The 70534-nt window shown below is 45.6% G+C and overlaps 4 protein-coding genes across 8 annotated transcripts in view; 1 reads left to right on the top strand and 3 right to left on the bottom strand.

Annotated features, from left to right (window-relative positions):
* LOC133105445 (crk-like protein) overlaps nt 1–7481 on the bottom strand; it is a 12623-nt gene extending 5142 nt beyond the window's left edge. The window contains exons 1-2 of the mRNA XM_061215564.1: nt 6079–7481; nt 4812–5274 (exon numbers count right to left, since the gene is read on the bottom strand). Coding sequence (XP_061071548.1) covers nt 4812–5274; nt 6079–6389 — 774 coding nt within the window. The 5' untranslated portion in view covers nt 6390–7481. The remainder of the gene's footprint in view (nt 1–4811; nt 5275–6078) is intronic.
* Nucleotides 7482–11606: 4125 nt separating this feature from the next.
* On the top strand, nt 11607–26687 carry med15 (mediator complex subunit 15). 3 transcript variants are annotated; one of them, XM_061215935.1, is made up of 18 exons: nt 11607–11739; nt 14146–14233; nt 14357–14408; nt 14649–14672; nt 15023–15190; nt 16593–16897; nt 18287–18733; nt 18934–19020; nt 19639–19740; nt 21695–21810; nt 22407–22534; nt 22982–23116; nt 23340–23403; nt 23497–23563; nt 23686–23846; nt 24262–24428; nt 25067–25165; nt 26302–26687. In XM_061215935.1, the coding sequence occupies exons 1-18, from the start codon at nt 11672–11674 to the stop codon at nt 26436–26438; spliced, it is 2415 nt and encodes an 804-aa protein (XP_061071919.1). In that variant the 5' UTR covers nt 11607–11671; the 3' UTR covers nt 26439–26687. The 3 variants fall into 3 exon arrangements, with proteins under 3 accessions (XP_061071919.1, XP_061071918.1, XP_061071921.1); XM_061215934.1 differs by lacking the exon at nt 11607–11739 and adding an exon at nt 11916–12069; XM_061215937.1 differs by lacking the exons at nt 11607–11739; nt 14146–14233; nt 14357–14408; nt 14649–14672 and adding an exon at nt 16026–16168 and having other exon boundaries at nt 15059–15190.
* Nucleotides 26688–26788: 101 nt separating this feature from the next.
* Nucleotides 26789–36567, bottom strand: si:ch211-222n4.2 (uncharacterized protein LOC101885505 homolog). 2 transcript variants are annotated; one of them, XM_061263687.1, is made up of 8 exons: nt 36211–36567; nt 35511–35748; nt 34718–34765; nt 34497–34611; nt 28488–28713; nt 28158–28258; nt 27625–27681; nt 26789–27083 (listed from the first exon to the last, which is right to left on the bottom strand). In XM_061263687.1, exons 1-8 carry the CDS (start codon nt 36289–36291, stop codon nt 26948–26950), a joined length of 1002 nt encoding a protein of 333 aa, XP_061119671.1. In that variant the 5' UTR covers nt 36292–36567; the 3' UTR covers nt 26789–26947. The 2 variants fall into 2 exon arrangements, with proteins under 2 accessions (XP_061119671.1, XP_061119672.1); XM_061263688.1 differs by having other exon boundaries at nt 35511–36566.
* Nucleotides 36568–36827: 260 nt separating this feature from the next.
* Nucleotides 36828–57158, bottom strand: smpd4 (sphingomyelin phosphodiesterase 4). Of its 2 annotated transcripts, XM_061215631.1 has the most exons (20): nt 57000–57158; nt 56351–56417; nt 56027–56113; nt 54317–54453; nt 52967–53042; nt 52290–52398; nt 52140–52192; nt 51421–51572; nt 50724–50856; nt 49372–49443; nt 46394–46483; nt 43947–44095; nt 43257–43347; nt 42997–43097; nt 42692–42855; nt 41881–42086; nt 41020–41250; nt 39350–39484; nt 38986–39114; nt 36828–37976 (listed from the first exon to the last, which is right to left on the bottom strand). In XM_061215631.1, the coding sequence occupies exons 2-20, from the start codon at nt 56387–56389 to the stop codon at nt 37659–37661; spliced, it is 2472 nt and encodes an 823-aa protein (XP_061071615.1). In that variant the 5' UTR covers nt 56390–56417; nt 57000–57158; the 3' UTR covers nt 36828–37658. The 2 variants fall into 2 exon arrangements, with proteins under 2 accessions (XP_061071615.1, XP_061071617.1); XM_061215633.1 differs by lacking the exon at nt 46394–46483.
* Nucleotides 57159–70534: the final 13376 nt, after the last annotated feature.

Here is a 70534-nt window from a genome sequence, read left to right as displayed (position 1 = left end):
CATCAGCCCCCATCTCAATCGAGGTGTATAAGCATAGATCTCAGACAACTGCTATAGCCGTGCATAACGGTCCACTGTATGCACAGCAACATGGCCTCACGACCGGGCAAAGTTCTTAAAATTCATGCCTCTCAAAGAATAAAAAATTGTAAGAGTACTGCAATGTAGTGTATTTTTCATATTAAAGTTAAGAAGCAATTTTGCACTTTTCAAAAGCATGCTTTATTTACAACATGCACGGGTCCCATTTGTGACCACATACCTTGTATCACTCTAAACATTGATACGCAAATAAACGTATAAAAATAAAAGTATATAGTTTTCCTGTATTTTTGAGCATAAAATATAGATTATCAACTAAGTTTTCTGTTTCTGAACACAGACCTAGCTGGTCTCTTTCTGGCTGCCCTTGTGTTACTGTATCTGACACGTTTTCAGAAATTGAGTGCTTGCCACCTGAGAGACTGCAGCTAGCCTGTCAGTTGATATGTATGTAATGCCACCAAACTACTGCCTGCACATGATAACGTTGCTGAACATTATGGTCTCATGTTCGTTTACACCTTCAGATCGGCCTGATCTAGGTTAGCATTATCTCTCCCCATCCTAAGGCTATGGACAATAAATTGTCGAAATTTTGAATTTTGAGGTCTAATTCAAACTGAGTAGACTATACATTAATGAAATTAGAAAACATATGCCGCTGAATTACCAACAGAATGAGAGGCCTTGTGCCGGGACTTAAATGGTTATTTTTGCTCAAAAAGTCTTAATTTCGTATGCAAATTTTTTAGGGGTATGCATAACACGGTTATTCTGTAGAGTACACACAGTTATGAAATTCAGTAGTTGGCGAGCGTGTTGCCGTTTTAGTAGACATGCAAAATGGCATTGAGATTGAAACAGGTGACATACTGAGGTGCAGAATTAGCTATCTTCAATGGAAGTCAACCAAAGCAAACATATAGTGAGTCTATGCAACAGGTCCGCTGATTTAAGCCTTTCCTGGGGGAGCCACTGAAGGCTCTAGCAGAATCGGGCAGGAGGATGGCCCCCTGCACAGCTCACACAGATAACATGCATTTTAAAGACCCACATAAATCAGCCTTCTCTTCCCTGCTTTTAGTATCTGAGATGCCCAAGAAGCATTCGCAAAGTATCACTTATCCACCCGTGAATCAGGCTGAGTGAAACGCAAACGACCATAAAATGCAGACCGTCGATTCAGAGCAACAGACCTGGCGGTCAGAGGTCCTTAAAACAGCCATAGACGCCGCGTGCAGTTAAACCACTAACTCGCTTAAAAATTAAATTTAATTAAATTAAAAAACATTAAGCGCAAAAATAAATAAATAAAAAAAGACTAGGGCTGCAGCCTACACCACTTTGTTCCCAGCAAACTGCTTTGTTTAAATTTGTTTCCAATAAGGGCTGTTCTTGTTTTTAGGCACTGGATTGAAAGCCACGAGAAGATCACAAGAGTTTCAGAAGCAAATCACCCGGGCGAGGGAAAACATTCAAATGCTTTGCCTCTTGGCCTGTTTCACATAATAAGCCAATCCATAGGAAATGTGTTCTTCTGCTCCTCTTCGGATGAACAAAGATTTGCCGACAGAAGGCATTAGCCAAAGCAGAGCATGTGAGGCAACATCTGAAACTCCTGATTTCTAACCGTCTGAACTTACCACTAGCTTCTTTAGAAAGCCTCCCCTGCTTTGTCTTCAAGAGAAATGCTCTCTTAAAATCTCCCGTTTGGTCATGTTCCCTTTCCCTCTGCCACTGGCAGGTCAAACAGAAAAGCATATTCAGACCTGCCGGCTTTCATCTGACACCATTACCCACAATGCCTATGTTTAGCAAGGCAAATGGTTGAAAACAGGTCGCACTATATTAACTAGACGGAGAAAAGGCAATTTTACACCGTGTAAAGGAGTAAAAGGAAACTAATGTATACTCGTGCAGTACAGAACAGACAGGAACATTATGAAATGCTCATCTGGACAGAAATACGAGAGCCAGCCACAAAGCCATTACTTCACCAGCTCTGTGTAAATCGGGCAAACTAAGCTTAATCTGAGAACAGCGGTGTGGAACTGGCGTGTTCTATACCTGACCAGGCCTACATGCCAACCAGCAATTTGCACTTGGTTATGAAAGCATCCATAATGACCAAAACAATAGCAATTATAGAACTACCAGATAAATATTCTATGATGCCACGCCCCCCTTCCCTATCCCAATACCATGTAATGGGGCAGTACCAACTAATGCTATCGCTTGACGAAGGTTTTGCCATTGTGGCCAAAGAATAAACACATTTTGGCAAGCAATACATCAGGAAGCAGGCTTTTTGAGACACCAAAGTTGCACGCTGCATCTGCAAGCTGAATCAGCACTTGCAATCTACAAACTGTTATGATCGGGCGATAACAACAGAGTAATAGCAGTAGTTTTCAACTTTGAGGTATTCTCCGACCTGATGCATAATTTTGAATACGCGAGTCCCACTGAGACACGCGGTGTGTCTCGTAGAAGAAAAGGACGCTGCAGCCGTGTCTCAGCAATGGAAACATTATTCAGGAGAAACAGCCCTTGAAGTGATCGATCCATATCTACTGCATATCTGCCGATAGCATGAGGGTTTGAGGCTCACTTGATACCTTGGACCCTTGATGATTTAAGCCATTTAGCAAAGAAATGTGCTCTATGCTGCATCTGAATAATTATAGCTGAATCTAGTCCAACCGCCCCATTTCCCATAGAGATCCATTCAAATGCAAAGAGTTTTAGCATCGCTAGGACAACATGAAAATAAGATATCCAGACTATGATGATGTTCATAGGTCACAGACATCAGGAAGTCATAGCATGCAAAGGATATGCAACATAGTATAAAAAAATTACAATTTCATCTATGATTGTTAATTTGTCCAATTATTTTTGAGCCCCTAAATTGGGGAGGGGCAGGGACTACGTATAAAAAGTTCTGCAATTCACTACACCGTTCACCTGATTTTGATGTAAATACCCTCAAATTAAAGCAGAATGTCTGCACTTTAAGCACATATTTAAATACATATTTGCTTCCAACTCCAATATCCTGTGGTAGACAGCTAAAATAACAATAACTAACCAAATATTTATGGACCTGACTGTATTTAGCCCAGGCCCCATTGATCTCCTAGGCTTTTTCCCATAGCGCTAAATCCTGTCCACTTTGCAGTTTCCCAGAAAATCAACACCAGACTGACTGGGTCTATACTATATGCAAAACACACACACACCCATTCTAATGTGAGCCCAGGGTTGATGCTGTACAATAAGCAAATGCACCACTTCTGAGAATTATGCAGTTGTGCACAAAAATATGAAATCAGGCAAACAGTTGGTTTGAGTTAGGAACAGAATCACAAGTGGCATGACCCAGCCCGGTTCCAGATGAGAACAGAGCCCACTGGACTGTATCAGTCACTGCATTATCCTGCCAAAGAAATATTCCTGGACTGGCTCAGAAAGTTCTGTTGCTTTATTTGGCTTGTGCTTGATTAAGGTACATGACACTGGTGCTCCATAACACAATCACCCACGTCAGCTTATAGCCTAGTGGCTAAGGAGCTTGACTGGGACCAGGAAGGTTGGTGGCTCAAGCCCCAGTGTCACCACAGTAAGATCTATGCTGCTTTGGCAAGGCCCTTAACCCCACATTGCTCCAGGGGGGATCATCTAATCAATGTTCCCTACCCTGAGAAAGCACAGGGTCTGCTTGGTTTTTGTCCCCCTTCTGACAAAAGAAACCAGGCCAGAGGAGGAATGTGTTAGCAATCGGATCAATCGGAAAACCAGTCTGAGCGATAACTATACCTATCCACAAGAGATGCCACAGCCCCTAAACTAACCCTGACTGAGCCCCTAAACCAGCCCCGACTGAGCCCCTAAACCTGCCCTGACTGAGCCCCAAAACTAGTCCTGACTGAACCCCTAAACTAACCCCCCTGACGGAGCCCCTAAACTAACCCTGACTGAACCCCTAAACCTGCCCTGACTGAGCCCCAAAACTAGTCCTGACTGAACCCCTAAACTAACCCCCCTGACGGAGCCCCTAAACTAACCCTGACTGAGCCCCTAAACTAGCCCTGACTGAACCCCTAAACTAACCCTGACTGAGCCCCAAAACTAGCCCTGACTGAACCCCTAAACCAGCCCTGACTGAGCCCCTAAACCAGCCCTGACTGAGCCCCTAAACCAGCCCTGACTGAGCCCCAAAACTAGCCCTGACTGAGCCCCTAAACTAGTCCTGACTGAACCCCTAAACTAACCCCCCTGACTGAGCCCCTAAACCAGCCCTGACTGAGCCCCTAAACCAGCCCTGACTGAGCCCAAAAACTAGCCCTGACTGAGCCCCTAAACCAGCCCTGACTGAGCCCCAAAACTAGCCCTGACTGAGCCCCTAAACCAGCCCTGACTGAGCCCCAAAACTAGCCCTGACTGAGCCCCAAAACTAGTCCTGACTGAGCCCCAAAACTAGTCCTGACTGAACCCCTGTGGCTCTTAAGCTGGGGCTGGAGACTTCAGAACTACACAGAGGACTGTTTGGAGTGTGACAGGTGGCACTAGGGAGCCCCTGTAAGCAGAGGAGACAGGTGAGGGGTGTAGCCCTGTTGTAGCCACGATAAGATCTGCACAGCTGTTGGGCCTTTGAGCAATGCCTTTAACCCCATATTGCTCCAGGGGGGATTGCCCCCTGCTTAGTCTAATCAACTACAAGTTGCTTTGGATTAAAAAAAAAACAGCTAAATAACGTTCCCCCATACCTCCAGCGCCAGGGCGGTCTTGTCGTAAGCGCAGGGCACCCTCCTCTGGATGGCCTTGGCCATGACCGGGCCATTCTGGGTGGAGGGCAGAGGGGTGATGATGGCACCGGGTGTCCCGGGGGGCAGGGGGGAGGGGGTCTGGGGCTGGGCGTAGGCGTGGGCCGGCTCGGGGATCCCGTAGCTGTTGGAGTTGCGGGTGCCGGGGAACTGCTGCTGGGGCGAGGGCCGGACCACCTTCTCCACATAGGGCACGGGGATCATGCCCACGCGGCCATCTTTGTTCTTGGCGCTCCACCACTGCTCCTCGGGCTTCTCCACGATGACGAGGATCTCGCCCTTCTTGAAGGGCAGGTCCTCGGTGTCGCTGCCCGTGAAATCGTACAGAGTCCGCACGTACTCCAGGTTGTCGTCCATGGGGCCCAGGACCTGGGCAGGGGTGCTGCCCTGGTTGGGGTTGGGGTACCTAGGAAGGCAGGAGGGAACGTTAGCGGGGCGGGAGACTGGAGGAGCTTTAGGACCACAGCTATTCGCCACGTTCCCATGAAGAGAAAGAGTGCCATTAACATGGCAGAACCCATTAAGCAATGTCAGTCAGTTACTGAGTCTGCAATTTCTTATGCTAGAATACTTCATCGGTTGAGCGATTCTGTATTTGTGTTATTCCTACGCTAAGCACTATTGCAGAAAGTGGAGTAAGATAGTTTTTGCGTATTCCATCAGCAGCAAAAAAAAACCCTATACAATAACAATAAAGACCCGTTGGTTCTTCGTCAGGAACGAGAAACGCAGACTAGAGATTTAATTATCGGTAACAGGCTTCCGTGTAGTACATTTCGATATTCAAAAACACAAGTGGTATAGGTTCATTTAATTTCACCAGCTTTAGGGAGAGTAAAGTCATCCAACGATTAATTGGGCTTTATGTCAGCCGTGCGTTCCCGGATAAAATTATTTTGTTTTAAATTCTGTGATCAGCACAACAGCTTTTAAAACAAAAGCCAAGCCTTACTTTTAATTTCAGAAAGGGGTCGCATGCAAAGTCTAGCAATGCACTTAAATTTCTGAATGAAAAAGGGGAAGTTGGAGATTAGCCTACAATACAGGAACTAAAGCAAATTGGCGCATAAACGAATTAAGAAATAAGGCTACGGTCAAAACAACATTTTCAGAGTTAAGAAATAAAGATGCCAACACACAAATAGCCCACTTTACAGTTGCTTCAATGGGCAAATTTCCGCTGAATAGGCTGACTGAGGTCGTTTCTTACCTGGGGGCTGGCTCAATAAGGGTAGTCGTGTCCAAGTAGTGAATCTTGTAGAATTCCAAAAGTGCTGGAAGATGTTCGAACTCTTGATCGCCTATTTTAAACTTCTTGCTGGGCAGGGAGTTGATGATATAATGGGACACTTTTGAATTTTCGGACACGGACAGAACATAGTCGCCAGGACAGGTCGAGGAATCTCGGACCAGAAACATCCCGTGCCTTTGCCCCTGCAATCTGTTCTGTGCCTCTTGTCGCGAAACCGGCCCGAAATACCAACAGGACCGGTCCGAAGAATCAAACCGCGCTGAAGACATAGTGAAGCTGAATAAATTAGGATAACGAAAGCTGCTACGCTGAACAACAAAATAGTCAGAGACAGGCTTATACTTAGGCTACAAAAATAAATTAGGCTAGCAACCAGAGGATGGAACAGGTAGATAGGCGTTAAGTTAGGTTCTTAATTTACGTTAAATATCGAGCTACTCTAACCAATAGGGCCGGGTGAGCGCTCAACCCCCGAACCCTTCAAAATGATTTATAACCCAGGCGTCAAGTCGCTGTAATGTTAGCATTCGCTGTAACCTGACGTCTCACGGGCAAGCTCCAGCTAGCTTCAGCCAACTTTCAAGCATTATGCGGCTTTAGGCCTCTGTACAAATACAAAACGTTGCTTTCGAAACTAGCTACAGTTAATTAGAAAGAAACATCTGCGATGCACACAATTGCTAATGCAGGTTCCCCTTTTAGTTCCCTCTTCCGAAAAAAAGTAGCCGTGTCGCTTGCAGGCTCATGAAACATATCTCCAGACACTGTCAGTCCAAGACTTCAATGAGCCGATTTCCATATACAATGTAACATCAGCGGTCGCACGCGGTGTAGCACTTCCTGGAATTTCTCCGATTGTAACAGTTAAAGTTGAGGCTGACCAAACGTATTTTCAACCCTTTCTTGACTCCCGAAAGACTTTAGTAGCACTAACAAAAATGGCGGCCTTCAACACGTCTCCACACACAAAAAAATGAATTCAACAATAAATCGTCGTCCTCTTTTGAGTAGATCTTAAAGCACCGAGTATTTTTAACAACGTTGTAGGTTTGTGAGCGTGTTAGACTTCAGACCCACCAAACCCGATTATCTCTTATTGCCGTTTAAGCCGTGTTGATATTCGGCTGCTCTCCCCTGACCCACAGTCACAATCTGAGAAATGGCGGAGCGAGGGCGGGTCCGCGCGCTCCCAGTCTCATTGCACGTCAATGACGCCCCGAGAGAAACGCACTGAATAGGCCACTTATGAATTTGAGTGTTTGAATGCGCCAAACAAAATCCTCCGCAGGAACGATCGCCCAAAGGATGTTCATTCAGGTAGCCTAAAATGCTGTGAATCAAGTGTGAAAATAGCGTTCCATATGTAAGCAGTATAGGCTACTATTCGGCATATGTAATACTTTCCTATTGCAAAGAAATGCCTCTTTTCGTAACAGGAAGTGCTGAAAAACTTCCAGTCATACGATGGCGCACTTATTTTAATTTAATTATTTTTAAAACTTGGTTTTGATATTATGCGTGTTATTAGGCCACATAGGCTACGTTGAATACAATAATAGTCTACCGTTTGTTTTCTTTAACTTTAAACAAAATATATTTTGGGGAGGGGGCAGCCTAAATTTGGGGGGGGACCTTCCTATCAGCGATGCACGGATGTCCTAATGAAATAATTGGGGGTCGGGGTGACCTTGCCTCCCCCCATTCCGCTGTGGTACAAGAGAGCTTAGCGTTACCAGACCGGATGGAACAGCCGGATGTCTGCTTGCTTGCAGTCGCTGTTTTGTGCAAACGTAAATGGATTTGCACCCGCTGGTTCTAAATGACCAGCGTCTGCCAATTCCTACACACTCACGCCAGCTCATTGGCGTAGCAAATCAGATAGAGACAGTCAGCTGGAAAAGAAAAGTTCTATTATTACTTCAGCTTTTTGATGGCCAGAATATTTTTTCAGCAAATATATGACTCATTAATTTCCAGCAGTGCATCCGTAGAACAGGGTGTTTCCTAAAAAAAACGATGTACATGATTCTGACATGGATTTGTTTTTGGGGACTGGCAGGCCAAATACCAGGTCTACAGTGCTATATTGAAATAGGTCAGAACGACCAACATTAGACATCGCAGAGGTGATGAGACATTAACTAAATTGGCGGTTGGGGAGTTGTGTCAGTAAGACTTTCTCAGTCGCATCAAGAGTGAGCTGTGAGCGAGTCAGCTTTTCATGGAATGCCAATGGATTTATTTGATTTTTTAAACATAAAAAAAAAATTCTAAATGTTTTGTCTTTACTTAGTTTCCTAATACTACATTTTATCTGAAGCCATTTGGTGTGATAAATATGGAATAATAGAGGAAATCAGGAAGGAGACATAGTTTTCATATCACTATACATTTGGTACTCTAAAATGAAGGGACTAGGTCTAAAAAGGGCAGTAATTCATACACATACAATTTAATATGAATAAGAATAGACTAAAACTAAAGCAAACAATCTGCCCTTTAACTTCATATTCTTTCTTTCATTTTAAATCCAATGAGCTTAAGTACAGAGCCAAAAATGTGTCTCTTTCCAAATACTGTTGCTGCTTAGTGGGAATTTTGTAATAATCATTAGTTATTACTATAAAGGCTGCGATATAAAAAGTGCTTCACTGGTTATTACATTGCAACAGCTCAATTGGGAAGACAACACCCTCTAGTGGGCAGAACAAACAGTTATTCAATCTTATTACTCCGTCTAGGATCTATGTAGAGAGTTATCATTCATCAGGGGTGCCACCACCCTTGTCCCTTGCAACAATCCTCCGAACTAACCCCCAACCCCACCACACCACACCCCCATGGCACCCCTGTGCATCATCATATATTTTCACAAAGGAAAGAAGATCAGAGTCCTAAAATAGCCCCCCCTGAAACCCAATCTGACAGTATTAGGGAAATACATGCATGCTGAAACAACAAGCTTTAATAAAAAAAGACAAATGACTCATCCTGCTGACCTCCACCCTCCAACACAAGGCTGTGGTTCCTGCATAACATAACACGGGCCCACGTGCGGGAACATTTTCTCACTCTTCCTCTTACCTTCAATCTCTCCTCTACCACGACTTCCTTTCATAGCAATCAAAACCTTACAGTGTGTGAACCACTAGTTATGAGGCTACATGAGACAGAGGGTCTAAACCTGAACATGCATAGGGACATTGCTCCATTAGGCAGGAGCTCTGTAAAAGAAGGCTCTGTGCCATTGTCATTTCAGTCACACTTGAAATTTTAATATAGCAGCACCTTGTGAGCAAAGCAATCTTGGAGGAGAGTAAAGTAAGGAGTAAACCAATAACATATTCTGGAGTCAAACCATTGAGAGCTTTTTATGTTAAAAGCAAAATCGTATCAATATTAAAAGCATTACAGTAGTCCGGCCGGGAGGTAACAAAGACATTAAACATTTTTGAAGCATCCTACAGGAACATTTTCATTCATTTAGATACATTCCTCTGGTGGAAGAAGGCCACTCTTGTGATATATTAATTTGGGCCTGAGAGGACAGATCTGAATCAATAATCATACCAAGATTTTTAACAGCTGCATTGGCAGAGCCAGAGAAGCCATCTAAATGTAACAAGCAAAAATGGAAAGAATTTATCTCTCAGACATTTGGGACCTACTACTAATATCGTATCTGAATTAATTGAGGGAAATGTTGGGCCATCCTGGCATCTTTAAGACAGTCCTCTACTTTTGGCTTGTCTGGCAACTTCACTTCACTTTTAACTAATATACAACTGTGTTTGTCACCTGCATAGCCATGCCAGTTCACACCATGCCTGCTTATAATGTCCCCAAGGGTAAGCATGGGTAAGCAGTGAAAATAGAGAAAATTAACCAGCAGAGATCCTCATGGTACTCCAAAGTCTATCCTTATCGTTTAACCTAACAAACAGATCTATCAGGGAGATAATGGCTTGCTGGGTGAACTGACTTTTCTAGCCTATGGAGGAGAATATGGTGGTCATAAATACTTGTAATGCAAATTATAATGCAATTATATTCATAAATAATTATTGTCGATAATTATTCATTCAAGGCAAACGCAGCCAAATATTATTTTTACGAAGCAGATGAAGCAAAAACTGTTTAGCAACATCGGAACAACACAATATCCACCATTACATTACATTACATTTTTGCCATTTGGCAGACGCTCTTATCCAGAGCGACGTACAACAAAGTGCATACCCATAACCAGGGATAAGTTCGCTGAAAGACCCTAGAGGGAAGTACAATTTCAACTGCTACCTGTACAACCTGTGAGAACAAAAAAACAAACAAACAGCAAAAGTGACCAAAGTTAACTATCCAAACACTGCTTACCTAGCCAACTATAAATACCGATACACAAAGCAAGTCACAGAGACAACAATTAAGGTTCACAGGGAGGTAGGGAGGGATGGGGAGAGGTGCTGCTTGAAGAGGTGTGTCTTCAGCTTGCGCTTGAAGGTGGGGAGAGATTCTACAGTTCTGACCTCAACGGGGAGTTCGTTCCACCACCGTGGAGCCAGAACAGACAGTAGTCGTGAGCGTGATGTGGAGGTTCGGAGAGGGGGAGGTGCCAAGCGGCCTGTGGAGGCTGAACGAAGAGGTCTGGCAGGTGTGTAGGGTCTGATGATTTTTTGTAGATAAGCTGGGGAAGACCCTTTAACTGCTTGGAAGGCTAGCACCAATGTTTTGAATTTGATCCGAGCCATGACAGGCAGCCAGTGGAGGGAAGTAAGCAGGGGGGTGACGTGTGAGTATTTGGGAAGGTTGAAGACCAGACGAGCTGCTGCATTCTGGATGAGTTGGAGGGGTCTGATGGCAGACACTGGGAGGCCAGCCAAGAGGGAATTGCAGTAGTCCAGGCGGGACAGGAGCTGGGTCGAGTAGGGGGTGAGAAAGGGGCGGATTCTCCATATGTTGTATAGGAAGAACCTGCATGACCGGGTCACCGCCACAATGTTCTCGGAGAGGGACAGTCTGCTGTCCATCACCACGCCGAGGTTCCTTGCACTGGGTGACGGCGTGAGTGTGGTATCCCCGAGGGAAATGGAGAGATCCAGATGGGGAGAGGTTTTAGCATGTGCTTTTACATCACTGAAATTCACAATCACAATGGAAAAAAAGCCGAACAACAATAACAATAATTCACAGTTCAATGTGCTCTTCTATAACCAGTTACACTAGATGTAGTTCCCTTTTTCTTTTCTTTTTTTTTTGGGGGGGGGGGGGTTCAGTTACGAGGCCATATCAATTTCTCAGCTTAATTCAACCCTTTGTTTTAGTTCAAATTCTCCTAAGAATGATACACACATTCTGTATGTTTGGCATTATGACATTGTAGATTTAAAGACACTGGACATACTGTAATTCCGTAGAGTCGTGATCTCTTACTTTGAAAAAAAAAAAAAAAAAATACACCGGACGTGCATTTTTGTTGTCATACGTCAAGCCCGCAGAACCCACTCATTCACTGTTAGCTGTAGCTAGAGCTAACGTTACTACTACGCTGACAATGGAAGTAGCAGGTCCGGACAGCGAATGGAGGAGTCCTGCATTCCGACAGAAAGTAGTTGCGCAGATGTAAGTTCTGAAATTCCTTAATTCTTATTCCCCCCCCCCTATTTTAAGTGCACGTGTCTAGATATTAAGAACACGATATGGTTACTGTGGTGTCTTATTTTGCAAAGCCAGGTTCTTTATAGGCCGCACATGCACCATTGGTGTCGTTGTTAGGTTAGTTTTTTTCAGTGGGGGAAAAGATGCAGCCTAGCAGGCTCATTTAATGGATTACTACCTGGCTAAAATAGCTGATCGAACATTAGCTACGTTTTCTCTCTTCCTGAAAACATGCACCTATGGCAGAGCAACTGTGGAGCCGTGCTTCACACCGTCCGTCACAGCAGGCAACGCGTGTGTTCCTGTATTTCCTTGCTAGTTCGGCAGCGAGTTGACCATTAATACAGGTTTACTTGCTATAAGATAAGGGTTAGCTATCTCGAGACGACTGATAGTTGACAGTAGCCAAATTCGGAAGGTAGCTTTACTGTGTGTTTGTTCTGCAAAATACATAACTAACCAATGGACAGCTAGCTAGCTAGCACTAGGTAGGTCGATAGCTTCCGAGGTTAGAGGCAAATATGATGCCGGCTAACGCTAGCTAATTCGTTAGCCACCAATAACCACTCCATTCATAAGACGTCGCCACACTTCAAACTTTCTAATGTGACATTTTTCCTAGTGCTTTTATTACACTTTAACCCTAGATTCTAATTGTTGGTATTGGGTATTAGAAAGGAAGTCGTCACAACTGGTGCATTTACTTTGCCTACCTAGCTAACAAGCTAACGCACGTTTATTGACTAGCCAACGTTAGCTAATTTAGGTAGCTAGTCAACCCTGTGTAAGCTACGTACATTGACCTAGGCGAGGTTAGCTAGCTAAACCACACTGTCTAGTGAGTAGTATTTACATTTTAAACAAACGTCAAGTTATTTGAATGTTAGCTAAGTAAAATAGGCTATCTGTGCCAACCACGAATCTGTGCATTAATTCAAAGTAACTTTACCTAGCTATAGGCTATCTCTGTCTTTTCCCTTGAAACCAGAGTAAATACCGAAATGTTTTTTAAACGCTTAAACCACAACCAATAACCAACATATGTCGAACTTTATAGGCTAGCGGCAGCGGTTTTGTAAGTAACGTTAGGCTAACTGAACAAAATACATTAGCTAACGTTATTATAGCTAAATAAAGCAACGAGAACCGTATAACAGTTTGAGTGCTTTCTCTATGAAAGAAGCGAACAATGAATGCTACCGTAACATAACTGACTTGTAAATGAGATATTTCTACACAAACAATGATGCAAGTCTGAAACTGAAGCGGAAATTATTGTTCGATGGTTACATGCCATTTGACACCAACACTTGACTTCAATTGCAACCAGTTCAAGGGGGAAATAATTTTTTCACATGGGTGTCTGATAACCTTTTTCATTAAATAAATTAAATGACGCGAAACGTTTTCTCAGGTTACCTTTGTCTAATGACCTGAAAACATAGTGGCAAATATGCAATAATAGAGGGGAGGAAGGGATAAAATACGTTTTTGTGACACTTGAACACGACTGAAATGTATAACTGATGTTAATGAAAATGTGATTGACAAATTTAGCTGCAAGCAGTAATGTGGGGGCCGAGCTCCAATGGCGAGTCGCAGAGAATTGAGACAATGGCAAAAGGAAGAAACTGGGGAGGCTGTCACGATTCAGTTCTGCTACACACAGATTTTTTAAAAAGAGTTTATGACCCATCTCACATTGTTCCACTTTCAAATGTTGGCTGTTGTGAAGGTGCCTTGATTTTGTGACAAAATGACTGACTTCACTCCAGTAATTGTTGAGGGGTATGAAAGAATGACCGGTTCATGTGTTTTGCTGTCATTCATAAAGGCTGTAATGTATTGAGGGCAAACCATTACCCTACCTGAATGCAAAGAAATGAGCACTATGTTGAAAAAGGTTTCCCAACTTATTCCAGTATTGTTAACTTGATTATCAATAATTTCATACAGTATGCCTAAATATTAACCGAACAAGCAAGGGGACAAAACAATATTTACAGGTTGCGCACTGCTGATGTTATATGACATTTGAGTTCTGTAAAATAAAATGAAAAGGCAGGTAGAGGAGGAAGCTACTTCTTATAAGCATTATAAAATGTTGAGCTAAATGATCTGTACAACAGGTCTGCCTGTGAACTAGGCCAGTAATATGCTCTGTCCTTGTTTGCTCTCAGGGTAGGTAGCTGAACACATTTTCCTCTTGCATAGCTAGGTAGTTGGCTAAGGTCCAAAACTAATTTTGCTAATTGGCTGTGTGGAAAATTCTGTTTAATGGGTGGAGAAGTGAACTAAAAGTAGCAGACTGTGAGCACACTTTGAGAAAGAAAGCTCCAGTGGAAACCTGTATGATTTTACCCTATGCAGTGAGGAGGCAATGCGGAAGGCAGGCACTCCGCATGCCAAGTCCAGCAACGACATGGAAAATCATGTCTTTGTCAAGGCCAAGTCCAGAGTGAGTAACCTTGCTTTCTTTTTAAAAAATCATTAGTGAATGAGGTGCACCATGGTTTAAAGAGAGTGTGATGTGTTAAACTGTGCATCTCACATCAATTTATGTTTGTTGTGAAAAATACAGGATGAATATCTGTCCCTGGTAGCAAGGCTGATCATACACTTCAGAGACATTCGTAAGTGTTCACGTTTGTATACACACTACAGGGTTCTCCCCTAAGAGTGTAGCAAGTGTAAGAACTTCATTTTGTGCATTTGTTGTGGATATCAATCACACAGGGCTAATCTTTGTACAAAGAATGTAAAGTTTGTAAACAGTCTTTTCTATCCTGTTTATTACAGTTAATCTGTGTTGTTCTCTCTTTTTTATTTTTTATTAATTTTTTATTAATTTATTTATTTTCCATGGTTTTCAGACAAGAAGGCACAAGGAGGCCCAGGTGAGCTTGTTCTGGCCTTGTATTGAATTTGGTTTCTTTACAGTTAAAATTGCACATCTCAGGGTTTTTGGCAGCAAAGGATAGTTGGGAGAGGTTGTGAGTTTTGTGTTTGGTGTGTTTTGTGTTGTGTTTGGTGAGTTTTGTGTTGCATTGGCTGAATTTGTGAGTTTTGTGTTGCGTTGGGTGAGCTTGTGAGTTTTGTGTTGGGCAGGTGAGATTGGGAAATTAGCAATGCATTGAGGCGAGGACAGGACAGGGCCGGTTTGAGTGAGCGATTATTGATATTACCATTGTAGACATGTTGCTGCTTTCCCTGTGGTGATACGTCCTCTTGCTGTGTCCTGGACCAGATCCCATGAACGCCCTGCAGAACCTGACTGGAGTGGGCACTGGCGGCCCTGGAGGGATGGTCATCGGTCCCCGCCCTCCGGGTGCCCAGATGGGGAACATGGGGGGCCTGGGGCAGATGCAGATGGCCCAGCATGGCATGCAGGGTGTCCCTTCCAACCCCCAGTCCAGTGAGTTTACGCGCCTTCCTCTCTGAGCGGGGCCATTTTCCCGCTTCTATAGCAGTCGACAAGAAAAGGATGCTGGCTTCATTTCTTTGAAGTACACTGTCTCTCAAAAGTTTGTTGAAATTGACTACATTTTCACCAAAATTAGGTTCTAATGTCAACGCCATCTCCAGAAAATATGGTCTTTATCCAGGGCAGCTTCACATGCATTTACCTGGACAGCTTGATATTGTAGTCCCCACAGCTGACACAGGTTTTCATCCATGTCAGACCTATCGCGTCGGGGTCACCAACTGTAGGAACCCCCCACATACAACAAAAGCGGAAGTATCTGAGAGGCGAAGGAAACGCCTGTAGTCTTACCAGGCGCTCCTGGAACAGGGTTAATTAAATGTCCTCTCGTATATCTGATTCAAAAATATATGTTTAACTGCTCCTCTGTTCTAACAGTTCAACAAAAGGAACTGCAAATGTCTGCCAAAAGTGTGGCTCTCTAAGATCACTATCTATCTGTGTAGACGCGGACGTGCCTCTGGCCTGTATAGCCTACAATGATACAATTATGTCTCCTCTGACGGCATTAGTGTATAGGCGAGTGACTAGTGGGTGCAGGTATCCTATGTCTATGTCTGTTAGGACTCCGAACTGCTAAGTGTGCAGTAGTGCGAGTCAAGAGGATGCAGGTTAAAATGAATACAATTTATTAAGTGATCTGCAATGCACAAATAGAATGCCAGTGTGGAAATGTGTAATATAAATGGCTATACGCAAATGGCCCACAGGAGGTTGTATTAGCGAATCTCCTCAAACCATTCCGTGTTTCCCTCTATATACCCAGGATTTGCAGGAAAACAACAAATCATCAATTAAAGCTAAGTCACAAGATGGCGGTAACAACAATGGTCCTGCTGATGTTACCTCTGTATGTCTAACAAACAAACCTGGTTCACCTTTGTAGCACAGCTGGATGCTGACTCACAGGTAACTTGCATTATCTGCGGTTTATTTGAAATTGGTATATCAAGATCTTTATTCAGCAACCAGTGTACTACGCCACCAGTGACTGCAAACTATTTCTCACAGCATTAGCTATCTAAAGAAAACCCATCTATCCAGTACAATTTCAACTTAAAACGGTTCTGGGAGTATTCCACTGAGGTGGTGAATTGTGCAAAGGCAGCGCAATGATGTGTGCAATAGTCTTGTATTGATGAGCACTGTCTTCAACAAACCTTGCTGACCCTGTGTCAACATTGTAAACACAGTCTGTTTCCTTTTGGGGGTCTGCAGAGAGGCACAATTATGCAAAATGTCCTACAGTACTTGAAGCAACAACAGTGCCTACCTGGGAATTGAACCACAAACCTGGGAGTTAAAATTGCGGTCCTCTAACCACTGCCCACAGTTCCAGCACCGCCCATCCAGATGCAGCCAATTGGGCAGCAACACCAGCAGCAGTTCCAGCAGTACCAGGCGCAGCAACAGCAGAACGCCTTGCAGCAGCAACAGAACGCCTTGCAGCAGCAACAACAGACCGCCTTGCAGCAGACGACCATGCAGCAACAGCAGACTGCCATGCAGCAGCACATCCAAGCGCAGCAACAGCAGCAGCAGCAGCAGCAACTACTGCAGCTCCAGCAGCAGCTACAGCAGCAGCAACAGCAACAGCAGGCACAGAACCAGCAGCAGCAACAGCAGAATCCACAGCAGGTATGGGGCCCCTTGGCTAACTATCAGATGTTTATTTGCAAATCTGTGCTTGCTATGATGCCCACAAAGGCAGAATAATGTAAAAAATAGATTTGTGTTTTCAAAGTTAAAGGTACAATAGGTACGATTTTTGTGTTAAAACATTGTTACCAGACCATTGAAAACCTATTATTGAAAGGCTCACTGACATGTTGACTCACCCTCTGCCTGTGTTTATAGTTCTTAAATTCAAGTTTCAAAGTGTACATTTGTCGGGCTGCCAAATACATCAAAACATTGTACAGCTGTACAGCAGTTAAAGCTCATTGGTTGAAAAATGGTTCCAACTGCCACAGCCAATGGCATTCTGGGGGCTTATTGTGATTGTTCGTCTAGCTGCCCAAATTGCACTTCAGACAAGCGATCACTAAAACTCTGTATACTTTTCCTTTTACTTGTTCAATCATCCGTAAACCTTTATTTCGCTCAAACTGTAAGCTGCACTTGCATCATTTGTGGTAGACCATCATAGCTTAGTTATATAATCAGCTAGTTACGCAGCCAAATAACTTGCTTGCTCACAATATAGTTGGTTAGTTAAAGTGAAAAGTATAAATAGTGTTGTGGAGCACACCAAAGTCAATATCTCAAAGTCACCTGTTCAGCAAACATATTCTTACTGGAACACTACGAAAAGAGGCCGGCTCTGTTGCGTTTGTCACTGTCAGTTTTCCAAAACAGTGCAGGAGAACACTGAACTGTTTAATAACGCTTCATATTACGCGTTAACACTGTGGGAAGTCTAAACAGTGTTGTGGTTTGAGGTTGTCTGTTCCTCTCTTGACCGTTAGGAGTTTGAAATGACCTATTGTACCTTTAACACATACTGGCTCTGTTACCTGAATTCAATGAATGTTTTTCATGAATTAAGCCTATATAACAGATTTGAAAAGTGTCAGAACTTCAGTCAAGTTGCAAGTGGATGACATTGGCTAGTAATTGTGCTTTGCTGAGACCTGTTGCAAGAGTGCTTGCTTTTTAGGCATATTCTCCCATGCATCAGGCTTCATTAATGTTATGATTCAATGCCAATGGAACAGTCAAAGATGTTCTCCATTCCTTGATGGAGGACTAATGGTGCCTAAATTATATTAATAATGATATAAATAAATGTGGAATTGTTATGGAGAATTATTGCTAAATAAAATGTGAATGTATAGTGGAATGTAATTGTATTTTATATTATTTATGAATTATATTTTTTATTAATTTTGGCAAATTTAATCCTTATGTACTGTACATCTGTCTCCATAATCCCTCTTCCACGACAACCTTTAATTTGAGCGAGGGGGTTGTGAACCTGTTCGACCTTTTAAGACTCTTACTCTGAAAATTTGTGTCCGTGTGCAGCTGCGGATCCAGCAGCAACAGCAGTTTGTGCAGCTGCAGCAGCAGCAGGCGCAGATCCAGCAGCAGCAGCAGCAGCAGCAGACACAGGCTCAGGCCCAGGCACAGGCTCAGGCCCAGGCCCAGGCCCAGGCCCAAGCACAGGCCCAGGCTCAGGCCCAAGCGCAGGCCCAAGCGCAGGCCCAGGCTCAGGCTCAGGCCCAAGCGCAGGCTCAAGCACAGGCCCAAGCGCAGGCTCTGCAGCAGCTGCAGTCGCAGCACCAGGCCCAGGCGCAGCAATCGGTGCAGCACATGGTGACGCAGGCGCAGGGACCCCAGCCCCCCTCCGGGCAGCTGCCCCCACACTCCCAGCAGCAGGCCATGACGCCCCAGTCTCTGGCCGGCCAGATGGCCACCCAGCACATGAGCAGCCTGGGCCCTCAGCACCAACAGCAGCTGAAGGCCATACAGGTAAATCCCACTAACGTCTTAGGGTGGTTGCAATTGCTGTAACGATCACGATGTCATGAATAGCCTATTTTTCTCCTGGATGCTAAAACGGGAAATTATTTTTTCGTGTCTGTATGTGCATGTGTGTCTGTGCCCGCGTGTGTGCCCGCGTGTGTGCCCGCGTGTGTGCCCGCGTGTGTTCCCGCCGGCCCGGTTCGCAGCAGGCTCGGGCCATTCAGCAGCAGCAGCAGGCGGCGCAGCAGCAGGCAGCCGCTCAGGCCCAGCTCACCGCAGCCGGACCCGCGCAGGTGAGAACGCCGCAGGAGCCTGGAGCCGTGCATGCCTTCAGCTGCTCTCTGCAGTACAATCACTATTTCCATTACCACCGTGTTTCATTTGGTTTTCCAACAGTACGCTTTTCCAGTTTGGTAGGGAACAGACACACACACAAACACATGCGTGCGCGCACGGACACACATGCACATACCTCCTCCCCTTATGTGGTCTTCATGAAGGACCTCAATAAAAATAGGGACGTTGACCTGTCATGTATTGCTGGTAATTGGGGTGAAGCACATTCCACAGCATAATGAGCCAAGTTAAGGTGAAGAGCCAAATATTGTCATTTTCAGTACTTTGGTTGAGTGAACCAGGCCTGCGTGGCCCTGCCTGAAGAGTACAGAGAATTAATGCGTTCCCACACAAATGCTCTTGTTGCCCTGGGGATGGGTGGGGTCGTCATGACGTCCACCTCCTGTCTCCACATTCTCTGACAAACGGAGCCCCCGGGGCAGCTCTACGGTGCGGTTTCCACTGCCCATTCTGTGTGTGTGTGTGTGTGTGCGCCTGTGTGCTGCCTGCTGGCACGCTGCATTTCTTTTTTATTCTCGCTGACTGTTGTCTGTTGTCCCTCTGTCCTGCCAAAGATGATGATGGCCCGATCTGGAATGCCCCGGCTTCCGCGAGTCAACCCAGCCTCTGCCATTCCACCCAACTCTGCTCCTATGGGAGGCCAGCAAATGCCACAGGTACTTACACTAAGGTCCAGTTCCACAGGTCCTGTTCCACAGGTACTTACACTAGGGTCTAGTTCCATAGGTCCTGTTCCACTGGTACTTACACTGGGGTCCAGTTCCACTGGTACTTACACTGGGGTCCAGTTCCACAGATACTTACACTGGGATCCAGTTCCACGGGTCCAGTTCCACAGGTCCTGTTCCACAGGTACTTACACGAGGGTCCAGTTCCACAGGCACTTCAACTAGGGTGCCATGCCACAGGCACTCATACTCTGGTCCAGTTCCACAGGTATCCACACTTGGGTCAGGCTGTCCATTAAAATTGTAGTGTTGTTCATCCTTCAGCCTGGGTAATCATGAGGTCAGGTAATCATCCTTCCTTCTCCCTAATCTGACTGATCATTTTGTACAGAAACTTATATGGTAGGAAATGTCTCATTCATCAAGCCCTTTGCTGGCAAAACCAGTGATGGCCAGGAATAGGTTGGTGCCTACTAGGTTGTTGACGGCCGGAGAGTCAGCGGACAGTTCAAAGAGGGAAAGCTGGGAATCAGGGCGGGTTGCCAACCTAAACTGCAAATGAGACCCGAAACTTACAACAGAGAAATACTCCCAGTGGTGTCTGGGGGTGGGGGGCGGGGGATGTGAGATTACCCCAATTGTTTGATGACTAATTGTAATGGACAACCAACTACGAGTATGGAATGCAAATGTGGAAAGGTCTGCAAGAAATGGTAAATGGTAAATGGTTGTCATTTATATAGCACCTTTATCCAAAGCGCTGTATCATTGATGCTTGTCATTCACCCATTCATACACACACTCGCACACCAACGGCGATTGGCTGCCATGCAAGGCACCAACCAGCTCGTCAGGAGCATTTGAGGGTTGGGTGTCTTGCTCAGGGACACTTCAACACAGCCCGTGCGGGGATCGAACCGGCATCCCTCCGACTGCCAGACGACTGCTCTTACTGCCTGAGCCGAGGTCTTACGATTCACTTGACCTGGATGACATTTTGGTAGGTCAGGAGTGTCACAATGTACAGGTACCTTACCTGGTGAGATGGAGGAGTAGCCAGGTTCAGAAGCACCCCATAGAGCCCGAACCACCAGGTGGCCCAACTAGTTCCTCCGAACAAGTCAAATAGCCTGTCTTGCAGGTCTGTGGCTGTCTGGCAACAGTTCGACAAGGATTCCGACAAGGTGCCAGAAACAATGGCACAGAAGACGCTCACCACTGAGTCAGTCCCAGGAAGCAGGTGCATCCTACAAGGGCTGGAGACACTGATTCAATGGGCAAGGATGAAGTTCAAGCCGGCAAAATCAAAATCACTGGTGCTGAAGAAGGGCAAAGTCATGGATAGATTCTGCTTTAGCATTACAGGGACTTTAATTCCAACGGTCTCTAAGAAGCCAGTGAAAAGCCTTGGTGAAGTGTTCAACACCAGCCTGAAGGAAACTGCATCAGTCCACTCTACCTGCCAGGAGCTTTAGGGCTTGCTGAGAGCAGTGGACCAAGCAGTAGTCAGGGCTTCCCATGGTATTTACTAGCATGGTATCCTACCAAGAATACTTCAGCTGCTGCTTGTCTTTGAAGTCCCCCTTCTCCATCATAGAGAGCTTGGACTGGAAGGTCCGCAGCTTCCTCAGGAGGTGACTGGGATTGCCCAGGAGCCTCAGCAGTATTGCTCTCTATGAGAAGAGCATCAAGCTTCAGCTTCAGTCTGAAGTCCTCGGAGGAGGAGTCCAAGGTGACTAGGGGCCAGAGAGGTGATGCTGTACAGAGAGGTGATGCTGTACAGAGAGGTGATGCTGTACAGAGTGTGATGCTGTACCCAGAGAGCTGAAGAGGCAGGGCTTCAAACGTGCTTTATACCCCCCTTTCCTTCCTCCTGTTCTGATCTCCACACACAAGTGATCCCATTATGCTCTTACCCTCCACCCCCCACCCCCATCTGCAGGTCCCACAACATCAGATGATGTCATCGCCCTCTCCGGTGCAGACCCCTCAGATGCCCCCTCCTCCCCAGCCACAGCCCTCGCCCCAACCCCCCACCTCCCAGCCCAACTCAGTCAGGTAAGGTACACGCATTCCTCTTTGCTGGTGCTTATTGCACATTTTATCAATAATTAATAATAATCATAATAAACAATAATTTCATTCAGCCATTTTTATAGCAATGTCCTCTGAAAAGAGTAAAGATCAAACTGGCATCAAAGCCCAATATGAAGTGGCTCCACCCAAATTCCAAGGGGTTTTGGTTTTGGTTGAGAAACTTGAGAATTTAGTAGGGTTTTAATAGGGGCTCAAAATAATAGTAGAGCAGTCATTTTGATTGGTTGAAGAGGTTGAGTGCCCTATGGCATTCTTGGGATTTTATGGTAGGTATGCTTGAGTGCTATATGGCACTTGGGACTGAAAGGGTTAAAAAGAAAAAATACAACTCAGATGCTTGGATTTTTACTGTTAAATTGCCTTGCATGATGAAAATAGAATTTAGCATGCCAGTATGTAGCACTTTTGAGCTGCTCCTGAAGCCAGTGAATGTACGAAATCACCACCCAACAGAGGGCAATGCTAACCTGCCAGGAGTGCACTGGAAAGGCAGTGAGCTGTATGGGGTGTAATTGCCATCGATACTATTTATTTTGGGGGCGGTGTTTGTGTTGCAGCTCCGGTCCCACCCCTTCCCCCGGCGGGTTCCAGCCGAGCCCCTCACCCCAGCCATCCCAAAGTCCTGCGACAGCCCGCACCCCCCAGAACTACGGGGTGCCCTCTCCCGGCCCCCTCAACACCCCAGGTAGAAACAGCCAAATAAACCCAAGCACCCCCTCTCAGAAACCCTACCCCCCTCCATGAATATATTGGTAGTCACTTCTGCTCCTGGAGAGTCGCAGGGTGTGCTGGCTTTTGTTTTTGCCTTAATATCAGCAACCAATTCAGACCCAAGAAACCAGGTGAAGTGAGTTGACTGTAGTTAACTGCTTTAATTGATCAATTAAGTGCTGAGCAACAACAAAAGCCAGCACACACCAGGAGTGGGGACCACTGAACTTTGAGGCAAATTAGGAGGTAAAGTTGGACTTTGTACTTATTTCACGTGAAAATTGAATTTCAGTGTACAGTTCATACACTTCCTGTTATGCTTTGTTGGACCCAGAATACGGATGCATTTTAGAGCACAGCTGGGGCGAGAGAGGGCTCAGGTGTGGGTCACGATGCGGCTAACGGTTTTTGGGTTTGACAGGAAACCCCAACTCGGTGATGAGCCCAGCAGGAGCATCTCAGACAGAAGAGCAGCAGTACCTGGAGAAGCTCAAACAGCTGTCAAAGTACATCGAACCCCTGCGAAGGATGATCAACAAGATTGACAATAATGAAGGTGAGGGGTGTGGGGAGGGGCCCAGCTTCATCTCCCTGGCTTAGTGTCTATTTGGTGACTGATCATTTGGGGGCAGCCTGTAGCGTAGTGGGTGCATGACTGGGGAGGGTGGATTGCCAACTTTATCTCATGGACTTTGTTGCTTTGGATAGAGTCAACTAAATAACAAATTATTATGATTGAGCATCTCCTACCCACAAAAACTTGTTTGTTTTCATAACAGATCGCAAGACGGACTTGAGCAAGATGAAGAGTTTATTAGATATCCTGACAGACCCTTCCAAACGGTATGAGAGACAGCGAAGACTCTATGCTCCGCCTCTTCCTCCCAAACCACCCTGGATGGCTGTTTCATGGCCTCTCGATCTCTCTGCCGACAGGTGTCCCTTGAAGACCTTGCAGAAGTGCGAAATCGCCTTGGAGAAACTGAAGAACGACATGGCCGTGGTGAGCTTGCTGCCGCCGACTTGGAATCGCATTCCCGTTGTCCCTGTCTCCTTCCGGAGACGGTCTGCTTGGGACGACTGTTCGTCGTTCTTCAGCGTCTCTCTCCTGTGACCCTTTTTCAGCCAACACCACCCCCACCTCCCGTGCCCAGCACCAAACAGCAGTACCTGTGCCAGCCACTGCTGGAAGCGGTCATGGCAAACATCCGCTCGCCTGTGTTCAACCACTCCCTGTACCGCACTTTCGCCCCGGCCATGACCGCCATCCACGGTCCACCGATCGCGTAAGTGGGACCCCCTAGATATTCTTTTGAACCCTTTCAGTCCCAAGCCCAAAACGAAGTGGCTCCACTTAAATCCCAAGGAGTTTTAATAGGGGTTCAAAACAATACTATAGCAGTCATTTTGAGACATCTTGGGATTTTACAGTAACAGTCATGCTTGAGTGCCATTTGAATATATGTCTAGTGTTAGAAGAGAAAAGAACACTGTATAAGCAATACAGTAGTGTATAACTGGCATTCGGAGTCATCACGGTGTTTACAGAAAGCTTATAGGTGGTTCCCTGGTCACTCACTGCTCCAATATGCAGATGTTCCCCGTGGTCTGGTCTCAAATCCTGCCCCACGTCACAGCCCACCTGCCTCACATCATGCTGTAGTCTGCCTCAGACCGGATTTCGTTACCCCCCACACACAGGGGGCCTGTGATCGCTGCCCGAAAACGGAAACACGAGGACGACGACAGGCAGACCATCCCCAACATCCTCCAGGGAGAAGTGGCCCGCCTCAACTCCAAGTTCCTGGTGAACCTGGACCCCTCACACTGCAGCAACAATGGGACAGTGCACCTCATCTGCAAACTGGGTGAGCAGAGCCACACGCCCCTGGGGAGTCCGTTTTCAGAAAGGGGATGAATGTGCATATCCCCCCAAAGAAGCAGCTGAGAAGTTCTGATCCCCTCCTACACTTAGTGGCTAAGGTGCTTGACTGGGACCTGGAAGGTTGGCGGTTCAATCAAGCTCCAGTGTAGCCACAATAAGATCAGTGCTGCTGTTGACTCTTAATTGCCAATTGTGAAGCAGTGCTGATTTGAGGCTGGTTTGTCTTAGTATTGGTTGGTTTAGATGGGTTCAGAACCAGCTGACTGAGGAGGCTGAGAGAAGATATTTTTTAGAGCTTCATATTGTAATTGAGTTTTCTGGGCTAGTTAAATGCTCAATAAAATGTAGTCCCCTCTTCTAGATTTGAATATGAATTGGATATCTTCCTAATTCCACACTTAGAGAAAGGCCCTTAACCCTACATTGCTCCAGGGGGGAATTGGCCCCTGCTTAGTCAAATCAACTGTAACTTGCTTTGGGTAAAAGCATCAGCTAAATAACAGTAATGTAATGTGCACATTGAGGCAATTTTTTGGAGGTTGCCCTCTTTTACTGACACAAATGTAGAAAAGCCTGTTTAACTGCCTGTTTTAACTGCTGGCTTTTCCTGGATTCTTCCAGATGATAAAAACCTGCCCAGCGTCCCACCCCTGCAGCTCAGTATTCCCGCAGATTACCCCGAGCAGAGCCCCCAGTGGGCGGACCACGCCCAGCAGTATGGTACGGACACTCCATAATGAGCCAGGCTGGTTCGGCTCTACAGTGGGAAAGGGCTATAATGAGCCAGCCTGGTTCAGCGCTACAGTGGGATAAGGCTATAATGAGCCAGGCTGGTTCCAGCTCTACAGTGGGAAAGGGCTATAATGAGCCAGCCTGGTTCAGCGCTACAGTGGGAAAGGGCTATAATGAGCCAGGCTGGTTCCAGCTCTACAGTGGGAAATGGCTAGAATGAGCCAGGCTGGTTCAGCTCTACAGTGGGAAAGGGCTATAATGAGCCAGCCTGGTTCAGCGCTACAGTGGGATAGGGCTATAATGAGCCAGGCTGGTTCCAGCTCTACAGTGGGAAAGGGCTATAATGAGCCAGCCTGGTTCAGCGCTACAGTGGGATAGGGCTATAATTAGCCAGCCTGGTTCAGCGCTACAGTGGGATAGGGCTATAATGAGCCAGGCTGGTTCCAGCTCTACAGTGGGAAAGGGCTAGAATGAGCCAGGCTGGTTCAGCTCTACAGTGGGAAAGGGCTATAATGAGCCAGTCTGGTTCAGCTCTACAGTGGGAAAGGGCTATAATGAGCCAGGCTGGTTCAGCTCTACAGTGGGAAAGGCTATAATGAGCCAGGCTGGTTCCAGCTCTACAGTGGGAAAGGGCTATAATGAACCTGGCTGGTTCAGCTCTACAGTGGGAAAGGGGTATAATGAGCCAGGCTGGTTCCAGTTCTACAGTGGGAAAGGCTATAAGGAGCCAGCCTGGTTCAGCTCTACAGTGGGAAAGGGCTATAATGAGCCAGGCTGGTTCCAGCTCTACAGTGGGAAAGGCTTAAATGAGCCAGGCTGGTTCCAGCTCTACAGTGGGACAGGCTATAATGAGCCAGGCTGGTTCAGCTCTTCAGTGGGAAAGGGGTATAATGAGCCAGGCTGGTTCAGCTCTACAGTGGGAAAGGGCTATAATGAGCCAGGCTGGTTCCAGTTCTACAGTGTGAAAGGCTATAATGAGCCAGCCTGGTTCAGCTCTACAGTGGGAAAGGGCTATAATGAGCCAGCCTGGTTCCAGCTCCAGTGGGAATGGGGTACACACACAGCTCTCCAGGATCACATGACTCAGACCTGCTTGTTAATTCTCCTTCCTGTACCCCCCGCAGGTGCGAACCCGTTCTTGCAGATGGTCCACAGAAACATGACCTCAAAGCTCCTGCAGCTTCCTGATAAGCACTCGGTGACAGCGTTGCTCAACACCTGGGCCCAGAGCGTAAGGCAGGCGTGCCTGTCTGCAGCGTAGCGCCCCCCTACAGGAACACCCTGCACTGCAGCCTGCCTTCTCCACTGTTGTGCTGGGCTATGAACTCCTCGCTCTGGCTGGCAATTAAATATCCCTCCCCAACTTCCCACCCATCTGTAGGAAACTGTGCTGAAAAGAATGTATTCTCCTTAATTGTATACTTTTGCCATGTAAACCTTTTTTAAGTGCATATATAATCCGAATTTTCCTGGGTAGCCGACAATAAATATTTTGCTGTTCAGATAAAAATTTATCGTTGTCCTTTCAACAGTTTTGCCATTCTGACTATTTACAATGATTGTGACTGGAGATGAATAGACCACAAAATAATGTTTCACATACAAAACAAATTGGATCATCTTGGTTTATATTTTTAAAAGCAGATGGCAGTTGAAAATGACATTTTGAATAGCAGAGAGTATCGTGTTGATGCCGTTGCATTTGTGCCAGCGGCTCCGTCCCGTGTCTTTGGCGTCCTGGAGTGTGCCGTTCGGTGCGGTTTGTCCCTCTCAGAGCACCGTCCTCCTCGGACGGCCCCTGTGCAGGGCCGGGAGCCTCCTCTGTCGCTCCGCCACGCCCCCGGCCAGGCTCTGCTTCAGGGACGGCAGGATCTCTCGCTCGGCCAGGCCCAGACGGGACCCCTCCCTTCCCAAGAGAAAAGGAGACCGCTCATCAAAATGGCCACCTGCTGGAGGCTCGCTCCACACACCCCCCGTAAATGTTTTAATGCAGTTTATTATTACTGTAATCTCTGCGCATTTGTAAGCAAATGGCAGTGGCCAGTGCCTTTTGTCCTTATCGTTTACTTTGTCCCAGTTCACCAGATCATCAAATCTGGCCCTCAAATCCAAACCAGCCCTGGTTTTCTTTTCTCCTGGCTAATTAACTGTACAGTTAAGAGTTAGTGGCACTGATTCTCCCTGGTAATGGGAGGGTGGAAAATCAACAGTTCTCAGCCCTCGAGATTTGATGATCCCTGCTTTCGACTAAACTAGAGTTCCTCTCATCTCATGTTTTATGCTTAACGACAGGCCTTGGTTAGTTACAGGAGTTTCTGAAGCCATCTTGACTTATGACAGTTCGGAGCTTTTGGCTTTAACAGAAGGGAAATAGTGCTTTCAAGTCGACCATCTGGTTGATCTTTACCTTTTGGTTGTAATTACATACCCCCACTTCGCTTACTTACAGTCTCTTTGGTAAGGGTTCTAGCTGAAGTTTCGGAAGCCTCTCGTTTTCTTCAGTTCTGCTGAAGGAGACACTCGTCAGGAGGGGTGTTCTTTAAGGCCGCGCGATATCTGCAATCGCTTCCTCTAAGAGCAATAAGAATAACTGCCGCCAAAGGGAAGCAATTTTCTTTTTTCTTTAATCATACTTCATGTGGTAATAACCAAAGGTCAGAGGCCATGTGCAATGGCTCCTTAAAAAAAATGATTGATGGCTATTGGGTGCTGGGGTGCTGATAAGACCCCAATAAGCAGGAAGGCCTTGCGACTTGCGTGCGATTTGAAAAATTGAATTGCACGATCACACAGAAGCTGTACGACCTTGCTGCTGATTGGCTTGTTTTTTCAACACACAATAGATATCAGTGATTACTTTTTTTTTTTTCTCCCCCCAGAAGTGTTTTGCATGGCCTTTGATGTATGGATGTTCACTACCGCATCCGATGTGAGTGAAGTTTTTCGTATTACACTTAAAAACATTGCCAGTGAATCCCACCTGCTGCTGTCGGCCAGGTAGGCCTTGGTCATGACGTAGGTCTCGGGGGAAATCTTTTTGCTCAACATGATGTCCTTCAGAGCAGCCTTCACCCGCAGTATCTGAAACGGAGCAGAGTCTGGGGTTGGCTGTTGCATTTCGCGCAGGGAGGGGTGCGTGTCCGACGGTCGTGCAAGACGGGCGAGCGAGGAGGAGCAGTTTAACCGAGAACTAAGCTCAGGACGGGGGCGTAAGAGGGCTCGGACGTGGACAGAGGAGAAGAAGAGGAAGAGGGAAGGTGACGGGGGGGTTACCGCCCGTGCTGAGGTGGGCTGTGGAGTCTGGGCTCACCTCCTGAGACTGCAGGCTGTTGGCGTTGTACAGCTGTCTAATGATGACCTCGCACTCCTGCAGGGTGGGGGCGCGGGGGGGCTGCGAGGGACTGCAGTGAATCCGCAGGGGCTGCAGGGAGGTGATGAGGCCTCCCGTCGCCTCCTTCGGGGGCTCCGGCTCGGGCCCGGAAGGGGCCGTGGTGTCTGTGCTCTTTGAGATGGCGTCACTGTGCTCTGTGCCGCTACTGAAATGACAGATTGGGCAGGTGTAAGTTAAGTCCACCATACGGTTTGGGACCACGGGCCTTGACGTCCACCTCTTCAGACCACAAGCATGAAAGGTTCCCACAGCATACCAACAGAGACCTTTCCCCAGCCCACTGCACTCTTTTCTCTGGCTCTAGGACTGGACATTTCCTGTACTCGGCTACCCAACCCCGTTCCTGAATATCTACCATCCTGTAGGTTTTCACTTGAACCCTAACATGCACACCTCATTCGAGAGCTAGAGATCTCGTTGAGCTGTAGAATCAGGTGTGCCAAATTAGGGTTTATATAAAAACCTGCAGGATGATGGATCTCCAGCTTTAGGTAGCTCTGTCCTAAAGCTAGGTCCTAGGCCTCATCCAAATTGGCATATTTGCCTACTATTGAGTATCCAACTATAATTTGTGTACATCTTGAATACTCAATAGTAGGCACATAAAAAAAGCTGCTATACAGGGCCCTAGATGACTGCACTGATTGCCCCAGCTCTTCAGAAACAGAGGTTCCCAATTAGCCATGAGAGAGAACATGCTTAACCACAGCAATGGTTATCTTGACAACTGGAGCTGGGGTTCAGGATCCTTCAAGATTGCAGACAGGGAGCAGTGTTACTGAGGACAGTAGATCTGGGCATGTTTAAGTGGAGGCTCTGTTACCTTAGGGCACTACTCAACTCCACGTCCTGTGGGCCACAGTGTCTGCATGTATTTGCTCCTCCAGCGCACTACACCACCTGATTTCACGAATTATTCTGCCTGCCTGGTTCAGATACACTAATTAGTGAAATCAGGTGATGTGGCGCATGGTTGAAGAAAATGCCTGCAGACGTGGCCCACAGGACATGGAGTTCAGTAGTGCTGCCTTAGGGCATCTGACTGAGTGGGGCCCTGTAAATCTTACCTGGGGGCATCTTACTGTAAATCGGGGCCCTGTAAATCTGTTACCTGGGGGCATCTAGCTGTGAGTGTGGGCCCTGTAAATTTGTTACCTGAGGGCATTTTACTGTAAGTCGGGCCCTGTAAATCTGTTACCTGTGGGCATCTTGCTGTGAGTGTGGGCCCTGTAAATCTGTTACCTGGGGGCATCTTACTGTAAGTGGGGGCCCTGTAAATCTGTTACCTGGGGGCATCTTACTGTAAGTCGGGGCCCTGTAAATCTGTTACAGTAAGATGCCCCCAGGTAACAGATTTACAGGGCCCCGACTTACAGTAAGATGCCCCCAGGTAAGTGGGGGCCCTGTAAATCTGTTACGTGGGGGCCCTGTAAATCTGTTACCTGGGGGCATCTTACTGTAAATCGGGGCCCTATAAATCTGTTACCTGGGGGCATCTTACTGTAAGTCGGGGCCCTGTAAATCTGTTACCTGGGGGTATCTTACTATAAGTGGGGGCCCTGTAAATCTGTTACCTGGGGGCATCTTACTGTAAGTCGGGCCCTGTAAATCTGTTACCTGGGGGCATCTTATTGTAAGTGGGAGCCCTGTAAATCTGTTACCTGGGGGTATCTTACTGTAAGTCGGAGCCCTGTAAATCTGTTACCTGGGGGCATCTTACTGTAAGTGGGGGCCCTGTAAATCTGTTACCTGGGGGTATCTTACTGTAAGTGGGGGCCCTGTAAATCTGTTACCTGGGGGCATCTTACAGTAAGTAGGGCCCTGTAAATCTGTTACCTGGGGGCATCTTATTGTAAGTGGGAGCCCTGTAAATCTGTTACCTGGGGGTATCTTACTGTAAGTGGGGGCCCTGTAAATCTGTTACCTGGGGGCATCTTACTGTAAGTCGGGGCCCTGTAAATCTGTTACCTGGGGGCATCTTATTGTAAGTGGGAGCCCTGTAAATCTGTTACCTGGGGGTATCTTACTGTAAGTCGGAGCCCTGTAAATCTGTTACCTGGGGGCATCTTACTGTAAGTGGGGGCCCTGTAAATCTGTTACCTGGGGGTATCTTACTATAAGTGGGGGCCCTGTAAATCTGTTACCTGGGGGTATCTTACTATAAGTGGGGGCCCTGTAAATCTGTTACCTGGGGGCATCTTACTGTAAGTCGGGCCCTGTAAATCTGTTACCCGGGGGCATCTTATTGTAAGTGGGAGCCCTGTAAATCTGTATCTTATTGTAAGTGGGAGCCCTGTAAATCTGTTACCTGGGGGTATCTTACTGTAAGTGGGGGCCCTGTAAATCTGTTACCTGGGGGTATCTTACTGTAAGTGGGGGCCCTGTAAATCTGTTACCTGGGGGCATCTTACTGTAAGTCGGGGCCCTGTAAATCTGTTACCTGGGGGCATCTTACAGTAAGTAGGGCCCTGTAAATCTGTTACCTGGGGGTATCTTACTATAAGTGGGGGCCCTGTAAATCTGTTACCTGGGGGCATCTTACTGTAAGTCGGGCCCTGTAAATCTGTTACCTGGGGGCATCTTACAGTAAGTAGGGCCCTGTAAATCTGTTACCTGGGGGCATCTTATTGTAAGTGGGAGCCCTGTAAATCTGTTACCTGGGGGCATCTTACTGTAAGTGGGGGCCCTGTAAATCTGTTACCTGGGGGTATCTTACTGTAAGTGGGGACCCTGTAAATGTGTTACCTGGGGGCATCTTACTGTAAGTCGGGGCCCTGTAAATCTGTTACCTGGGGGTATCTTACTATAAGTGGGGGCCCTGTAAATCTGTTACCTGGGGGCATCTTACTGTAAGTCGGGCCCTGTAAATCTGTTACCTGGGGGCATCTTATTGTAAGTGGGAGCCCTGTAAATCTGTTACCTGGGGGTATCTTACTGTAAATCGGAGCCCTGTAAATCTGTTACCTGGGGGCATCTTACTGTAAGTGGGGGCCCTGTAAATCTGTTACCTGGGGGTATCTTACTGTAAGTGGGGGCCCTGTAAATCTGTTACCTGGGGGCATCTTACTGTAAGTCGGGCCCTGTAAATCTGTTACCCGGGGGTATCTTATTGTAAGTGGGAGCCCTGTAAATCTGTTACCTGGGGGTATCTTACTGTAAGTGGGGGCCCTGTAAATCTGTTACCTGGGGGTATCTTACTGTAAGTGGGGGCCCTGTAAATCTGTTACCTGGGGGCATCTTACTGTAAGTCGGGGCCCTGTAAATCTGTTACCTGGGGGCATCTTACAGTAAGTAGGGCCCTGTAAATCTGTTACCTGGGGGTATCTTACTATAAGTGGGGGCCCTGTAAATCTGTTACCTGGGGGCATCTTACTGTAAGTCGGGCCCTGTAAATCTGTTACCTGGGGGCATCTTACAGTAAGTAGGGCCCTGTAAATCTGTTACCTGGGGGCATCTTATTGTAAGTGGGAGCCCTGTAAATCTGTTACCTGGGGGCATCTTACTGTAAGTGGGGGCCCTGTAAATCTGTTACCTGGGGGTATCTTACTGTAAGTGGGGACCCTGTAAATGTGTTACCTGGGGGCATCTTACTGTAAGTCGGGGCCCTGTAAATCTGTTACCTGGGGGTATCTTACTATAAGTGGGGGCCCTGTAAATCTGTTACCTGGGGGCATCTTACTGTAAGTCGGGCCCTGTAAATCTGTTACCTGGGGGCATCTTATTGTAAGTGGGAGCCCTGTAAATCTGTTACCTGGGGGTATCTTACTGTAAGTCGGAGCCCTGTAAATCTGTTACCTGGGGGCATCTTACTGTAAGTGGGGGCCCTGTAAATCTGTTACCTGGGGGTATCTTACTGTAAGTGGGGGCCCTGTAAATCTGTTACCTGGGGGCATCTTACAGTAAGTAGGGCCCTGTAAATCTGTTACCTGGGGGCATCTTATTGTAAGTGGGAGCCCTGTAAATCTGTTACCTGGGGGTATCTTACTGTAAGTGGGGGCCCTGTAAATCTGTTACCTGGGGGCATCTTACTGTAAGTCGGGGCCCTGTAAATCTGTTACCTGGGGGCATCTTATTGTAAGTGGGAGCCCTGTAAATCTGTTACCTGGGGGTATCTTACTGTAAGTCGGAGCCCTGTAAATCTGTTACCTGGGGGCATCTTACTGTAAGTGGGGGCCCTGTAAATCTGTTACCTGGGGGTATCTTACTATAAGTGGGGGCCCTGTAAATCTGTTACCTGGGGGTATCTTACTATAAGTGGGGGCCCTGTAAATCTGTTACCTGGGGGCATCTTACTGTAAGTCGGGCCCTGTAAATCTGTTACCCGGGGGCATCTTATTGTAAGTGGGAGCCCTGTAAATCTGTTACCTGGGGGTATCTTACTGTAAGTGGGGGCCCTGTAAATCTGTTACCTGGGGGCATCTTACTGTAAGTCGGGCCCTGTAAATCTGTTACCCGGGGGTATCTTATTGTAAGTGGGAGCCCTGTAAATCTGTTACCTGGGGGTATCTTACTGTAAGTGGGGGCCCTGTAAATCTGTTACCTGGGGGCATCTTATTGTAAGTGGGAGCCCTGTAAATCTGTTACCTGGGGGTATCTTACTGTAAGTCGGAGCCCTGTAAATCTGTTACCTGGGGGCATCTTACTGTAAGTGGGGGCCCTGTAAATGTGTTACCTGGGGGTATCTTACTGTAAGTGGGGGCCCTGTAAATGTGTTACCTGGGGGTATCTTACTGTAAGTGGGGGCCCTGTAAATCTGTTACCTGGGGGCATCTTGCTGTGAGTGGGGACCCTGTACATCTGTTACCTGGGGGAATCTTACTGTAAGTCGGGGCCCTGTAAATCTGTTACCTGGGGGCATCTTGCTGTGAGTGTGGGCCCTGTAAATCTGTTACCTGGGGGCATCTTATTGTAAGTGGGGGCCCTGTAAATCTGTTACCTGGGGGTATCTTACTGTAAGTGGGGGCCCTGTAAATCTGTTACCTGGGGGCATCTTACTGTAAGTCGGGGCCCTGTAAATCTTTTACCTGGGGGCATCTTACTGTAAGTCGGGGCCCTGTAAATCTGTTACGTGGGGGCCCTGTAAATCTGTTACCTGGGGGCATCTTACTGTAAATCGGGGCCCTATAAATCTGTTACCTGGGGGCATCTTACTGTAAGTGGGGGCCCTGTAAATCTGTTACCTGGGGGTAGCTTGCTGTGAGTGAGGGCCCTGTAAATCGGTTACCTGGGGGTAGCTTGCTGTGAGTGAGGGCCCTGTAAATCGGTTACCTGGGGGTAGCTTGCTGTGAGTGAGGGCCCTGTAAATCGGTTACCTGGGGGTAGCTTGCTGTGAGTGAGGGCCCTGTAAATCGGTTACCTGGGGGTAGCTTGCTGTGAGTGAGGGCCCTGTAAATCTGTTACCTGGGGGCATCTTACTGTAAGTGGGGGCCCTGTAAATCTGTTACCTGGGGGCATCTTGCTGTGAGTGAGGGCCCTGTAAATCGGTTACCTGGGGGTAGCTTACTGTAAGTGGGGGCCCTGTAAATCTGTTACCTGGGGGCATCTTACTGTAAGTGGGGGCCCTGTAAATCTGTAACCTGGGGGTAGCTTGCTGTGAGTGAGGGCCCTGTAAATCGGTTACCTGGGGATAGCTTGCTGTGAGTGAGGGCCCTGTAAATCGGTTACCTGGGGGTAGCTTGCTGTGAGTGAGGGCCCTGTAAATCGGTTACCTGGGGGTAGCTTGCTGTGAGTGAGGGCCCTGTAAATCGGTTACCTGGGGGTAGCTTGCTGTGAGTGAGGGCCCTGTAAATCGGTTACCTGGGGGTAGCTTGCTGTGAGTGAGGGCCCTGTAAATCGGTTACCTGGGGGTAGCTTGCTGTGAGTGAGGGCCCTGTAAATCGGTTACCTGGGGGTAGCTTGCTGTGAGTGAGGGCCCTGTAAATCGGTTACCTGGGGGTAGCTTGCTGTGAGTGGGGGCTCTCGCACAGGGCTCGCTCTTGGGAGGCTTCCTCTTGGGGCTCAGGTTCTGCTCTGTGATTCGGGTGATTGGCTCTTCTGCTGGTGCCTGAGGACACAGGACCACATATGTGGTTATGCATTTAGCATGGCTCTCACCATCAATGACCATGTACTGGCTCTCAGCATCGATGACCATGTACTGGTGGTGTTACCCTTTCTGTTATTGTGAGGTGGATCCATGATCAGCTGGTACTGAAGCTCTGCAAGAGAACAGACATCATTACAAAGTGGTGCATGTAGACCAGGCAAGGAGCAGGTTCAAAGTAAAGCCGACACAGCCACTATGGAGGGCGGCATAAAGTGTCAAACCTATTGTAACAATCTCCTAATCCATTTATGCAGGTTGCATACCACTCGGCACGTAGTTATTGTGCGGATAAACAAAGCCTTTCATTCGAAAGGACTGGAAAATCTCCTGGTGGGGTAGAATGCCAATAGTGCAGAGCTGGTCTGCCCAGTAACGACACCGGACACCGGACAGCCCTGCGGCTGCCGCAAAGATCTTTAATTTTCTTGGTCTTGTAACCCCTCGTTTCCACGCAACCAATATCTAGAATGTCTCTTCTTTCAACAGGTGTCCAATCCTAGTTCTTTTCGCATTGTAAAAAAAAATACGATTGTGCAATTTGCGGTTATTGGTGGACATTTTAAATTCCAGGACTGAATGTTCAGACACGATATGAGATTCTTAAAACAAGGCTACTTGCAGTATTAAATAATTTCCTATGCAAATAGCCTATATGATTAGGCCTAATTCATGGATCAGCTTTAAATAAACATTTTGATTGTTTATTTCGTAACTAGCTTCATTAGCATGACGCTCATGAAATAGCTAAATTGCTTACGTTAAGGCTACTGATACATAATTACAACATACTTCCATAATTACACTTACTTGATATAAAAAAGAAAGCCGATAATTAAGCCTAAATTAGATAAACTGACCTTTATTCTCCCGCTTCAGACCGTCCAATTCACCGTGCAATTTATCCAATGTTTCTTTATGCTGCTGCTGTAAGAAATGAATATCTCTCTCCAGCGATGCCACCCTCGTATCCACGACGCCTTGTGCGCAAGTTGCCACCTGGGAGTCCACGCGAGGTAGATTGGGCAGTGGCTGCAGTCGGTCTCGAGGCAGTGGCCGTGGAAAATGGGCTTTGTGCAGGCTTCCAACTCGAGGCCACTGTGGAAGGTTGCCCAAAGGTGGAACACTAAAACTAGACATAACCCAAAAATATCCGCTCCGTGGCCGACCAGGTAGCTAATTTTATATTTTGGTCTGAATCACTGGAGTTAATCAGTTATCAACAAACGATAATTTCATAACTAAGTCATGTTTGAGGGCCACCAAGTTTGCCCTAAATCTTTCGTCACAAAATCTAGTGCGCTAGCTAAAGTTATGGCATGCTGCATTCCACCAGTAACAGCGTTAATGTAAGGTTAGCATGCAAACGTAATAGCCTACTTCCAACTTGAAAGGTACGTCCGTAGACTAGACTTTCGTACGGTGCCACATTACCAGCTTCAACGCCTAGAAAAAGTAACCGAGTTAACTTATTCAACGAAAGCCGCTTGATTTCATTGACAAACCGTCTTTCAATCAGCTGTCATATAGCCTAGCCTATGGTTAGCGAACTCCACTTACATGAAAACACAGTAGGCTAAACAAAATGTTGTGGTGTACATCGGCACACCCTTGTCTTGACAGTAGCAACCTAGCTTGCATAAGTGGATTAACATTCAATAAACCTGTTTTTTATTTTTTATTTAATGTAGCCTGTCCATAAGCGTGCAACCAGGCGGTGTAAGTTTACAGACTGCAGGCACATTCTCTACTCCTATTAAATAATCACATCACACTCCTAGCTTGCCACGGTGGCTTTTAAAACGCATCAAAACAACTCGTTAGGTAATTTAGATTCATTCCCTGCCTGAAGTTCGCTAGCTCGACGTGCTAAAATCTTCGTTTATTATACTACCTCTTGTGTAAACGTTACTATGACGACCGGGCAACCTACATGAAAAAGGTTTCCTGTTGAAACGTTTTAACATTGAATTTCCTCCATGTTACCGCACATTGATTATTAATTTTTGATATTATTATTGGAGATAGTCGGCTCAGCTGCAAAATACGAGCTCTCCATGTGTTACTGAAAGCATTGTGCTACGAGCAGATGGTTCAGTCCAACATCATGACGCCTGTGATATGACATCAGCTTCCCGATATACCAAACCGTGAGAGGGTGTGATTAACGACACTCATTTAAAATACCGCTTGTTTAATGATCTTTAAATAGAGTGCTCAATTACAAACTGGCGTGAACATGCAGTGTACTTACTGCATGTTTTTTGTGGCAAGATATGTATACCTTCTGGAAGCTAGATAGCCATTGTATTTTATCTTCAGTGTTGAAGTTTCAAGCGCTGTCATTACTCTCATCCACACATTTGACATATGTCAAAAACATCAATGTGTCAAAAAAGTTAAGCTTCAAGTACCATTCCAGCAAATATTCTTAAGATTTTACTCATATTTACAGTCTTAGAGGGTAATCTCACCATATAATCTAGTGTGACATGTTAACATTCTGCCTTAGTTACTTTGGTAATTAGGAACATTGAAATCAATCTTAACTTCCAGGGTAGACTGGGGGCAAAACTATGGCCACGTTGCCCTGAAACATGTAGGCAATTTATCATCCATTTCCATCTGACATTTCCCACAATGCACCACACAAATGGTGGTACATAATCTGCCTTGCAAAAATCCCGTACACAGCTGAAATTGACGTAAGTGACATTATGGCAAATACCAACATAGCATACAGATTTTTTAGAAAGCATTCTACAGCATAGCCAAGCCTTCACCATCAATTCAAAGGGATTTACATCAGTATGAATCAAATTCATATTTGTAAGAGACATGTTCGTTCCTTGAGATAAAAATAAATTAGGAGTTTCCCCAATGTGGATGACCACAAGAATAAAACGGGGAATAAAAACGCAAAGATATGGTGAGGTTACCCTTTGAAAAAAAAAAAAAAAAAAAAACTGCCTTAAGGCAACAAGCGAAGTGGTCCCGCTTTTCCTGCGCTATTGCGTGGCCTGCTTGTCGCCCAGCGCGGTCATGCAGAGTCCGTAGAGGAGGCTGGCGACGAGGATGAGGCCGGTGCTGGAGAGCAGGCAGAAGGACAGCAGCGCCCCCAGCAGGTAGAGGAGCAGGACGCTGACCAGGGTGCGGTAGCTGGCCAGCGTGCGGAGGCTGAGCCGCGGCCTCCGCTGGCCCTCGGCGGTCCTCCTGGTCGTCGGGCTCCTCCGGGACCTCGCCGCTGGGGCTCCCGCGAAGTAGTACCGCCCCAGCCTGCCGAGGAAGTCCGTCCGCGAACACAGCGCGTCCATGTGGGCCCCGAACTGCACACACTCGCACGGTTACCAGAGTGAAGCCACTTCCCTTATAATAATAGTCATTTTGTTTATTTACTGGGTGTGACCAACAGTTGATTAGACTAAGCATGTGACATTCCCACCTGGAGCAATGCAGGGTTAAGGGCCTTGCTTAAGGGCCTTGCTCAAGGGCCCAACCACCAACCTTCCAGGTACCAGTCATGTACCTTAACCACTAACTAGCTACAGGCTGCCAACCCACCCAACTACCCACTGCCCACAGTGATGTCACCACATATGCCATACACCTTGCACCTTTTCTTTTTAGTGATGTCACCATCCTCCACAGAAAATGTATATCCTCCCTCGCCAATGTTACTACTCACCACAGACGGCTTGCATAAAAACGGACCAGGACAAAATTCAGTTGGATGGATCGAGAAGCAGTCTTTTAAATCCAGCAAAGATTGCGTTTGCCAACGCAAGTGGCAACTCTGAGTGCAGAGCCTTGTTGCTTTGCCAACGTCATACGGATTGATTTCGGATTTGGCTATTTTACACATTTAAAAAATGTTACCTATTGTTGGTTATTTGGTAGAACTTTATATGACAAATGCCATTGAGAATGTTGGTTTGTTATGACTCGATATAAATGGAACTGAATTACATATTTCATTTTGTAAAATGTCACTTCCAGTTCCAAAAAAGTACTGAACGACCTTCATTCCTGATGCATTTGGTTCTCGGAGGTTCTACTACTGTACTGTATATTCAGACAGCTCAGGAATTATTCCAGCTAATATTCATGACTGCGACCCAGATGGTTGATGGTTCATGCCCCGGTGTAGCCACAATAAGATCCGCACAGCTATTGGGCCCTTGAGCAAGGCCCTTAACCCCACATTGCTTCGGGGGAGGGGGTTGTCTCCTGCTTAGTCTAATCAACCGTAAGTTGCTTCGGAAATAACATATTATTGTATTTATTAAAGGCGGGCTCTTATAGACGAGCGGTTATAGACCCCACCCTGGAACCTACCCGCTGGTTGAGGAGCGAGGCCACTCGAAAGAGGAGGCGGACCAGCGTGGCGTTCTCGTAGCTCCGTATGGGCTGCAGCTCGGGGTCGCCCTGGTACTGGATCTCAAACCGCCGCAGCCCATTGATCATCTGAAATATCAATACAACTCATATTTATATCAAAATAATAATAATCCCAGTCTGTGAGGGTGGGGAGGGGGGTACAAACGAGAAAAACAAGAGCTACAGCACAGCTCAACAGTGGAAAGCAAGGATTCCCAGTTGCCTGTACCCGAGTTGAGACGAATAAATTCCAAAGATACAGTGAGCACCTTCACTCATTGGACAGTGGCACATTTTTGGTTATTTTGGTTTGGAGTTTCACCTGCTTGCGGCCCAGGTCTGTGAGGATCAGCCCGTTCTCCCCCTGTATGCAGTCCGGCAGCTGCCTGTCCCCGCCCAGCTCGTCCTCCGCAGACGCCAAGTTCGCCAGCAGCTGAGACACCTGGGCCACGTTCAGCTGTGAGCCGGGACAGAGACGCAGGCGTCAGGGAGGGACTGCTTAAAGGAGTACCTGGCCTTCCCATCTGAGGGGTCAGATACTGACACTAAACCCCAACGACCCGAAGGATCGGAATATCTGCCCTCTGTTCCTCTCCACCCAACCCGCAATATCTGCCCTGTGGTTCCTCTCCACCCAACCCGGAATATCTGCCCTGTGGTTCCTCTCCACCCTACCAGAATATCTGCCCTGTGGTACCACTCCACCCAACCCGGAATATCTGCCCTGTGGTTCCTCTCCACCCAACCCAGAATATCTGCCATGTGGTTCCTCTCCACCCAACCCGGAATATCTGCCCTGTGGTTCCTCTCCACCCTACCGGAATATCTGCCCTGTGGTTCCTCTCCACCCTACCGGAATATCTGCCCTGTGGTTCCTCTCCACCCTACCGGAATATCTGCCCTGTGGTACCACTCCACCCAACCCGGAATATCTGCCCTGTGGTTCCTCTCCACCCAACCCAGAATATCTGCCCTGTGGTTCCTCTCCACCCAACCCGGAATATCTGCCCTGTGGTTCCTCTCCACCCTACCGGAATATCTGCCCTGTGGTTCCTCTCCACCCTACCGGAATATCTGCCCTGTGGTTCCTCTCCACCCAACCCGGAATATCTGCCCTGTGGTTCCTCTCCACCCAATCCGGAATATCTGCCCTGTGGTTCCTCTCCACCCAACCCGGAATATCTGCCCTGTGGTTCCTCTCCACCCAACCCGGAATATCTGCCCTGTGGTTCCTCTCCACCCAACCCAGAATATCTGCCATGTGGTTCCTCTCCACCCAACCCGGAATATCTGCCCTGTGGTTCCTCTCCACCCTACCGGAATATCTGCCCTGTGGTTCCTCTCCACCCTACCGGAATATCTGCCCTGTGGTTCCTCTCCACCCTACCGGAATATCTGCCCTGTGGTACCACTCCACCCAACCCGGAATATCTGCCCTGTGGTTCCTCTCCACCCAACCCAGAATATCTGCCATGTGGTTCCTCTCCACCCAACCCGGAATATCTGCCCTGTGGTTCCTCTCCACCCTACCGGAATATCTGCCCTGTGGTTCCTCTCCACCCTACCGGAACATCTGCCCTGTGGTTCCTCTCCACCCAACCCGGAATATCTGCCCTGTGGTTCCTCTCCACCCAATCCGGAATATCTGCCCTGTGGTTCCTCTCCACCCAACCCGGAATATCTGCCCTGTGGTTCCTCTCCACCCAATCCGGAATATCTGCCCTGTGGTTCCTCTCCACCCTACCGGAACATCTGCCCTGTGGTACCTCTCCACCCTACCGGAATATCTACCCTGTGGTTCCTCTCCACCCAATCCGGAATATCTGCCCTGTGGTTCCTCTCCACCCAACCCGGAATATCTGCCCTGTGGTTCCTCTCCACCCAATCCGGAATATCTGCCCTGTGGTTCCTCTCCACCCTACCGGAATATCTGCCCTGTGGTACCTCTCCACCCTACCGGAATATCTACCCTGTGGTTCCTCTCCACCCTACCCGGAATATTTGACACAGGTAGTCCAGGGCCCGGTCCAGGAACTCGTGGGTCTTCCTCACGCATTCTCCCGTCTCGTCCGGCTCCGTCCCGGCGTAGGTGTTGTTGAGGTCCGGGGAGCCCGTGGAGAACCAGGACAGGAAGGACTGGTTGGCAGCGGCCTCAGCCGATTGGTCCGATATGCGCTTGGCCGTCTGTCGAGCCTGAGCCATTATCTGCACCAGCTTCAGCACCTGGGAACACCACACAAACAGGACACTCAGTACCGAAGGATGTTAGTATGTAGTGTATCCCACACGTGCGCCTGGGAACACCACACAAACAGGACACTCAGTACCGAAGGATGTTAGTATGTAGTGTATCCCACACGTGCGCCTGGGAACACCACACAAACAGGACACTCAGTACCGAAGGATGTTAGTATGTAGTGTATCCCACACGTGCGCCTGGGAACACCACACAAACAGGACACTCAGTACCGAAGGATGTTAGTATGTAGTGTATCCCACACGTGCGCCTGGGAACACCACACAAACAGGACACTCAGTACCGAAGGATGTTAGTATGTAGTGTATCCCACACGTGCGCCTGGGATCGCCACACAAACAGGACACGCTCAGTACCGAAGGACGTTAGCATGTAGCGTATCCCGCACGTGTGCCTGGGATCGCCACACAAACAGGATCAGCTCAGTACTGAAGGATGTTAGCATGTAGCGTATCCCGCACGTGTGCCAGGGATAGCCACACAAACAGGACCAGCTCAGTACCGCAGGATGTTAGCATGTAGCGAATCCCACACGTGTGCCAGGGATGCTTCCCTTTTTTGTGGCGTTCCAAACCAGTCAAAGGGGTTTTGCTCACCGCAATCCGCTGCTCGGGCCCGAACATCTGGGTGTACTGACAGTCCTGGCCCTCCAGGCTGTACACGTGGCTCTTCACCTTGAAGACTGCGTCCACCTCGGCGGGTTGCCGGGACGACAGGAAGCTGCCGCCGTGGGTGGGCGTGAGGAAGATTCGGGAGTGGCGGTGGTGCAGGACGTGCTCCGGCTCCAGGAACAGCTGTTCTCCTGTGGCGGGGGGGGGGGTGAGGGGTGGCGGGGGGGGGGGGGGGGGGGTGAGGGGTGGCGGTGACCTGCTGGTTAGTACTGCTGTGACAACAGTGATGGCAAAGATTGACAAATGCCATGGGGTGTCATCACTGATGATATCTTTTTATTTATTTATTTATTTATTTTTTTGCTGTGAAGGGAAAAATCCGTTTCTACCTTCACACAAGTTGATGATTAACAGCACATTGAAGCACCACCCTATTTTTGGTGCACATCACAATAGAAGATTTGAATGAACCCTGTGGGTTCATCTTTCCTTTACATTTCACTAATCCTAGTACCTTACCACTCCCCGCCGCCTGGGGACGGCCTTGCTAAAGGGCCCCACAGCTGTGCAGATCTTATCGTGGCTACACCGGGGCTTGAACCACTAACCTTCCGAGTCCCAGTCATGTGCTTTAGCCACTACGCTACAGCCCCTGGCAGGCTACCAGGCTCAACGCACAACGCACCAGAGTAACAGAACAGCTGTTGTACAAAACTCATCAAACTTGGACAATTAAACACACAGGCCAGCAGAGGGCACTGAAGAGCTGTGAATGGGAGGGCTCTGTGGCGCTTACCTTTCTGGATCATTTCCGGCAGGTTGGGCTGAGCGAAGACTTTAGCCACCCGGAAGACCATGAGCGCGTTTTTGGCGTTGACCATGTCGGTGCGGACCGCTCTGTTCAGGAAACCCTGAAACAGTTTGGTGTACAAAAGCAGGTTCTCCTGCACAAAGGAGGACCTTAAAGAGAGCACAGCCAATCACACACAGACACACAGACACACAGACTATATTAGAAGACAGATAAGTGAGCCTGCGATGACAGGAAAAGCTTTAATCACATGATAATTTGCTATAAACAGTGCACAACGTGTTCAGTACCATTTCTCTGGAACACTGCGGTTCTGACCATCTGTTTGAGGGTTGGTTTTTTCACTCGTGTAACGCCATGGCTGGATGTAGCTGAGCCACGTTTCCAAAACCTGTAGAGGACAGACAACAGCGATCACTTTCCACATCGGCAGCAGTTTCTGACAAATCCTCCTGTCCACAGCTGTCATCTTTATAATGAAACTGGAGCTCATTGGTGAGACCAGCAACCCACCAATGCGAGCTCTCCCTGTGAACATGTAGGGACTTACGGCTCTAAAGGAGGCGTCCAGTGGCCAGTGACCAAAACAGTGTTGCAGGAAGACGTAGAGCTTCTGCTGAACAAATCGCGAGATGACCACCCTGCGGGCCAAGAGCAACAAGCATAAAAAGGAGCATGAGGAATATGTTTATCTAGACTGACTGGGTGAAGAGGATGTTTATGAGGGTTTTTCCTTGGCGAAAAGTATGTTTATGCAGGTTGTTTTGGTGAAGAGTATGTTTACGCAGGTTGTTTTGTTGAAGAGTATGTTTATGCACGTTGTTTGGGTGCAGAGTATGCTTATGCAGGTTGTTTGGGTGAAGAGTATGTTTATGCAGGTTGTGTTGGTGAAGAGAATGTTTATGCAGGTTGTGTTGGTGAAGAGTATGTTTATGCACGTTGTTTGGGTGCAGAGTATGCTCACGCAGGTTGTGTTGGTGAAGAGTATGTTTATGCAGGTTGTGTTGGTGAGGAGAATGTTTAGGCAGGTTGTTTGCATGAAGAGTATGTTTACGCAGGTTGTTTGGGTGAAGATTATGCGTACGCAGGTTGTTTGCATGAAGACAATGTTTATGCAGGTTGTTTGTGGGAAGAGTATGTTTATGCAGGTTGTGTTGGTGAGGAGTATGTTCATGGAGTTTGTTTGGGTGAAGTGTGTTTATACGTGCTATGTTTGGGTGAAGACGTTGGAAACACGGACCTCTTGAACTCCTCCAGGGGGCTGGCGTGGGAGTGTGTGGAGGGTGCGGTAGAGGCCGGCTCTGGCCTCAGGCTGCTGGAGAAGGCGTGGAGGTGTTTGACGAGCAGCCGAACCACCAGCACGTGCTCCTCTGAGGGGCTGAAGAGCTCCTGCGAACCCCACCCCAGACAAGACCAGCCAATCACAATACGGCATGCAACACCCCCCCGCAAGCAAGCACCAATCGCTACGGAACCGCAATCAAACCCTCCCACCACCACAGAGGCTCCACCCCTTGATTTGCAGACTACACTTCCCATCCGTCGACCAACGCCAGTTCCCCATCCCCCCGTGTTAATCCTTGCACCAGCTCTTATGTGGGCGGCCTGTAGCGTAGTGGTTAAGGTACATGACTGGGACACACAAGGTTGGTGGCTCGATCCCCGGTGTAGCCACAATAAGACAATAAGATCCGCACAGCCGTTGGGCCCTTGAGCAAGGCCCTTAACCCTGCATTGCTCCAGGGGAGGATTGTCTCCTGCTTAGTCTAATCAACTGTACGTCGCTCTGGATAAGAGCGTCTGCCAAATGTAATGTAATATAATGTAATTATGTTTAGGTTTAGCAGCTCCCTTGTTAGGGGATGTACAGCCAGAGACTAATGTAATTCAATTAAATTAAGCCCTTCAGGTTAATTGTATATTCATACAGCAAAGCTTCACAACTTCAACACTGTGCGAGTCAGCACTTAGTTTGAGATCTTTGTTCAGGTTTCACGCCTACATGAAATCTTCATGCCTGAAATATTACAGCAGAGAGCTTTTTTTAATTTTACCACCTCACTTGCAAACCAGGCTGTGCATCGATACTGTACTTTTTCATATCACACGCACAAACGAGACACTCATTTTGACAACACAAGTAATACTGAAATTCACTTAATTCCTGAATGGCTTTCAACTACAAACATATTGTTAACCTGGAGGGCTTTGCTACAAAAATACAAATCACCAAATGGGGAATTTGATGGCAACCGGTATTGCAACTGCAGGATATTTGAGTGGTAAAGTCCAATTCAGCTACATAAGATTTTTTTATGCTTTTATAACCCTCGGGAAGAAATCGCTATTACCAGTCTCTATTATGTAGATGTATTGGGCTTTACCACCCAAATATCCAGCAGTTGCAGCGTTAGTTACTGTGAAATTGCCCAAATGCACAAACATGGGAACATAATCAAAGCGTTAACCGCTGATTGATCATTATGAAACCATGTCTCATTGAAACCATGTCTTTCAATTCCCTTTTGTTTTTAAATCTGCCCACATTGTAACCGGCAGCTACTGCTGTGTTCCTTCAGAAGTTTTGAACGAAGGGGGGGGGGGGGGGGGGGGAGTGGGGGGGAACACTTCGGAGGCTGGGAGCTGGGAAATTTGGGATCAGTATCGTCTGAAAGGTAGCAGTGCTCGCTCATGAAAAGGAATAGTAAACAACAAAATGGCTAGCATGACAACAGAAACAAAACAAACAAAAAACATGTTTGAAAACACCACTAGCAAATGAAAGGACACATGCTTTTGAAGGTTGGAAAAACAAACAGATGGTTCTTGACCCATTCAACATATTCTGCCCAAATACACGACCACATTGTCCTGCATTTCATGGTCAACCAAATCCCAGGTGTTTGAGTGAGGAACGACACTACCCACAATGCTTTGAGACTACTTTTGAGGCAATTACCTACGATATCACAAAGAATAGAATAGAACATGAGATTCCACCCCTCAAAAGTCATTCTGTAAGCCACCTTTGATCAACAAAAGATGTATTCTGTGTTTCTGAACAGTGCACACTGTTATACTGCTCAGTATATGCTACAAGCTAGAGAAAATTAAATCTTTGTGTTGCTATTAACTGCAGTGACAAAAGAAAATCAGTCATTTTGACTCGACCATTTCCTTTAGAGAACATAAGGCAAACACCTATGATCATTATTCGTGGAAATATTTCAGCAACAATTTTATGCTTTCAATGCTGTTTTTCAATGCAGCTACTGTTAGTTGAAAGGTGGAAGTTTCAATTATCCCAACCCAAGTTGAATTTATCGTACAAAACCAGCAAAACCCCGAAACATATGGTTAACACAGCCAAGCACAGTACCCTTTATTTCAATTGCTCGTTGGCACACCATACATCTTGCACGTATCAATTTGTAACACAGCGGTCCAGTTCTTACCAGCTATTTAAGGACTGAGGGAGACTCCCCCTTGTTCGGGCCGTGGTGGAAGTGCCCGCTACAGTAAACGGCACTGAGCATTCTGGGTACTGCCGTTCCTCAACTCACCGCCAACCACAGACGTCCCGGACCGACCTCAAAGCTAGCGGAGCCGTGAAAACCCGCCTCGCCCTGTACCTCGCCTGACGACAGCTCTTTTACAGGCCAAAGGAGTGAAATGAGAGGTAAGTACTTGGTACGTGTGGAGGGTCCCGTAGCCAGGCGCGACGGGAGAACTGGTGGGAGAACTGGATATACTGAGCCGATACTGCAACAGCGCCAGCTGGGACGGCCAGTCACAACACGGGAAGAGAGGTAGAGGAAGAGGGAGGGGACAAAAAGAACGCACAACACAGCGGGACGAGAGAGAGAGAGAGAGAAGAAAAAAAGGGAGGGGGGAGTGAAAATGAGGAGTAAGAAACAAGAAACAAAAGTGTATCCAGAAAGAGGACAAGATGAGGAGGAACACAAAAAACAAACAAAAAAAACATAACAACAACAACAGCGACAAAAAGAAAGACTACAGGAAGATGAACTACGGGAAGGGGAAGCCATCGCAGCTGGGGGCAGTGCAGTAGCCCGTCCCAAACCCAAGCAGTGCCGCTCATTCCGCAAACCCCGCTAATAACCCCCCGCAGCCCTGCAGGCAAAATGGGGTCCTATTTAGCAGCCTCTGGCCAAAGTGGTGATCATTTCACAAGCCTGCAGAAAGTAGCTGTCGAATAACAGGGTGACATGAAGCAAGTTTGGATTTTTAAAGAGTGCCTAGAGGTGTTCTCTGAAAAAACAACTGTATTTCACCTAAAAAGGTCCATTATCGAGAACATACAGCTAGAGCCAGAATTACATTTTCAGGATAAAAAAAAAAGGAAAACGGCTGAAGTTTCAAAACAAACACCAAGCAGTTAATGGTCTACACAAGAAAGGATTATATATTGTGAGCAAATGCTTTCTTGGGGTCTGATATTAAGTAAGAGACAATAACTGAGTCCCTCTGTACTATAGAGCTGGACTCAAAACTGCACCCCGCCCCCACCCCCACCCCCACCCCCACCCCCACCCACCCCAGAAAATCTCCATTAAGACCTGGAAACACCAACACTCACAGTAGGGGAGACGGGTTCATGGGGAACATGCCCCTCTAGATTGACTGAATTTAAAAGGAGATATTGCATCTCAAAAACATTCTCTACTCAGTGTGCTATTCTTCTGATCTTTGGCCTAACTAGTCACTAAACTGCACCTTTCTTTTCTGTTAAAGGAGTAACATGATTGGTCACCTTTCTTGGTTTTTATATGCAATTTGCACAAGCGGGCATTGCAGAAACACGATTAAAGTATTAACTAAATATGTCCATTCTTTAGTTTTGGAGAAGTAAGCGTTTAAAATGTATTGTCCTATTTCCAAATGGTTAATTGAAAATGTTCTCCTCTTAGTGCGTCACACGAGGATAACCACTCCCCTTATCCCTCCCCTATAACTCGTGACCCACAGTTTGCACCGCTGTCCTGTCCTACGGGCAAGACAAGACAAAATATTTGACTCACGTTAGGGTCACTTGAATTAGAATATTAGACTATTTCTGGTTATATTAATTTAGCTAGCAACTAGTTTGTTTTCATCAGGTGATGTTATCCATACTGAAGCTAGCTAGCTAGTTTGCTTTCATAAGGATGTTATAATTGTGCTTTTATCATAACTTGGAATGCTAGCGAGCAAAAATTATTGGATGAGTCAGCGTCCTTATCGAGCTATCGATAGTTAATATACTAAGTTAGCTAGCTTGTGAAAATTCAGTCTCCGAAGGTGAGCGTGTATCATGGAGGTAGCTATGGTAACAAACAGTAATGTGTGGAAAGTAAGGGCACAGTATGTCAATCTGTTGTCATTACCATGACCACGACAGTTTGGGTGAACTTTTATAGTGGGAAATTTAGGCTTAGAAAATACATTTAAATGACTGAATAATAAACCAATTATGCTCATTTGTTTTGTTGTTGCCTAAAGACAACTGACAAGTGTTGTCATTCAACTCCTTTAAATCACTGCATCTACACTTCGTATATACACTGCACTACTGGGGTAATGCAATGCCAAAACTAAAAATAGCAAGTATTTTAGTCTTATTTTGAGACATAAAATCTGTTTTGTGAAATAACACAAATATGTTGCTAATTTCAAGAAGTAAAATTCCCTTGTCAAGTAAATGTCAAAACAAAAGCAAAAAGATCTCATTACAAGGCGGAAAAAAAAACTTGATTAGACTGTCCTACAGACAGGTATTTGTTTCAGAGGCCTTAAATCACGTTTGCCATTTAAACATCTTGGGTCTGCAATGGCTGAGGGTGACATCATAATGGTCAGTGCTGATAACCAATCAAGCGCAGAAGCCACTAACAAAGCCCGGCCCCACCATGCTCAGCAGCCAATGAGCAAAGCGGGGGGATGAACTGGGAGGCAGGCAGAAGCTAGGGAGAGGGCGTCATGCGAGAACGGAAACACTATGGCACACTGACACAGCACAATGTCAGAGTGCGACTGCGGTGTCCTGCGAGGTCCGGCTCCGTGCCATCCACAGAGAACAGGGCCGCGCCATTTCTACTCTAAATGCACCCTTTCCCTTCACCCGAAATAAACTGTTTGCTGTGTTTCTGTCATGTGACAGTTCCATTTGATTTAATATGCAGCCTGGAGCTTAGTTGCTAAGGCATATGACTGGGACCTGAAAGGGTGGTGGTTCAAGCACCGGTGTAGTCATGATAAGATCCTTGAGCAAGGCCCTTAACTACGGGGGGGGGGGTTGTCCCCTGCTTAGTCTAATCAACGGTAAGTAGCTTTGGAATTGTCAGCTAAATAACTGTAAAGCAGTGTAATGTGTAATCTGCAGAGAGCAAAATCAAGTCCAGAAATTCTGCTACAAAACGCAGATGGAAGGAAAGAGTCAAATGTGTACACTGTGGAAAAAAATCACTCAAATTATTTATTTTTTAAATAAATCAATCTACAGTGATTAACCGACTGAAAAGTCTGAATCAAAAGACCTGAATTATAACAATGTGTGAGAGAGAGGAAGGGGGGGCAAGCCAAATCAAAGAGTCAGCCAGGCAACAGTGCTGGGGGCCAGCAGCCAAAGGTGTGTGTGGGGGGGGGGTGCAGGGGAGCAGACTTACCTTCACCTGCGGGGACTGAAGCTTTTGATACATCTCCAGTGAATAGTGGTGCAGCCACATCTCCACAAACACCTGAGAAGGAGCACACACGCACACACACACACACACAGACACACACACAAACACGTAGACACACAGACACATGCACACACAGAGGGAGACACACAAACACGCAGACACACACGCACGCACAGAGGGACACACACAAACACACACACACACATATATATATATACAAAGAGGCACATAAACACACACACAAACATAAATGCACAAATAGTGGTACAGACACACACAAATAAAAAAAAAAAAAAAAAAAAAAAAAAAAAAAAAAAAGCCTAATTAATGCAGATGAATGAGACTGGGTTGCACATTTCCACAGCATGGTTGGTTTATGTTAATCAAGTTCTCCATTTCCACACAGGCTGTCTTGCCAGCACTGCCTTCTGTCTCCGTGAAAGAATGCTAACGGTGATAGCACACCACTCGCATTAACACAAACAAACAGCAGCAGCGGGTGCTAATGAAGTAGTACCCGATACTCACGCCAGATAGCCCTGGACCTGCTGTGATCTGGCATCTCCTCTCCCTTCATCTCAGCTATTAGCACAGCTGCTGATGGAGGCTATGCTGCCATTTAGCACAAAGCCCAGACACAGCAATAGTAGCAGTGTTGAGATGACAGCTGGATTAGTCAAATTAACAAGGGAAGAAGGGCTATAATGAGCCAGCCTCGTTCAGCTCTACAGTGGGAAAGGGGTATAATGAGCCAGCCTGATTCAGCTCTACAGTGGGAAAGGGCTATAATGAGCCAGCCTGGTTCTGCTCTATAGTCAGAAAGGGCTATAATGAGCCAGCCTGGTTCAGCTCTATAGTCAGAAAGGGCTATAATGAGCCAGCCTGGTTCAGCTCTACAGTGGGCAAATGGCATAATGAGCCAGGCTGGTTCCAGCTCTACAGTGGGAAAGGGCTATAATGAGCCTTCCTGGTTCAGCTCTACAGTGGGAAAGGGCTATAATGAGCCAGCCTGGTTCAGCTCTACAGTGGGAAAGGGCTATAATCAGCCTGCCTGGTTCAGCTCTACAGTGGGAGAGGGGTATAATGAGCCAGCCTGGTTCAGCTCTACAGTCAGAAAGGGCTATAATGAGCCAGCCTCGTTCAGCTCTACAGTGGGAAAGGGCTATAATGAGCCAGCCTGGTTCTGCTCTACAGTGGCAAAGGGCTATAATGAGCCAGCCTGGTTCAGCTCTACAGTGGGAGAGGGCTATAATGAGCCAGCCTGGTTCAGCTCTACAGTGGGAAAGGGCTATAATGAGCCAGCAGGACAGAATCACATCCCTGTCCCCTCTCACCTGCAGCAGTGTCTCGGACCTCCAGATCTCCTGGGTGGCGAGGTCAGCGTTGACCGAAGGCTGATGGGTAATGTGACGTTTCAGTAAGCTGCTGCTGTGTGCACCGTACCCAGTGAACGGCATGCTGGGAGATCTGGAGAGAGGATGGCACAACAAGGCCAATCACAATTGGACACTCAATGCAGTTCATGATCAGACACCATCTGTCTCCCCCTCAATATTTTAAAGGGTTCACTCTAAATCTATTCTTGTGTTTACATGAATTAACCATTACATTCAGTGTCAAGCACCACTTTTTTTTCCACTGCTTAACGCTTTACTCTGCCATCCTGGTTATCCACATCAGCAGATACTTTCACATACTTGTGGAGATGTGCAGGTAAGTGTGTGAACATATACTAAACCTTATATTTTGTTTTAGAATGACAAGTCTAACATTTTATCACTATATACTAGTTTATAATTGCATTTGTGGATTGATCATGGATCCGTGCTCTGTGCCATCTCTTCCGATGTCTGCCTGCCCGCCTGTCTGCCCGTCTGTCTGCCCGTCTGTCTCCCTGTCTGTCTGCCCGTCTGTCTGCCCGTCTGTCTGCCCGTCTGTCTGCCCGTCTGTCTGCCCGTCTGTCTGCCCGTCTGTCTGCCCGTCTGTCTGTCCTTCCGTCTGCCTGCCCGTCTGCCTGCCCGTCTGCATCACCTGGGGGATGGGGGGGCCACGGTGCCCCTGGCATCAGAGAAGGGAGTTGGGGGCACAATGCCCTCCGTGGGCAGGAAGTACTTCAGGTACGTGTCCACCAGCACAAAGTAGGCACTGTCCGAGGAGCTGACGTGCTGCCCAGGTGGGTAACTCTACAGGTGGGGAAACGCAGTTCACTCGCCAAGGAAACTTACAGAATAGAAACGTGGATCGCTAAGGCTAGATATAGATATACTTAGTTGACCCGGTAAGTTAATTTGGCCCATCCTAGTTACTTAGGAGCAGTGGGCACCTGGGGAGCAATGTGGCCTTTGCTCAAGGGCCCAACAGCAGTGCGGATCTTATCATGGCTACACCAACCAACCACCAACCTACCAGGTGCCAGTGATGCACCTTAGCCACTACGCTACAGGATTCCCCTGGCTAAAAGGCTAAAAATTATATAGTTATATTAAAGGGATTATTTGGAAACCTCATACTTCCACTCCTCTTATTACTCGACAGCTAGCTGAGATAATCATGTAAATAGCTGCACTTCAGCCAGTGCAATTCTGCACAGCTGGTGACAAAATGTTGGAAAACTAACAGTAGCTTTCTAAAACAGCAAGTTGCCTTTTTTTGCACAACACAAAATTAGCCCTTTAAAATCCTTAATTCCTTAATCTGTTCACTAGCAGGGTAAAACGCTTATAAAACGTTTATTAAAAGCCTGCACTTACCCTCGGGGTGATGAGACTTGCGGCGAAGAAAAACATGTAATACTCAAATGGATATGGGACAAGAGTTAAGGAATCTGTGACCTGATCGAACAGAAGAGACATCTGACCAGTGGCACAAACGCTTTCCACAAAAGGGGGGTCCAAGGATACTGAGAGAGAGACTGAGGCTGGCGACACCGGAGAGAGGAAACTGGAGCTTGTTGTGAAACAGCGGGCAATCTGGGAGGACGCCTTCTTGAATGGCAGCCTTCACAGGACCCTGAGAACGAGACGCACGTAGTAGGTGATTCTAACAGCAAGTCACTGCAGCTGCGGCCATTGAAGAGCCGCAACCACTCGAGTCGTTTGCTCTGCATAAGACCATCTGCTAAACCCCACCATGTTATGGAAATGTAAGCAGACCTGTCTGTTGACAGATGTTATTCCACAATACTAAAGGCTCATCCACACCAAGAACTAGAACTATAATGACAACCATAACGATGTGAGAATCCACACAGCTGAACGATAACGTTCTGTAAATAGTCTCTCGGCTACATCATCTGCCATTTCGCATGTTAGGCCGTGTAAATTCTTTTGGATTTCGATTGGGTGTCTGTGTTTTATCGTTAATGTAGCTGGAAAAAAAAAAAAAGCTCTGAAAGTGATCCCAGCGATATCGTTGGTCGCTGTCATTGTCGTTATATTCGTGATGCGGACTCCGCCATCCACTTGAGTTAGAATGATTTTTTAAGCATTTATAGTTGTCGTTCTTTGTGCGGATGGGCCTCAAGTCTGGATGCAATAAGGTGAGAAGTTACTTGGTGTGCGAAGGGGGGGAAACTTACGGGGAGGAAGGTGACCGGAACCTCATACTTGTACTCCTCAGCCTGCAGCTTGTACACCAGCTTCATCATCGGACCGCTGGAAGACACAACAGTCAAGCCTCAACCATGCAACAACAATGGTGACCGTGTGATCTTTAGCTGAAAGCTCTCATATCGTACACCTTTCCAGTGTTGTATTTTAGATTCTGATATCCATAACAATGTATGTTTGTACTGTATTAAGTACCAAAAACAATCTCTATCCTGTTTTACGTCTCCATTCTCTTGTGCCACTCACTCACCTTTACCAAGAACAGACTGTTTTAGTAATGTGTCTTTAAGGCTCATTGATATCAGGGAACAGTCTCTGTGCGGAGCTTGGATTTGTTCCGGCTACAAGATGCTGAAGTCAATGAGCGTATCTTTGTGATGTCATAACTTCACTGAACTCAAAATGGCTCATTTAAATGTGAATTTTTTGTGGGGACGTATTTGGGGATTGATATTTTCAATGTTTTTATAGCACCTTCAACTCCTTCATAATCCACATTGCAAAGGAAATGTCATTTTCCACAATATGGGACCTTTAAACTGAGACAGCACTGTGAGCTTCCAGCTTTCATTGACATGGGTGATTACTTGACTGGCAATACACATTTCCAGTAATTCAATCTTGCCTAGCAGAAAGGCAAGAGCCGTGCCTGGAAACGGTTCAAAACAAGCTTTTATCTCAAAGAGCGGTCACGTGGGCTAGCTTACGCCAGGGAAAATGCTCTGTGACACCTGTCAGCAGGTCTGCTCTACTCGAGTACTCAAGCAAATGCAAGGGCAAATCCAACCATAATGCAAAAAGTACTGTTACTTCAGTCGGTTTGTGTTCATTTTTTCAATTATTTTGGTGGGACTATGTTTAAAAAGGTGATTCCTACACGTTTACCCAATATGGATGTAAAACGCCAGAAAACCCTCAAATGAAAGCCTGCACTTTAACCACATAGTGACTGTTTTCTTGTAACTGTTTGTTCGTTCGAGTGCAGAGCGAATACAACAAAAACATGCTTCACTGTCCAAGTACTTACGCGCTGCACTCTCATAAACAAGCCCCAATACTGAAAATCAGGTTTCACTTACCTGTGTAATCAATTCAAGAACAACATTCCCCCAAATTCAAGGACCCATAAAACTGTACAATAGGCTACATCATCAGTGCAGTGCAGACCATCCATATCTCCAAATATTCCTGATTCAGCAAACAGCCTGAAATATTTTAGTAAAATGTGAAATCTAATCCAGGGCCAATTTCTATGAGAATCGTGCATGAAACAGACATAACTTTAAAAGGACATTTTTAACACTTTGGGCTGGGCTCACCTGGGGTCCAGGAACTCCAGGGCGATGGTGAATTCGTTCAGGCGGGCCTGGAGTTGGCGTAGGTTCCAGCCCAGGATAACACCATCCAGGCTGCCGAAGATAGTCTCCACCAGCCAGGGGAAGATCAAGTGGAGCTCCTAACAATGACAATTAACATCAGAAACATCTCACAGCGCTTTACAGCAAACTGAGAGGAGCCTGCCTAAACCTCCACCAATCCTGAGGGTTGTACCAAACATTTTTTTCTTTTTATTTATTGTGATCGGCTTTGAATTAATTCATGATTGAAAATAACAAATATATTTCCCACCCCACCTGACCCCCCCTCCCCACCTGGCAGTCACATCTTGCCCCACTGCCTTTGGTGAATTTCTCTAAGTTTGAGTCATATCGCATACATATACGCATACACACATACATGTAAACAGTACGTATCATAGTCTTGTCAGGTCAGGTTAATATTTAATCTGTTGAAGTAACTCAAAATGTTTTGGGTGGCTTTTAGGCAGGTTTCTGTTGTTCCGTTTTTGGCCTTGTGAATTCATGCGATTGATAATTCGAGCATGACAATAAAATAAGCCAGCCTGTACCACAGATTTTAAAAGGGAAAGCTGCCAATCTCATCCATCAGCTCCTATTCTGCGTTAACCTAGCCGTACAAGAGGCCCGGGAAGTTCGAATTTCTAGTCACAGGAGTCTACTGTCGCTGTCAGAAAAGCCGGAAAAAGCATTCAATTTCAAGACACTGAGCATGTGTGATGGCAAACAACTGCGAGATAAATAGCTTTTTTTCTCTGCTTTAATGCTATATTTCACCCAAATAAATTGTAAAACGCCAGAATCCATTTTGTACCTAACAATCTAGGCTACCCAAGGACTCGTGCGAACGCAACAAGGATTAAAAAATTACAGATCAACAGCTCATTGTAAGAAACTTTCCCATAGGGACCATTTATAAAAAATAAATTAAAAAAACAGTGTATAAGCAGATTTAAGAGTGGAGCAATTTAGCCTCCATGTTGGACCTCTCTCCATTGTTACTCTCTTGTACTACGTTTGGAACAATCCTACATTAAACTGTCTTTAGCAACATCTGTGGTCACAACAGTTCATTTTCATAATCAAAAACGAAGCTACATCCACAAAAACACAGCTGGCCTTGTTTGCATGGGAGACTGTCAGCAATGGTCATTTTGATTGCCAAGTTTTAGTGTTCGAGCCATCACCCTCAACAAATAAGGGAGCTAAGGTTAGGTAAGGATTTAAAAAATGTGTCGGTAGCCTACAATTTAAGTACATACGCTCACTTACACTATTTTTTCACAACTCTCCCAACGTAAGAAAAAGTGCATTAGGAACCAATGTTAGACCACGCATGCATCATCAAATTTGAATACATGGCAGAAATGTCACACCTGATACCACCATTTGAGAACTGCATATAGAGGACCAATCTATTGAATCAATATTGCCATTGTGAAACAGTATAATGTTTTTATTTCAATACATTACAGATTGACACTTTAAAGAGACAGAGTTCACTTTTTTATATTTCATCCACCCATATGTCATAGGACCCTACACCCACACAACCAAAGTGAAGTCCTCACTCACTCTCTCTCACTCTCCACACAGACAGACACGCACACACACACAGACACACACACAGACACACCCCACGGCTGAATGAAATAGATGAGGGCTACTCACCTTTGCAGGGTAGTCATCGATCACCTTCACAAGCTCCTGACATCTTTGGAGGAGAGGCTTGGTCACAGAATCAGCTTTCAGATTGGCCTGAGGAAACGCACACAACCTCATTCTTAGTCTCAACACCAAACTGAATCAAACATGGTGATGTCAGCACTAAGCATGAACATACATGGGCACTCGTTAAAATGTTAACTAGCCTGACATGGACAAGGTAACGTTAGAGGGAAAAGCAGTTCAACTGAACGTGATTGGGTGACGTATGTTGGGGAGGCGCATGACAAGCAAAAATGTACTTCATAACAAACTTTGGCGCACACTAACCAACAGAAAACTCGGCTGTTGCATGATCGGGGCGGCCATTTCCACTGGACTGTTCTTAGTGTAGATCCTAAACGAGGCAAGTCACAAATCAGGATCTACACACCTGCAACACAAGCTAATCAGAGTAGATATTCACAACAAATGTTCCTAACATTTTTCACTTAAAGCTAGCTGTTCTATTCTATTCTAAGTTAGCCAGGCATTGGCCAATATCAAACCCGCTAGCTAACATATTCAGGTTATAACACATCGTTTGCAAACTTGCAAACTAACTAGTGTAGTTATGTGATTCCAGCTAATAAGCGAATACAATATGACGGCTAACATCAGCTCGTTTGCTAGCGATGTAGCTAGCTAGCTACACTACAGTAGCTAGCATGTTTACTAATGCATCTAGCCAAGTATGACAATACAATATATTTCCTTGAGGTTAACAATACGCGACATATTGCAAGATAACACACTAATCAGCGATTCAATGTCAGATGCCTTTATTAAGTAAAGTTACTTGGCTAAACATTTCGACATATCGGTAACGTTACTCAATGCCACAACATGAGGCTCGCTGGCCTGGTAGCTTGGTAGCTAACTATCTTTACTTTCTTACAGTAGCTAGCAAATAGCTAACCGGTTAACCTTTTTGGTTTACCTGGTACAGCAATGACACAATCACGCGCGAGTTAGTTAGATAACAGGTTATCCATTTGGCCCGCTGACAGTATCCACAGCAGCACCAAATGCTAAACGTTTTAACTATCTTAACTTCTCTCCTGCGCCTGGCCGCTTCTCTCAGTTCCAATCTACCGCGTTTCCGTCAGAGTGTAGCTGCACGCAACACATGACGTCACTTGAAAAGTGCACCATCACCGGACACCACAAATATCGAAAATATTTGTAGCTAACATTACCTTTTGTAGAAAGGAAGACGAAACAATTACTCACATTTTTTTTTTACCTGTGTGAAAGTATCCACATTCTGGAACAAGATGGCAGGATATATTTTTGGTCATCTAAACACGAGATACTCTTTTACTATTAAATACATTCTAATTTATTCCGAAAATTGAAAACCCAAGATAATATGTAGTTAATTTCTTTTTAATTTCATTATGGCGAAGTTGTATATCCATACTTAAAAGTTTGCACAATCTTCCCCCGACCTACAGCCTTACCTGTTAAAGGTTGAAATGTTTTTAAATCCTTGAAACGTGTTAAAAAAGATAAGAAAAACTACTATACTATACTAACATTATAAAGTTACTTTCGTTGTCGACATCTCATCGACCTACATATTTTTCTCAACACACTGTTCAGTGGCTGGGTGTACGAGCACACATACTTATATATTGATCGTATGCGCTGCTGTTGTTAGATTAGTTGTTAGCACTCATGGAGCACTTTACTATGAAAATGTTTAATGTACTTATTCGTGCGATTATCTAACCAGCCAATTGTGTGGCAGCAGTGCAATGCATTCAATCATGTAGATACGGGTCAGAAGCTTCAGTTAATGATCACATCAACCATCAGAATGGGGAAAGAATGTGATGTAAGTGACTTTGACCGTGGAATGACTGTTGGTGGCAGACAGGGTGGTTTGAGCCTACTGTAATTTGCGATACCCGTACAGTCAGAGATTTTTGGATACAATAATATTCCCTACCTAACGCAATGAATTGTGTTCTCAGCAGACAGTTAAATAACTCATTGAGAGGTTCAATTTGTTTATGCTTGGTTTAACCAGAAATTAGGCTATTCGATTACTAGTTATTATTATTATTATTATTATTATTCTTATTATTATTTTAATCTGTCCATATTGAACACTCCCTGGTTATGGGTATGCACTTTGCTCTTAGTAGTACGTCGCTCTGGATAAGAGCGTCTGCCAAATGCCATTAATGTAATGTAATGTAATGTTTTGCTTTAGTCTGTGCGTTTGCCAATCTACGAATTCAAGCAAGCAAATAAATCATGTTAGGCGCACCTGGTTGTCAGCAGGAATAATGAAATATTTCATTATTCCCGATTCTCAGCTGAATTTTAACACTCCATTAACATATTTTCTCTACAACAGCTAACGTCATTTTACGAGTAGACCGTTATCTGTAAACCTGCACTAAGTTTCACGAGACTGTCGGCAGATGGCACTGCAGTATACATTTAAACGGATAAAAGTCTGCAATACACGTAACACAAATGTAAATTATTATAGATATCTTAACAATTGGGATATGTAAACTAGTGACCTATTTTTTCTAAATGGTTCACGTACCACTTTAAAACATATTTTATATTTCAGCTGCATATTCTGATATTGATTAGTCTCGTTGGTGAGCTTCATGTCACATATTCATGCATTGTAATTCACTCACTGTGTTTAGTCTTGGTTAAGCTTTACAAATATTTCATGTTACTGCCTACCCACTTCTCCTGCGTGTATTTCACATTTTGTTTGCCATAAATGTATGCAAATAATGTGTTACCTTTGCATTTTGTCATTTGGGACAACACTTTTGATGATTTGGGACACAAACAATCAAGTTAGTTTATGCAAGGTCTATGGCAGGGATCATCAAATCTGACGTATCCAAATCCAGGCCTGGTTTTCTTTTCTCCTGTTTAAAAAAGACTTAGTGCTAGCCTCCTGATTGACTGTCTTCACACCTGCCTCCCAAAGGGGAATGTGGAAAACCAGCAGTTCTCGACCCTGGAGGACTGTGATTTGATTATCCCTGGTATATGAGGTGAAAATACTGAATGACAATTATTAGTTAAGGAGAAAAACTCAAAATACTTCAGCTGTCCCAATCCCCAGACACCCCAAATTATCTGAATCCACTCTACATTGTCTCTCTCCATAATGGTCATGTATGTTTGGGACAAACGTGTCTGCCAAATGAGTACATGCTCTGCTAATTATTCTCGCAAAGGGCTTTGAGGGATGATAACCCTTAAGTAAGAGAGTGTTGAATGTGAGTGTTTCATGGCTGTTGTGTCAGACTCACATCTACCTAAAGGTTGAAAGAGACAGTCGTAGAAGATAAAATAACATATGCTATTCATTTGGGGATTGAAATAGGCAATAACAAAATGTAAGATGACATTAACACGTCATATACAGCAATCTCTGTCTCCTGAAAGATGTCACATCACTTTTGCTACCGAGGGAAATTATATGCTTGCATCTGCCTGTCAATGGCAGTCAGGGGGAATCAAGTTGGTCCTTCATCAAGCCCTGAATACACAGCATCTTATTTTCTGGTACACTTATATTGCAAATAAGAAGTTGCAATTTGTGAGAACTTGATTTTGCGCTTTGATAAGCTTTTTAACGGAATCGCCGCTGAGTGAGCACATCAATTGAAGCGTTTAGAGAAATCGGGCCAAGCGGCCCACCGCTTCGAATCTCGCGCGTTAAATTCGCACTGCGCGCCAGTTTCTTTACCGGATCTCGATGAATTGTCGGAGACACTCAGGGCCTCGGAAGTGTCAAAAAATGACAGACGATAGATTCACATCAAACACAATGCAAATGTGTGCGCAACTGGGCTGAGAGTCGAGTCTCTGAAGGATACGAGAAGGAGAGCGAAGAAAGTAAGACAAACACTCCCTCGCTGTGAATGAGCACCCGCCTGCCAAATGTCCCCTGCCCGTACCTCCCACGGGGCAGGCGAATGCGCTGTAAGATCAAGCAAATTTGCAACTACGTTCTACTTGAAATTGAATGCTATCGCAGTAAATGTCTCATTGGATTGGCATTTCCCGTATTGGCACAGATGCTACAGATATAAACTCTGGACTCGAAGACTAGAACAGAAGGAGCTAGCATGGACTGCATATGTACAGTAGTCTATTAATGACCGACTGACAGCACGAAAATAATAGCCTTGTATTATATTTTTCAGAATTACTTTTTGCTTTAATTGAACTGTCATCCTTTATATTGTAGGGGAGACCGGGGACAATTGTTACATGTTTTGCTTCAACATGTATAACTCAATGAGTGTTTATGCTAGAACTCTTTACGCTGAAACTTTGATACAAGCTACCCACATTTGTCTGCTACAAATACTAATGTAGACATAATGTATAATATCACAGAATGTGTGAGTTAATGTAAAATATAAGGAGTGCCACTGTTAAAACCTGCCCCACAACTGGGGTGAGTTGTAACACGGTCTGGGGATGGATGTAACTTGAACAGAAAATCTGCTTAAATCAGACCCATGCTATTACATTAATACAATAAGTTGTGTTTAGGCCTAAGATACATTCTTTTCAATAAAACAAATGAAAAGTGAAGACTTTTATTCTTGAAAATGAAATATGAAATGGCCTATTTCTAACATCATTTGAAAACAAAATCCATTTTACAAATCTACATATCTTTTTTATAACATCACCCTTTTCAAAATTATATTTTTCAAATAAAATAAATGATGCTTTTTAATCTTTAAATGTCAAACAGCTTTACTTATATATACTGTGACAGTGTATTGTGTGTGTGTGTGTGTGTGTGTGTGTGTGTGTACGTGTGCGAGTGTGAGTGAATATGTCAGCTGACTATCTATGAAGTGCTTTAATGTGTCTACTGGGACATCTGTTTCTGTGTTTCCCTTTCATTTCCTAGGCATGCTGAGAAATGAATAAATAAATACCAAAAACAATGAGTTTCAATCAGAATTAAGTGTCATCACTGTCCCCAACCCGGGCAGTCATTACATAACCAGCTATTTTGACTTGTGGGTTTGAAACATCACATTTGACGAGAGAAACTGCTTGTCACCGCAATTGAAGTTAAACCATTTTACCTACAATGCTGTGACTGCTATGATATGTGAGATTGTAAGTATTATTTGTACCTCAAAATCAGTTACCTCAAAAGACACCCAACATTTAATATAGAATCATCAAACTCCTCCTGTCAATCATCAAACCTCTCCTTCTCACTGTTTTTCTTTCTTTCTTATATAGCTACCATATGATGTTCACTGATGTTTGTAGAAGTATAAACTGGTCTGAAATGCTTTTGTTTGCCACCTACCTATGGCGATAGCATTGTAAACCAAACACGGGTCAGAATTAATTCCCACAGAAAAAAACAGAATAATCCCTCCTGAGATTTTAAATTTTGCAGCAAGGATTCAGAAAGCAACAAAAGAAATGCAATTCCTTGACTGTTTCCACTCTTTGACAAATCCAAAGTGGCACCTTCTCAGTGTGTGCCACTTTGTAAAAAGGGCTTATAAGATTCAGTCAGCAACACTGATATTTGTAAGGACATTGAAATTGGCTTTGTGCAAGGCAGCAGTTGAATGAAAAAATGTCTGGAACTGAAGAAATCATTCCACCCCTCTTTCTGCCACAGAAATTTAAACATAATGAGTTTGTGATCCTGTCCTTTGTGACTTTGTGAAAAATCAAAGATAAAGTCATACCTTTGAGTTTTTTATGATTTAAAAACTATTAAAAAGAAATATAACCATTACCCTGTGGGGCGGCACGGATGGTGCAGTGGGTAGCACTGCCTCCTCACAGCAAGGAGGTCCAGGGTTTGAATCCCGGTCGGCCGGGGCCCCTCTGTGTGGAGCTTGCTGTTCTGACATCCACCGGGAGGTCATTCCACCACCGTGGGACCAGGACAGACAGCAGTCATGAGCGTGAAGTGCAGGTGTGGCGAGGGGGAGGCGCCAGACGGCACGAAGTGGCAGAACGGCGGGGTCTTGTTGGTTTCCTCCCACAGTCCAAAGACATGCAGGTTAGGCTGATTGGAGAGTCTAAATTGCCTGTAGGTATGAGTGTGTGAGTGAATGGTGCGTGTGCCCTGCGATGGACTGGCAGCCCCCCTGCAACCCTGTTCAGGATAAGCGGGTTAGGATAATGAATAATGGTTATATGGGTAAATATTACATTACATTACATTACATTAAATGACATTTAGCAGACGCTCTTATCCAGAGCGACGTACAACAAAGTGCAAATCAAACACAAGAACAAGTGCAAAGAGGACCTGAGAGGACAGTACAGTTCCGAGTCCTAGTGTAAACATACAGATAATCAGAACCCTTGAAGAGTACAATCAACTTTCAAACTAGCATACCACAGTTGGCAGCTAGAATACAACAATACAACAGCCAATAAAAAACAACAATACCTATACAAGTGACAATATCTATACAATCTATACATAAGTGCCATTACAGTCTAAGGCTAATCATGGTGGTGAGTTGGGGAGGGAAAGGTGTAGCCTGAAGAGTGTAGCCTGAAGAGGTGTAGCCCAATCAAAATATGTGTCTAAAACACTGTTTCTCTTTTTCAGAGAGTATTTCAAAGAAGAAAAGGGAAATAAAACAGGTTCAGCTTTGCTCCAGTTCTATTTTAACTTGGCGTCTTGGATCTCATTGGTTCCATGCTGCTCTATTACAGGACAGACTGACACACATTTGCACAATTTTAATTTTCATGTTCAGATTACATGAAACTAAATAATCACAAAATTGCCTCTTGATTTTAAAAGCCTTTTGGATACATTTTGTATGTGTCATTTGTTCATTTTGTATGTGTCATGACTTATTTTGGTTGATTAATTCTATTTGTGAATATTACTAGGCTATTTAAATGTAAAAATTGCTTTTCATGTTTAAGTGAATCACTTTGGGCTTCCTTCTCTTTGTGTAATACAGAAAAATAAAATGTATTATTATTATTATTATTATTATTATTATTATTATTATTATTATTATTATTATTATTATACTGGGAGAATACTATTGCTGAAGGCTACTTCATTAGTATCGTTTAACCATGCTGTCCTAAGTGCAACTTGATTTCTGGCTTTGTTCCCCATAGACGCTGGTTATTTCCAGCAGAGACACCTCTCCAAAGGCAACAAACTCTGATGAGGCTGCCGACTGTCCTAGGATACAGTGATGGCTGGAAAATAGAGGAGACTGGGGCTGGTTGAAACAATGGGTTCATTGTAACGCCATCAATTTGACCAAAGAGAGATAAGTTGTGGTAATGTGATCACTTTTGTCCAGACCCATATTTCCCTTTGAGCTAACAGAAGAAGGTTGATGACTCTATATTAAATATTGGATATTTTAAACCAAAAAAACAGATTTTGAGGGACAAAAGTAATAATTCTCGTCTCATCTATTTTGTCTAGCAGTCAATATTGTAGGTGCTGGCTTAACTTCCGTGTTAGTAATAAGCAGTTTCTCTAGTTAAGTGTGATGCTTCAAATTCATGCTAGCTTCAAACCGACATGCTAAAGTAGCTGGTTACGTAATGGTTGCCTCGGTTGGGGATAGTTGTGACACTTAATTCTGATTGAAATTCATTGTTTATGGCATTTATTTATTTCTCAGCATGCTGATAAATGTTTTATGTCTAAAGACTAGAAAGCATAATTTATTTTATTTGAAAAATATCATTTTGAAAAGGCTGACGTTATGAAAAATATGTATATTTGTAAAATGGATTTTGATTTCGAACAATGTTTGAAATAAGACATTTCATATTTCATGTTTAAAGGTGCAATAGGTAATTTCGGATTCCTAATGGTCAAGCGAGGAATTGCAGGAACAAACACCCTCAAACTACAACATACACTGTTTTTGAAAGTTGACAGTGGCAAACGCGACAGAGCCTGCTGTCTTTTCGTAGTGTTCTCGTAAGAAAATGTTCACCGAACAGGTGAGATTATGAAATGTTGACTTTAGTGTGCTGCACAAAACTAATTATATGTTTTGTCTTTTTGAAGTTTTCACTTTAGCGAACTACCTATATTATGGGCAAGCAACTTATTTGGCTATGGAACTACCTGGCTATACTATAACTAATATATGATGGTGTACCACAAATAATGCAACTGCAACTTACACTTTGAGACAAATAAAGGTTTAGCTAAACACGTATGATTGAACACAAAGAGATAAGGAATGTGTAGCTGCCCAAATTGTACTCCAGATGAGCTATCACTGAAACTCTGTATAATATTGCTTATTATCCAAGCAAAGAATACATATGTAATTATAAAATGAAACCAATTTGTCATTGGTAGCAACAAGCAAATTAACCATAGTTGGCTTGATGTCAAAATGACTAGCAGACAAATGTGGGACAAAAGCAGACAAAAGTTTAAATACTCTAGTATAAATACTCATTGGGCTATACATGTTGGAGCAAAGCCTGTTACAATCGTCCCAGGTCCTCCTCGTTTGGAGGACCTCCTCATTTGTTTAGCGCAATAAGAGTAAACTCTTATCAGCTCTCCGGGTTTCTGAGGACTGACGTACCTGGGGTGCATAGCCTATATAAGGTGGAGCTGGGAGAGAACTGTCACGCGCCTCGCAAAACTTCTGGAAAGTTAAGCAGGTCATGACTCCACGCGCCGATAAGAGGAGAGCATTCAAGTTAAAATTGGTAGAAAAGAGCACATTTCCCCCCACTCTCCGTATCAGAATTACTGAGCTGCCAGTCAAAATATCTAGAGAATACTTGATCTGATAACTACCTGCCTGTCTCTCCAGCAAGGAGCTATTTCTGGTGCATTAAAGACACAATGTTATTGAAATCCATTGGCTATTTGAAACAAAAAAGACATTAAATCTATTTTTCATTAATGGTTTGTTCCTTCTTAATAATAAGGAAAGATAAATACTTTCACAATACGTTTGCCTTTCAGATTTTACAGTCAAAGTAGTTACTGCGACATTGTTATCAATGTAGATAAACAGCTTTAGCAAATAAACGTTTATTTGATTTGGAATGTGTGCATTATCCAAAATCAATAATATTTTGTTACGGGAAAGACACATCATTGATTTCATTTGAAAAATGTCAATGTTTAGCTCTAAATAAAATGGAAGCTGAATAACCATAGAAGAAAACTGGCAGACCATTCAGGCTAATTTAGAACATGGGTGATGTAATGCTCAGGTCACACAGAGCACAATTGTACTTATTTTACTTAATGAAAATAGATTGCAAATTAAATACAAACAACCTCTGATGATACTGATCTTTTTGTGTACAAAAAGTCTAAAATGCCACTGCCTCTTTCAGGCTTTCAAGCTAAGTTCAATTTCCCTTTTATAAATGAGGTATGGATTCTGTTATGTTCATAAATTCTGACTGATTTGACAAGGCTAGCGATAAAAGGATTTCTGTGGTTGCTAGGCAGCTTGCTGCTGGTATTGTGAGCCAATTCCTTGATCAAGCAGCACATTAAATGGTCTGAGATTAAACCTAATGGATTCAACTGTCAGATCAATCAATAGATGAAAATACCACGGTCCACAACATCTGAAAACCACTCTGTGGGTGTTGGAATTGAGGAGGGTAGTTATGCAATGTTTCAACTTGTCAAACGAAACATCATTGTACATAAACACTATAATGTATCATGCCATAATGATTCCAGAATAAATATCACTGTAAGATAATTAGGCCAGTTTTAGAATAGCAAGAAAGTGGGAACAGGCCAGCCAATGGCAGCTTTATATTTGGCCACAGGGTAAACAAGATTATGAGCCTGATCTGGATCATTGTGACCTGTTCGGGCATGGTGCTGTGATGCCCAGTCATATCTGACACAAAACCCCAAATATTTGTCTCATTAGGGTCTGAAATGGGCTCACAAGACTGAACATGTGTGTTCCCTGCTGAAATAAACAGCCCAAGCTAGGTTTGGAAACCGGTTGACCGGTTCAGACCAGCTCCATACTCCACATGGTTTGACCAGCTCAAGCTATGTTTTGAAACAGCTGGTAGCTGGTCATTTCAAGACGGATTTTACACCATGGTTAATTACCCAGGAACAGTGTTCTCTTTTCCCATGCCTCTGCACACATGGACACTTGTGAACTCATTATTTTAGGACCCCTCTCCCAGTTTTTGGTATTTAAAAAAGGCGACGGGGTGGTGCAGAAACTGGCACGCTCTCTTCTCGCGTTAATGAACTTAATTCGGCTGAGAGCATTTCAGTCTGAGAGCGACTCTGAGCCCTTTCCCCTAAAGAGTTCAATTAGCGTTGTTCAGAATGCTCTCTGATGCTTTCATACACACGCTTCTGGAATTCAAAGGCAGATGCGTCCCACGACGGCAGCTTGTGCGACCCGCTCGACCCCCTGCTGCCACCCCCATCCTTCCCAGGAGTCTTAGCCCTTTGAGAGAAACAGAGAAGAAGAGAGAGATTATTATTATCCCATAATTACAATCATTATTGTTATCCTCATCGTGTTTATTCAATAATTAAATTCAAGCCCGCCCCTGCTATCGCTACTGCTGCTGATTGTGGAGAAAAGGGGGGAGAAGAAACAGAGAAGGAAAAATAAGTATACTCTTAAAAAGGTAAAACTCTGCTTCCAGTAAATTGCAGTAAAATGTACAGTACATTTTTACAGTGAGTAAGTAAATATTATATAGATATTTTAACAAACTATAACAAACCACTGTTTTTTTTAATAAAAAAAAATATATATTTATTTCAGATTTTTTCCCTTTTTCTCCCAATTTGGTAGCCAATTGTGCCCTATCTAATCCAATTAGGATTAGCTGGGGGATACACCGCCCCCACACCCCGTCCTTCGTCGGACCGAAGGGATCTGCCGATCCGAGAACAACACGCCTTCTTCAAGCCGTCTCGTCTCATGCTCGTGACCGTGATTCCGAGGCGCCCGGGGTGCTGTTGCGCGCGGCGATCTGCTAACCCTGCCAAGTCCCTCCCTCTGGAGCAGCGAGCCAATTGTGCCGCTCCACGAGAGCCGGCCAAACTTGGCTTTTGGCAGGACCGGGTTTTCGAACCCCTGTCCTCAGTGTGCAACTGCAACGAACTGCAACCGCAAGTCCGCCGCATCTTAAACAAACCACTTTTTAATAACAGTAACAATCCGTAAAAGTATGATCGTAAGTTGGCCAGCTTTTGCGAAGACTTGCTTTCTTTTCCCGTTCCCGTCCTGATCGCTGTTGGAAGCCGTTGAAGGGCCAGGGACACTGCAGCTGAACTCTGCTCTCCCGTGACCTTAACTTTGCCACCAGCGGACTGTCTTCCCAGCGTCGATTTGAGCACAGCGCATGCAGTCAAGCAGGCAGGCCCAGCTGCGCGCTGCGTGCACGCCGGTCCGTATGGTGAATAATACATGGCTAGGGACCGCGTGTGCACAGCGGACTATGCCAGAACAAAATGTGTTCCACACAACTGCAGCAGCTCAGTTCAGTTTTTCACGAATCTTTTTTTTTCTGTTTAAAGATAGACTGCATATTAGATTATCGTATTCTGTGTGCACTGATGGGTTTTGACCAGAAAGATTTTTTGATTGCTTTATGTGAAGTGCCTCTCCCTCCAGGAAGTGGAGCTGAAGAAATCTGTTATTGCGAGTTAATATTAATGTTCCCACTTTAGTTCTTTTTGAAAACGTACCGTATTGGGGAATTTCTCCTGGTCATTTATCATGGTGAATTTATCCACTTTACATTTTTTGAAATTGTCGTTATTAGACGCACCATAAAGAAACTTTTTTCATGGTTCCTGAATGACTTTGTGTTAGCTGAAGTGATAATTGTATGAAATTAAATTCAATTTGTTTAGCAATTTGTACAGAGACACTGTCAAAACAATGTTTTACAGAGGCAACATAATGGAAAATTGGGCACAAAGCTGGCCTGAACCCCCAAAAGGCTGGCATGAACCCCCCAAAAACCTGACCTGAACCACCCAAAATCAAGCAATTGAGGTAAAGAAAAACACTCAAATGGTGGCAAAAAAAAAACTCCTTATGGGAAGAAATGTCGGAAGGTTCCAGAGGGGGATCCCGTCCTCTGCAGGCTAGTCAGACAGTAATGATACGAATGCTCACAGACATGTAATGAGGAAACAGTAAAATGGGTCTACAGTCTCAGGTCTGACAGTCCAAGCAAAGAAATGTAAATTAATACGCTGTTCAGAGGGGCGAAGTGATGTGCATAGGCTTCCAGGTGGCGTCATGGTGTGGGCGTCAACCATAAGAGGGACCTTAGCCACAAGGCTACAGATCTGTAATATAGCTGTGGGGGAAGGTGCAGAAGGACCAGGAAAGAAAAGAGCAGGAGAAGGTCTGGCGTTATAGATGGTGGTTATGTTATTCTCTTCATTTGACCCTTAATTTCCATATGAAAATGAAAGCGTTGCACGTCTTGCATTTATACTTCGGCAAGGTCTGCGATGATGGGTCTGTTGGTGTCTCTATGGTAACAAGATGCCAAACAGCTTCAATTCAGTTCAATTCAATGTATTTTTGTATAGTGCTTTTCACAGGAGACGCAAAGACGCTTTACAGAGTAACACAGAAGAGAATTAAGAATATCAGCCCTCATCCCCCAATAGCATATGAGGTAAACGACTCCCTTAGGGGAGAAAAACCCTCAAACAGTGGCGAGAAAACACTCGCAGATGGGAAGAAATTGCAGGAGGAACCCAGCTATAGAGGCATGTCTATAAGTTTAATGTATGAAACTAGTAGGTAAACTAGAATGTCCATATGGAGGGATGAAGGGTCTGGAGCCCAGAGGGTAGGGAGATGAAGTGTAGCTCCTGGATGTGTGGAAGCATGGGCTGGACCAGTGAAGACGGGGGCTGCTGTAGTACACAACCTCAGAGCGGGGTCCGGCGGTCTGGGGGTCCGCTTGAGTGGTCCATGAGCTCCGAAGTTAGGCACTACATTACATTACATTACATTAATGGCATTTGGGAGACGCTCCTATCCAGAGCGACGTACAGTTGATTAGACTAAGCTGGAGACAATCCTCCCCTGAAGCAATGCAGGGTTAAGGGCCTTGCTCAAGGGCCATGTGTTTACACTGAACACTGGCCATGTGAACACTGGTAATTAGCCTATTTTTGTTTATATCGGCTACATAAACTATGTATGCGCCACATAGTATTGGAATGCTGTGTTGGCCTACGCATCAGAGATATTGCTGTTTTTGTAATCTCTGTCTTGAGTTGCACATACTGTATACTGTCTATAGGAGATATGTTACTGTCAGGGATTATCAAGGAGCGATATATTTTCACTGTCCTGTGCCAGTCCGCAAGTAGCTGAGGACGGAAAACACCTGACCATGTTCTGTAAGTAAGCCATGCTTTAATGCTCTATTAAAGCAATGAATGTAATCTAAAGAGAGTCTAATGCTGCACTCACATTATATCAGAATGACCGAATTACCACCTTCCGACTGGGAAAAACAGTTCACGTCAACCTCCATCCATCCATCCATCATCACCCGCTTATCCAGAGTCGGGTTGCGGTGGCAGTAGGCAAAGCCGGGTATTCCAGGCGTCCCTCTCCCCAGCAACGCATTCTAGCTCCTCCTGGGGGATCCCGAGGCGTTCCCTGGCCAGGAGAGATATATAATCTCTCCAGCGGGCTCTGGGTCTCCCTCGGGGTCTCCGCCCAGTTGGACGAGTCCGGAAAACCTCCAAAGGGAGGCGCCCGGGAGGCATCCTGATCAGATGCCCGAACCACCTCAATTGGCTCCTTTCGACGCGAAGGAGCAGCGGCTCTACTCCGAGCTCCCTCCGGATGTCCGAGCTCCTCATCCTATCTCTAAGGCTGAGCCCGGCCACCCTACGGAGGAAGCTCATTTCGGCCACTTGCATACGCAATCTCGTTCTTTCGGTCACTACCCAAAGCTTGTGACCATAGGTGAGGGTTGGGACGTAGATCGACCAGTAAATCGAGAGCTTCGCCTTCCGGCTCAGCTCCCTCTTCACCACAACGGTCCGCATTACTGCTGACGCTGCACCGATCCGGCTGTCGATCTCACGCTCCCTTCTACCCTCACTCGTGAACAAGACCCCGAGATACTTGAACTCCTTCACTTGGGGCAAAGACTCGTTCCCAACCCGGAGGGAGCAATCCACCATTTTCCGGCAGAGAACCATGGCCTCGGACTTGGAGGTGCTGACTCTCATCCCGGCCGCTTCACACTCGGCTGCAAACCGCTCCAGTGCGTGCTGAAGGTCACGGTCCGATGAAGCCAGCAGAACCACATCATCCGCAAAAAGCAGAGATGTGATTCTGAGGCCACCAAACCGGACACTCACCTCACCTCGGCTGCGCCTTGAGATCCTGTCCATGAATACCACAAACAGGACCAGTGACAAGGGGCAACCTTGGCGGAGTCCAACACCCACAG

This window comes from Conger conger, chromosome 12, assembly GCF_963514075.1.
Source record: "Conger conger chromosome 12, fConCon1.1, whole genome shotgun sequence".
In the NCBI taxonomy this organism is placed as follows: Eukaryota; Metazoa; Chordata; class Actinopteri; order Anguilliformes; family Congridae; genus Conger; species Conger conger.
Note: the sequence above shows the minus strand (reverse complement) of the source record. Positions and strands in the feature narration are given on the sequence as shown.

Bases quoted from the DNA above. Each gene is read 5' to 3' on its own strand.
- med15 (XM_061215934.1), top strand. From the start codon at position 11,942: ATGGATTACTACCTGGCTAAAATAGCTGATCGAACATTAGCTACGTTT. The intron at 23,564-23,685 runs GTGAGCTTGCTG...ACCCTTTTTCAG, and splicing joins TGAAGAACGACATGGCCGTG to CCAACACCACCCCCACCTCC. The intron at 25,166-26,301 runs GTACGGACACTC...TACCCCCCGCAG, and splicing joins GGACCACGCCCAGCAGTATG to GTGCGAACCCGTTCTTGCAG.
- si:ch211-222n4.2 (XM_061263687.1), bottom strand. From the start codon at position 36,291: ATGCAAGCTAGGTTGCTACTGTCAAGACAAGGGTGTGCCGATGTACAC. The intron at 28,259-28,487 runs GTGAGCCCAGAC...GCTCCGTTTCAG, and splicing joins ACAGCCTGCAGTCTCAGGAG to ATACTGCGGGTGAAGGCTGC. The intron at 27,084-27,624 runs GTAAGTAAGCGA...TCTCTTGGGAAG, and splicing joins GAACCCTTACCAAAGAGACT to GGAGGGGTCCCGTCTGGGCC.
- smpd4 (XM_061215631.1), bottom strand. From the start codon at position 56,389: ATGGCCGCCCCGATCATGCAACAGCCGAGTTTTCTGTTG. The intron at 50,857-51,420 runs GTGATGCAGACG...TCCTCTCTCCAG, and splicing joins GTGGCCCCCCCATCCCCCAG to ATCTCCCAGCATGCCGTTCA. The intron at 42,856-42,996 runs GTACTGAACACG...GCTCTCTTTAAG, and splicing joins CGCAGTGTTCCAGAGAAATG to GTCCTCCTTTGTGCAGGAGA.